Below are 72,089 nucleotides of genomic sequence, written 5' to 3'. Positions count from 1 at the left end.
ATTTAGAGGCATTACCCGTGTCCAGCAGGTGGCGCTATAGCCAATGGTCGTTATCTTCATATGGTTGTGATCAGGACCAGACTGTGATGCTATGTGTAAAATTTGAGACTGATTTGACCACGTTCAGCTGATTTACACTGCACTGCCTGTTTCATTGCAAGACATCAAACTTTGTGGATTGGTCACGGCCATGCCCTTCGACATTTGTGAGAGATTTTGATAATGTTTGCTCTTCAACCCCTTTTCTATCAACAGCCAAGTTGAAGTAGATTGAAGTTTCCCCCTGGGACGAATTCCCTCTGTAAAATTGGTAAATTTGACGAAAAATTCAACAAAACCCACCGTTTTCCTCCCAACATCCGACTTCCTGTTCAGTTTTCGGTATTGTCGCAGGAGAATTTTTTGTTCGTCTTGGCCTGTTACATATGTGTGCCGATATTCGTAGCTCTCAACTTTTTCCAATTTTGCAGGTGGCACAGTTGAGCCATTTTGCAAGTCACATGCATAACTCCCCCAAATTATTGAACTTTCCGCCGGGCCTGACAAGAGCAAAGGTTCACAAAACGTTGTGTATGCTAAGGCCCTTAAAAACGCGTCACTTTGGGCTGACAATAAAAATAATAATAATAATAATTTCTATGGCTTCAATAAGGTCCTATGCACTGACAGTGCTCTGACCCTAACAAGAGCGGATGAGTTTGCAATGAAAGTCAGCTGAACTTTTAGAGACCGTGTTAGCACAGATATGAGCTGAGTGTGACTGGACTGTTTGCAGACCTGGAAGTGTTGATGGAAATAGGTCAGAGTGTGTGTGTGTGTGTGTGTGTGTGTGTGTGTGTGTGTGTGTGTGTGTGTGTGTGTGTGTGTGTGTGTGTGTGTGTGTGTGTGTATGTGTGTGAAGAAGACCCCCTCTGCGAGCCAGGACCTGGATTTGATCAGCACATTCCATTAGTCAGTACAATTACAGTGCGAACCCGCTGCCAAAGAAGACTCAACTATTCTATTGTGTGAAAAAAAACCTTTCCATAAACAATCTGAACTAGGCCCCCAGAGAATCCTGCAGAAGATAATTCCACTTCATTGTAAACATTACATGGCTCTGGGCAGCAATAAAACAGTGAACATGTTCAATATCTTGTAATGTCATGACAATTTTTTTAAGCCTTTTCATAGCTCATACAGTTCATCAAAATGACCCAACCTGTATCTGGTACTAAAAGGACCAAGCAAAGTATGAAAAAAGAAAGGATTTAGGTCAGGGGTATCGGCACGTGATTTTTAGGTCTTGATGAGACGAACAATTGAGTTTTGGTTTGATCTCCCTACGACATTCTGAGAGGCCGTGGTGGCCGTTTTAGTGTTTCTAGGTAGCACTGGAGAACACATTATATCACTGAGGTTAGTTTTTAAATTTTCTTAAATTTTTGGGCTATCTTGACGAGTATGCCAAATTTGGTCAGCATGTTTATTGGGTCAAATTTGGGTCGGAATAAAAAACAAGAAAAATTAAAGCTGCAAGCAGCATTGTACAGGACCTCGCCCCCTGGCCAGTCGGGGTCGGCCCAATCGACCTCCGGCCCCTTTAAATGTGATCTACCTGAAAATGACACAGGTTACTCCCCAGGTGTCTCTGACCTGGAATCTGGTCTTATCTCACATGCTAATCTGCTGAGCTAACTAGCCTAGCATTAGAATTAAAAAGCATGCCTGCTCCTGCTCCTGCTCCTGCTCCTGCTCCTGCTCCTGCTCCTGCTCCTGCTCCTGCTCCTGCTCCTCTTGCTCTGTTCTCCTCCTCCCAAGAGTGTCTGGCTGCAGGACCTCCACTGCCAGGCTTCTCCACTCTCAGGGTCCCTCCACTGTCAGACAGGAAGTGCTCATTCAAAATAAAATGCAAAATTTCCAAATAAAATGCCACAGAAGGAAATGCTGTAATGCTTGTGGAAAATTCAGAAAGCCTTAATTAGTCAACAACGCAACATTAAAAACTACTTTCTTGAATGTAGTACAGTACATATCATTTTTGCATTTTTATCTATATAGCACGTGGAGCCTGAGTTTTTATGCCAATGATTGTTCATATATTATATTATTTCTGAATGTATAATATACGATCAATTATGGCCACAAATGATCGTATGATATACAATCAGTAATAGTATCTTCCATGCAGTGTTTTGGATTTGAAAAAAATGCAGCAGAGCTTGTGACTTGAAGAGTTTATGATTACGATGTGAAAAATTATAGGTCTATACTCCGGCATATTAGAGTCTAATCTTTTATAAATTTCCTTGTTTATTTTGAACATGCACATAATCAAATATCTCACCAAACAAAGCAAAGAAAGCACTTATCAAATCCCAACCCCTCTCCATAAATATCAGCATGTTTATTTTTTATTGTATAAAGTTGGGCGATATGTACAGTATCTCACAAAAGTGAGTATGCCCCTCACACTTCTGTAAATATTTAATTATATCTTTTGATGAGACACTGAGGAGATGACACTTTTCTTCAGTGTTGTCCCATCGAAAGTATTAAAAGTTCACAGAAATGTGAGAGGTGTACTCACTTTTCTAAGATACCTTCTGGTAAAGCAGCTTGAACAGAAGATTGAATCGCTGCATAAAATACATGAAAGTGAGGATTTCTTTGACTCTGTGGTCGCTAGTGTACATGGAGGAAATGTCACTGAACAGTCACAGATTGTACTGCATGGAAATACATCTGATGCTGACCACCGCACCTTCAACTTGGCTACAACAATTCCCTGGATTTGTCCCAATGTGACTGAAATAGCTGCTGAGGCTCCAAGGTTCAACAATTCCAGCAACCTTTCTTACTGGAACAGCACCGGAGCCAGACCAAAGGCATCGACTCCAGCCTGGACATGGTCTGATGTTGTGTGTAACAAAGGCAACCCCAGTAAGAAAACAAGCAAGAGGCCTCCTACACTCACTCCTCCAGCTGAAATTCCTCTGCATTTCTAGTAGGAATCCTCCTTCGGACGCTCATCACTCAACAAGTAGGAAACAAAAGCAGGTTCACAGAAATAACCCAACAACAACTTCAACCTGTTCTGGAACTGTAAGGACCAGATGGGGTTCATCCGAATATCACTGGATCCAGACTGCTCGGCGCCAACATACATCATGCCCTCGGGATAACACACTCAAATGATAACCACCAAGGACACTCGCGCTAACAGGGGCTTTTCCACAGGAAAGAACCAGGTGCTCAGATCGGAGCCAGGGCCGAACTAGCCCTGGAGCCAGGGTCAACCTGAGCACCAGGGTCCTCATTTATAAAAGCTTGTGTAGGATTCCTACTAGAAATGTACGTGCGCTCAAAAGTTGAAAATGGCGTGTGCCCAAAAAAATTCGAATCAATAAAACCATGCGTACGCACACTGCACACACTTTCCTTTTATAAATCACAATCCACCTGGAAGGTTGGCAACATCATATCCCTCCTCAACACACCCACTTTCTATCATAAATGGTCAATGCAAAGGGCCTTGTCAATATTTAGCCTCTTAATCAGCCTGTTGATCGCCGGCATTTGACGCTAAATCCTGAGAGAAAAGACAAAGAAAAGGAATTTTATGGAGAGAAAAATGGTGATGGAGGAGGTGGAGGTCAGGAAAATGATATTATTAGGTGTCACAGTAGTGGAATCACTAATAAAAGAAAAAAAAAACGATCTGCAGCGCGTCGTCACCACTGGAAGTAGTGTGAGAGTCACAGAGAGATCAGTGACTGCAGGTGGAGAAGAAGAATCTGATGTGAAGGTGGAGGCTAGAGGAGAGTGACATCATAGGGGGCAGCACCTGAGCTCACTGCTGGAACCTAAAACAGCCTCATGGTTGTGACGGTCAGCGTGTGTCAGAGTGTCGGACAGAAAGGAGACATTTTGGGACACAGCAGAGCGATAAAGTTCAGTTTTATCTGTTTATTAAATGTATGAATTAAATACATGAACAGGGACTGTGAAAAGGCTCAGTGGACTTTGTGTTTTATCCTCAGTCACTCCAGAGGTGGAGGAGGAGGGTGGAGGAGGAGGTTGTTCTGTCTGCAGCAGCAATGCTTCCAGAGCGGATGACTCGCAGTACGCAAGCGGCTTTTATCAGGATTTACAGCCATAACGTAGAAATATACTAAACTGTATCACGTATCACATATGTATAATAATAAAATAAGCAATTTAAAATCTATAGTTTCTTTATTTTACATGTATCCCATTGGTAAATCATCTCAATTGCAGTTTGTTTTTTGTTTGTCAGCATCATTGGGGTCATCAGGTGGGCACCCTCTTTCACTGGTGTTTCGATGATAGGCCCACGACACCTCATCGGCAACACCCGGCGTCCCGAGTGTGCCCCCCTCTGCTTTCAACCCTTACGTGCTGCAGGTGTTGGTGGCGGTCCAGGTAGTGTCTCGCCTCTTCATCCACAGCCATCGACTTGCTTCTTCTGCTGCACCTGAGAGGGCTTTGATGGTTTGGCGTGGGGTTTGGCTTTGGATTCCCAAATCCTTAAGCAGTCTGATGGTTGACTTGCCAATGAAGCCTCTGCAGCCGACTTCCACTGGACAAACATTGGCGTTCCATCCGCATTGTTCAGCATCGGCTGCCAGCTCCATGTACTTAAGGCTCTTGCGTTCAAATGCCTCCTCCACAGCAGCCTCCCAGGGAACAGTAAGCTCTATGATATACACGGTGTGGAGTGAGGAGGACCAGAGCACAAGGTCTGGTCTGAGATTTGTTGTGGCTATCTCAGAAGGAAAGCAGAGCCTTTGGTTCAGATCTGCAGCCAATTTCCAGTCGCGAGCCCCACTGAGCTTGCCAATGTCCGATGTTGTATAGCCTTTGACTGGCTTTGCACCTTCTCGGATGAACTTCCTTGCGGAAGTAGGATGGAATGATGGAGAAGGCAAGGCATTGATCTTTACCTGCCTGGTATCCAAGGCAGCTGCTAGGGCACTTCAGGACGTGGTTGTGCCGCCAGGTGTAACGGCCTTGTGACAGGCTTGTCTTGCAGCCAACCAGAATATGTTTAAGGTTTGCGGGAGATGGACAGAGGGGGCACGTGGGGTCTTGTCCATACCATTGGTCGAGGTTAGAGGGGGAAGGTAGGACGTCATACGTAGCACGTAAGATGAAGCTGATGTGAAATGCTTCCATGCCCATCAGCTCCCTCCAAGACAACTTTCTCCTCTCGACTCCCTCCCATCTCACGCACTGTCCTTGCTTGGCTTGTGAGACAGCTTTTGCATACCTCGTTGCCTGCTCGTGCTGACGCACCTCCTCGACGACCAGCTGTCGGCGCTGAGCTGGAGCTGCCCTATGCCATTATGGTCTGCTCTCTCCAAGGCCGAGACCTCCTCTCCCCTGCTGCACAAGGCCGACGATGTCTCTGTATCTGAGGTCCGACTTTGCCTGCTGTGTAGCCTCAGCTGGGGTCCATTTCCTTCTGGTCTTCAAGGTAGGAGCCGCTTGGGCAACGCATGGATCACGGGACTCTGTTAGCGTCATTTCCAGCCTAACTTTAGAGCACTTGAACTCCTTTGTAAGGCTGGAAACAGGAAGCTCCAGAATGCCTCTTCCGTACAGTCCAATGTTGCTGAAACATTTGGGGAGTCCCAGCCACTTCCTGGCAAATGAGCTGACCAACCTCTCTAGTTTCTCTACCTTTGAGATTGGGACCTCATAGGTGGTAAGAGGCCACATCAGCCTGGGTATTAGCCCAAACTGAAGACACCACAGCTTCAGCCTGCCAGGGAGCATGGTCTTATGGATACTCTCAAGGCCACATATGGTGTCCTGCCTGAGCTGTTCACTTGCTCTGTGTCCTTGAGAGTGGCATGGTACCAACGTCCAAGACTCTTGACTGGTTTCTCTGACACTGTTGGTATTGACTCCTCACCTACGTAGAATCGATGTTGCGTCAGCTTCCCTTTGACGACTGAAATGCTTCTGGACTTGCTCGGCTTTATTTCCATCCGGGCCCACTGGATGTCCTCTTGCAGCTTGTTCAGCAGCCGCCCAGCACACGCCTTGGTTGTGGTGAGGATGGTCATATGATCCATGAAGGCCCTGATGGGAGGAAGACGAAGACCAGATTTGAGCCTCTCCCCTCCTACTACCCACCGTGAGGCCCGGGTGATGACCTCCATAGCCATTGTGAAGGCTAGAGGTGAGATGGTACATCCTGCCATTATCCCTATTTCTAGTCATTGCCACGCTGTGGTACACTCGTCAGTTGTCAGGCATAGCTGTAGGTCCTGAAAATAGGATTTGATGAGGCAGGTGATTGATTCTGGGATGCTAAAATAGTCGAATGCCATCCAGAGGAGATTGTGTGGAACTGACCCAAAGGCATTTGCGAGGTCCAAAAACATTACATGGAGATCTCTTCCATTCTTTTTGGCGGCTTGGATTTGATTCCAAATCATGTTGGTGTGTTCCAAACACCCAGAAAAGCCTGGTATCTCTGCTTTCTGCACCGAGGTATCAATGTAGTGATTCTTTTGCAGGTAGCCCGCCAGCCTGTGAGCCCCTACACTAAAAAAGATTTTACGTTCTACGTTCAGGAGGCTGATTTGGCGAAACTGGCTGATGTCGACAGAGTCCTTTTCCTTGGGGATTAGGATGCCTCCTGCCCTCCACCATGCCGTAGGAATTGCTCGCTTCTGCCAAACTACCTTCATCAGCCTCCATAGAAAGCGTAATACCTCCGGTGTGTTCTTATACAGTTGGTTTGGGACTCCATTGGGCCCAGGGGAGGATGCAGCTCTTGCCCGTCGTACACTCCTCTCCACTTCGTTCCACCAAGGGGGGCTGGTATCCAGCTGATGTTCCGGGTGTGGCAAGGTGTACTAAAATAGGAAATATGAAAAATGCCAAACAACGCCACCTGGGTGATGGTACCCCAGGAAATATTAATTTTTAAATATAAAAGTGTCTGAACAATAGATCAACAGGCACCCAGGTTCATTCTGGCAGACAGAGACGTAATTTTAGGAGTAAATCAAATAGTTTTATTTTTAATAAGCAAAAACAGAACAGAACCGGCAGGGACTGGAACTGCGGAAAAGAACAGAAGGGTTAAGAGACAACTCTTTAAGAAAAACAGTGGAATAAAAGTCTTGTTTTATTCCAATTACAGGTTAAGAAATCTCAATGTAAAATTCAATCCAAAGCAAAAAGAACAAAACCGGGCCGGCGCCACCTATGGAGAGGCAGACTACACGGAGGAGTGTCAAGGGGTGCCACCACTACTCACCTTAGTGCAACTCAGCAAGCTCACGGCAACCCTCACATCAAACTGGTGCAGTCTACAAAGTGTCCCTGTGTATCGACTCACATGCAAAAAACCAAGTGAAGGGACCTCACCACAGGTGCCTAGACTCTCCACATCGTGACACTCAGCTCTAGAAAGAAAAAAACTCAATACAACAGAAAGAAAAAGAAAGTAATGTAACCCAGTTGGTAAACACAGGAACCTAAACTAAATCAAACTAAGACAAAACAGCAGTGGTCACGTGGCAGGAGAACCTGGGAAAGGGGAAAACCTCATTAGCCGGGCTTAACCTATATTTACAGCTGAATGTATTTTAGAACCATGACCCTACTCACCACCTCTGGTATGGGGCATTAGCTAATTCCTTAGTTGCAGAGAGGAGAGGGCTGCAACACAGGCCCTGCCCAGTCAACCATGCTTTAAACAAAAAGTTACAACTATTAAAAGAGTTACCAAGAAGAAAGTGTGAGTCAAACCACTTCGTCACCTACCTGGGGGACCAACCACAGCAGGAACAGAGATCAGGAAGCAGAGAGAGAACAAAGGGGAGCACCTGTCTTAAATAGCCTGGCCCTGATTATGTGGCTGCCTGCACCTGCAGTATTGCACCTGCCGGTATTCCCCCACCACACGGGGACTGTATCGGTGGCATATCGGGTGGAAGAGTTGTCGGTCCGCACAGCTGGCTGTCAGTGTGGTTCTGCTTGAGGTAAGCTTCGAGATCTTTCTTTGATGTTACGAGCCTGCCACTTTTGTCCTTTGTGAAAAGGCTTTTTGCAAACTTGAAAGGGTCTTTGAAGAAGTTGGATCTTGTTTTCTCCCTCTTTTTACGCTTCTTTCTTAGATTCTCAGCTCTCCTCAAGGTTGACAGTCGGTTCTTGATTTCTGCCTGCAGAAGGTTAATTCCCTCCTTCTCCTCCTCTGGAGATTTTCTCTACTGTTTTTTCAGTTGCCTTCTTTCCTTCACTAACCGTTCGACTTCCTGCTGTCTCCTGGACTTCTTCGGGGAGCATGATGTTTTCTTTCTCTTTTCTGCCATACCAAAGCGCTCAGCACCATAGTTGTAAATCAGGTCTCCCACTCTCTCCAGCTTCTTGACTGCAGTTCCCTTCAGTTATCCCAGCAGCTTGCTGATGTCTGCGTCAATCGTCTCCCACACCTTTCTCTCACAGGATTTTGGCCACATGACTTGTGGTTTTCGCCCTTGGATCTTGTTCTCGGTTGCAGGCTGTGGCAGGTTGGGCTTGTGAGGCTCCGCTATGCTTGGCTATAGCTGTAAATCCTAATAAAAGCAGCTGGAACAGAACAGACGTCCCCAGAGACTGGAGACAGCCAGTTAGTGTGCACTCCCGACACTGCAGCTTTACTCACGGCTGTCACCGCACTATTTATGTGTTTACTCTGAAATTACACTGATTGTTACTCACTTTGTCACAATTGATAAATCAGTTCTATCCACCGCTCTAGATAATTTGAAGATGAAACTGTGACATATGAACATGGTGCTACTGATTCAGTAGTAATGTTCTTGTGATGGCGAAGCACCCAAAAGCAGAGAGCGGGCAATCGGAGGTAAAAAGGAACAGGATCACACATCTCCGCAAAACGCAAAGCGAGCCAGAGTACGGCTGAAAAACAAAAACAGGAGTGCAAGCAACAAGCGTCGGAGATGAGACAGGAGGCGACACCAGGACCACTCAGGACGATCGACAATAATCCGGCAGCGCCCTTCGAACAGCTGCCGGCTTAAGTACCATGCTGATCATGATCAGCCTCAGGTGTGTGTGCTTGTCCCTGGAGAGTGCAGCACTAAGAGAAGGGGAGAGAGAGAGGAGAGGTGCACCAAACAGGAAACACAGAACATCACAGTTCTACTAAAGAAACATCTAGAACACTGCAGCTTGGCTGTTTATAATTATTTGGATCTGTAAGTCTGATATTTGAAGATAACTGGCTTCAATTCTCCACCTCACAATCAGCGCTGCCGGTTGCCCGTCTCCAAAATGAGCTGCGCAAGGTTCAAAGTTTGTGTACCGGCACATTCCCCCGCAACGTTTATTTTTTTAAATCTCAAACTTTGCATGGGAAGTGGCATACGCGTCTTTCAGGACCCATTTTGTGCATACGCAAGCTTTATAAATGTGTGATTATATTCATCACCCCTTTCCCCTTGAATATAATGTATACAGTTTTATTTGATTAAGTGTTATTTTAAAGAAAAAAAGAGAAAAAAAAACTTCATGGCTTCACAATCTGGCATGGTTTTTGTTTTTAATCTGTTATGAGAAAGGCCAGCCTCTATTTGTACCGAAGCTGTAACAGCCACTGTTGATATTTCCCAGTTCTTTGTCTTTCCACTGCCAAAGGGGTTAAACTGCTGCTACGCTGGCTCCACTTCGTTGCTGGGCCAAAGAGGAGCCAGACTGGGGCCCGACACGTCATCAGCTGGGGGCGGAGTTATTGCGACCGACAAGGTGGAAGCGAGGTTGAACTGGCTTTATGAAAACTATAGCGAACACGGTGGTTATAGAGTGGTTATAGGGAAAAAAATTTAAATAAGTCGCTCCCTGAAGTAAATAATACGAGGGAATGGGATTATTTAATCCGCCTTCGCGGAGCGCTCTCGAGAGCGCTGCAGAGCTCCTCCTGTCAGTCAGCTACGTCGGATATAATTTAGAAGCAGTTTTCCATTGTCGTTTATTTTTCACACTTTTCATGGGAACATAATTATAACTAACGTGACGTCCAGGTCTTGTTTCACGTTCTGACCGCAGGCTGAGGCGCTGCAGCCGCTGCGCAATGCAGTGTGAGGCTGCTCTGCTCCGCGACGCTCCAATATTATTTTCTAACCCACAGAACTTCTTTATAATGAATACTTTTGGTTCATCCTCAACTAAAAAACAAACTACATACTACTGTAAAATGAAAGCTTGGATTTTATAGGCATAAAATGAGCCTTTCAACGGCTTCATGTGAAAGAGAACTTTAATCCAATCCAATCCAATCCAATTTATTTATAAAGCACCATTAAAAACAACTCAGTTGACCAAAGTGCTGTACAACAATATAAAAATACAATTATAAATACAACAATACAGTGGCAGCACAGAATACACTGAAGCAGTAAAAGTCAACTTCAACAGTGGTTAAAAGCCAAAGAGAACATGCGTGTTTTGAGATGTGATTTAAAAACATGAAGGGAGTCAGCCTGTCTGATGAACAGAGGAAGCTCATTCCACAGTTTGGGACCAACCACAGAAAACGCTCGGTCTCCTCTTAGTTTGCGATGCGTCTGGGGGACCGAAAGCAACGCTTGGTCAGCTGACCTGAGTGAACGTGCTGGGGAGTACGACACGAGCAGGTCGGACAGGTAACGAGGGGCAAGGTCATTAAGACATTTAAAAACAAATAACAGAATTTTAAAATCAATTCTAAATTGTACTAGGAGCCAGTTCAGAGAAGAGAGAATAGGTGAAACATGATCATGTTTTCGTGAGCCAGTCAAAAGGCGCGCTGCAGCGTTCTGAACCAGCTGCAGGCGTGTCAGTAAGGACTGACTGATGCCGGTGTACAGGACGTTGCAATAGTCCAGCCATGTCGTGACAAAAGCATGAATCAGGATTTCAAAATGATGTTTTGAAAGTGAGGATTTTATCTTTGCGAGTTGCCTCAGATGGAAAAAACTCGCCTTCACCACAGCACTGATCTGTTTGTCAAATTTAAAATGTTGATCCATCTTTACTCCCAGATAAGAAACAGTTGGTTTGACAAACCGTGTCAGCGATCCTAGGTTCACCAGGGCGGCAGTACCAGAAGTGCTCGGCCCCACTAGGAGGACTTCAGTCTTTCTGTCATTAAAATGTAAAAAGTTAGCAGACATCCAGGATTTGATTGCTTCAATACACTCCAAAAGTTGAGTGGCACTGAAAGCATTCTCACGCTTCAGGGGCACATAGATTTGGCTGTCATCAGCATACAAGTGAAATGACACCCCAAATCTACGGAGAACAGATCCTAGCGGGAGCAGGTACAATGAAAACAGGAGAGGACCAAGGATGGACCCTTGCGGTACTCCATACGACAGGGTGGCTGTGGAGAAAACACAATCCCCAACTTTAACACAGAAACTCCTCCCTGTTAAATAGGATCTTAACCATTTTAAGGCACATCCCCGAATGCCAACCAGATTTTCAAGGCGATACAGGAGGATTTCATGATCGACTGTATCGAACACAGCAGTTAGGTCCAACAGCACCAGAGCCACAGTATGGCCAGAATCATTCAACATTAAAATGTCATTAAAAACCCTTAATAAAGCTGACTCAGTACTGTGGAGGTTCTTAAAACCAGACTGAAAAACCTCAGGGATCTCATGTTCATCCAAGAATGACTTCATCTGAATGAAAACAATTTTCTCCAAAATTTTTGACAAAAATGGGAGCTTGGAAATGGGGCGGAAATTAGAAGGGTCGTAAGAATTTAGGCCCGGCTCTTTAGTTAATGGCTGAACAACAGCGTGTTTGAAACTTGCAGGCACCGCCCCATTCGCCAAGCAATCATTAACACAATGCAAAGCAAAGGGTGCTATTGTGGGAAACACATCTTTGAACAGGCGTGGGGAAATAGGATCAAACGGTGAACCAGCGGGCTTCATTTGACTGACCACCTTTTCCAAGTTAGAGAGTGTGACAGGCTCAAACTGACAGAATAAAGCTGAGCAAGAGACATAGTTAGACATGCCTACAGAGGGAGGGCTGATAAGAGCCCTAGTGCTCACAACCTTATTTATAAAAAAGTTCAAGACGTTTTCACACACTTCAGGTGTTGCCTGTAGGCCATTGGATTGAGGAACATTAAGAGCAGCATTCACCATATTAAAAAGAACCCGGGGGTTGTTTCTGTTGGACGTAACCATATCAGCAAAGTACATAGCCCTGGCAGATTTGACACTTTTCTGATAGGTATGTAAGCTGTCTTTTAACAGTTGAAAGGAAACCTGCAACTTATCCCTTTTCCATCTTCACTCAGCTCTCCTACACTCACTTCGAGCAGCACGAGTCTACTCATTGAGCCACGGCTCAGATTTAGGTTTGGCACGCCTTGGTTTACGCGGAGCCACAGTCTCAACAATTGATAGACAAGTTGAGTCAAAATGTATGGAAAACTCATCAATATCATAATCGAGAAAAGAACGATCGTTTGCCAACAGTGACTGGTGAAAAGCCGCGGAGAACTGAGCAGCAGTGGAAGAGTTAATTACACGACAGCGGCGCACAGGAGCGCACAGGTTGACATCGCACAAAAGAGGCACATCAAAAATAATGGGCAGGTGGTCTGAAAACACTGCATCACACACCTCCAAATTACACACTGAAAGACCGTATGTTAAAACATGGTCCAATGTGTGACCATGATCCTGTGTGGGTCCAGAAACAGACTGCACAAAGTTAAAACTTTCAATAAGATCCAAAAAGTCTTTCACCATAGGTTTCTCAGTGCAGCATACATGAATATTAAAGTCACCCACAATCAGTATACGATCGAATTTGGGCATTATTTCAGCTAAGAAATTGGAAAAATCACTTATGAAGTCTTTGTTGTACTTGGGTGGCCTGTACACAACGGCGCACAACACGGGAAGATCAGAGGACAAAACGAATGCGTTTATCTCAAAGCTAGATGTAGAAACATTCAAAGCGAACTGTGTACATTTAAAGCAAGTCTTAAAGACAGTCGCTACTCCACCTCCACGCCCCGTTGATCTCGGCGTAGACAGATAGGTAAAGTCAACAGGCAGAAGTTCAGCGAAGGCATTAGACTCACCAACACCGATCCACGTCTCCGTTACGCAGAAGAAATCCAGTCCGTGAGACACAATAAAATCCTTTAAAACGAAGGTCTTGTTCACCAGCGATCTGGCGTTTACCAGCGCTATCCTGGCTGGAGCCACAGAACAGCTAGCCTCCGCAGTAGCCCGGAAGAAGGTTCGATTTAGCGGTCGAAGATTGTGAAAATTCACTCCGCGCCGCTGGACATGGGCAAAAGGGGGGCGATAGATCCGTGTCTTCACGTCATCCAAACCAACCACAGGAACAAGGCATCTGGTCGGAATAAAACGCGTCAATCCAAAGCTGCTGCACGCAGGGGCAGTAAGCAACAAGCCAGCCTTTAGTTTGACCAGCCTTCCATTGCGCTTCCCCTGCCATCTGCGTCGCGCTCTGCACGAGGGTGGAGCCGGCACACGGCGCAGGTAAGCTGGTATCCCAGACTGGAAAGGAGGGCAGGAACTTTCATGTCTCATCCATTCCATGTTCACCAAGTCTAGACTCGAGGATCGAAGATCAAGTAGCGTTTGGCGATCATAGACCAGCAAGGAGTCGACTTCCACTACAACAAATGACAGGAGTGCCACAAACAAAACCAAAGTGCGCAGCGACAGACGGCCAGCCAAACACACTGGCGCCATCTTGCCATAAAAAAAAACTTTAATCAGTTTGTTTCCGTAGGTTGCCATTGGAAACAGCTTTTAGAGCTTCGTTCTATCATTCTACACCTCCATTCTTACATGTTGAAGAAAGGAGGTGGAGTAGCTTCTTTGTATACCGACACGTATCAATGCAAACAGCTGTTGTATGGAAAGTTTTACTCTTTTGAACATGTTGCTCTTCTGGTGAACTCTTCCTGTCTGGCAATGCAAACTTCTTTCATGACTTTAGCAACCTGCTGTCTGTTGGATGTATTGATTATGACTCCGTTGTGGTAATGGGTGATTTTAATATTCATTGTGATAATCCAGAAGATAACAGTGCTAAGGAACTTCTGCACATCTTCGAAAATCTTGGACTTTTTCAGCATGTGACAATTTCCACACACAACCATGGACTGTTAAGAGATTCTATTCTTAAAATAACTGCTCTGCTTAAAAACTGTGTGAAAGATACTAACTTGCTATGAGGAAATTTGCTACGCGCTTGACTAACAATCTGCTGAGGTCTGCTCTAATGATAAACAACTTTAGTTTATGGTTGCAGGATGCTGCCTGTAAAATGTGGCTATCTCAGTGTTTGTAGGAGACAAAGCCTGTGAAACAACAACTTGAGTGGGGGGATCGAAACCTAGACTACAATCGGAGGAAACCCGTCACAACTGGTCCCTTTTGTTGACCTCCCTCAAGTACCCCTTGAAACCCAGGCTGGCTTCGTGACATCCTGCAAACCTCAGCTGACCCTGCGGTGACCCCATTTGGACTGCCCTGCCTGCGAGCAGATGAATGCATAAATACACGTTGCATAGGCAGACACGTCTTTCTTCCCGTGAACTGCTTGCAGTTCACGTCGCTTGGTTTAGAGTAGGAACCAGGACCCAGAATTCTGTAAATGATGATTGCTTGCTTACTGCACTTCAATATAGTTTGATGATCAATTTTTAAGAAACCTGACTCATATGTCTTTCTTTAGTTAGACTGGCAACAAAAGGACTTGTGGTGCGAATTATAAAGCACCCAAAAGGACATATCTTTGACTGGGTTATTTCCAAAGGTCTAAACATTTCTGAGGTTGTGGTGAAAGATGTGGCTGTTTCTGACCATTACCTTGTCTCATTTAAAGTCTCTATCTCAGCGGACAGCAGTAGAGGTAAAACAGAGCTGATCAGAAAATGTCCCATTGATGAAAAGACATGGTGAGTCTTCAGCCAGACATTCACTAGCAAGCCAGCTCTGCTTGCAGCTTCTATCAGCGACCTTGTCGATAGCTTCAGCTCTAAAGTTATAAACATCATTGATACCATAGCTCCAGTCAGAGCTAAAGTAGTGGTGTGATAGGAGAAAGGCTCCATGGAGGAATAATAGACTGGTTAAGGCCCAAAAAAGAGAGTGCAGACAGGCAGAGCACAAGTGGACAAAATCTAAGCTCCACGTTCACTATGACATCTACAAAGAAACGCTTTGCATGTATAACCGAGAATTAAAAAGGGCCAGACAATCTTTCTTCTCTGAGATCATCAACAAACACAGTAATAATACCCGTATTTTGTTTGGTGTTGTGGACAGACTGACCAATCCCTCGCCATCAGTACCTCCTGAACTGTTATCAGATGCATCTTGTAATGATTTTCATCCTGTTTCACCCATAAAATTATGGATGCTTCAGTAATTAGTAATTACAAGCCAATATCAAACCTTTCTTAAGTAAGATTATTAAAAAGGTAGTTTTTACACAACTTAATGCTTTTATGACACAAAACAATGAGCTCAATGTTTTCCAGTCTAGATTTAGGTCAAACCACAGCACTGAGACAGCTCTTATTAAAGTGCTAATAGAATGGGTCTGAAAATGATCAAAGTTTACACAAGCATTAATTAACAAAAGTAGTATTCACCTGGTGTTCAGAACAAGGACTGTACGAGCTCGACCAAACCTTATGGAGTTTGAAAGAGATTGTGCTTCTACGTTCAAGAACATATATACCTGGAGGGGCGTCTCCCTCCGCACAGAGTAAGTGTGTCACGTACTGTATGTCATCATGTCCTGCATCTTCTTGGCCAATCCCAGTCTTCGTCTCCTGGTCCAATCAGAGTCTATGATTCTTGGCCTGACATTCTTCTCTTCACCACAAGGTGACCCTCCGTCTGGTCTCAGTCTTCTGTCCAATAATATAAACCTGTGGAAGCTACGCTAATGCCCTGGAATGATTGTCACAAACTAACTGGCTAAATAACACAGAGCTAAAGCCACAAGCTGACATAGTTTAACAGCCTTAAAGTCGCCCCAGGCTGCAAAAAAACAATAAGAAACACTACAGGAACTATAGGCAAAAGAAATATTGCTATAATAACCTTGGAATTTACACTTCAAAGTTTTTCTTTATTGTAGTCAGTGTATGTAATGAAATTCTCTATATTTTTACAAGATCTGACAGTTACTGAAAATGAAGTCAAATATTCTGATGCAAAATACAATGAAATGTCCCCAAAAAAACTTGTATAAAGCCTTTAAAACCTCTTTGCTTGGTGGGACCAGATTGGAGCCTCTTGGTTTTGGTCCACGGGCCTTCTGTGCTGTTATGTGAAAGTGAAACTTAAGTACTAGTGACGTCAAACTCGTCATCCACCCTGTGCGCCAGGCTCCGACCCTCTGCTGGGATTTTTGGGTCGTTACATTACATTAGGTTACGTGCATAGAAGTAACCCAGAGTGTAGTACTGAGGCAATCATGTATCACAAGCAGCCTATATATTCTGATAAGCAGGTCCAGTCCAAGTATTTTGGCCATTTCAGTGTCGCTCAGCCTGAAATTTGGTTACACACGTCAATCATTAAACAGCCTTAACCATTGAAAAGAGAGGAAAGCAGTATGCAGTGCTGTGTAGGAGCCACACTGTGTATAGCACACGCATTCTCTCATTGTGATTCCGCACATCACGACCGTGCATCAAGCATAAAAGAGCCTTTGCAGGAGCGTGTGCAGCGTGGAGGAGACGGTGGCATTCGGCGTTCAGAACTTTGATGGCTAATTAAAAAAAACGCTGGACTAGTCAAAAAGGTGAACAGAATTATTGAGCAAGAGAGTCTCCTCTATCATTTCAAAGTATTTTGAAGGCGATGCGATATTTGCTCTCAGAGGAGATAGTGTTTAAGCTGCGGCGAAGAGGCGGGATTCGGTGTTTGGAACTTCGCAGCTGATGGCTCATAAAAACAAAACCACTTGACAACTGAAAATGATATTTGGGATTATTGAGGAGTTTCCTCTGTCATTTAACAGGTTTTTGAAGTCGATATTTGTGCTCAGAGTAGCTAGCGTTTGCAAATCTTATTTTGAAATTGCGGACTTCCTGTCGGATTTAGGTCAGGGGTACCGGCACGTGATTTATAGGGCTCAATGAGACGAACAATTGAGTTTTGGTTTGATCTCTCTACGACATTCCTATGGACATGGTGGCCGTTTTGGTTTTTTGTAGGTGGCACTAGAGCGACATTTTAGCATTCTGGGGGTAATTTTTTACATTTCTTCATTATTTTTACTCATCCCACTCTTAAAGAGGACACCTTCTACTCAGCAGTGCACCAATCCTGTTCACGGTTAGATTACTTTCTGGTGAGTAAATCAGTGATTAAAGACACCTTGGACACACAGATTCACCCCATTACTATCGGTGACAATGCACCTGTGACCATGACAGTCACTAATAGAACAATCACCCCTCCTATCAGACAATGGAGATTTAACACATCACTGCTCAAGGATCCAGACTTCCTCACATTCTTTAAAAAACAATGGACAATCTTTTTAGAAACAAATGACCTACCTGGTGTTTCTCCCCATGTCCTCTGGAGACGGCTAATGTTGTCATGAGAGGCAAAATCCTTTCTTACTCCTCACACAAGACCAAAAAGGACAAAATAAAGGAAAAAGAACTGGAACATAAAATCTAAACCATGGAGACAGCTCATGCTGCCTGCAAAGACGACCGCTTATTGATGGAATAAAGGAAATTAAAAATGGATTTGAATTAAATAATTGAACATAAAACACAATTTCAACTGCAGAGACTACGCTGGCAGAACTTTGAACATGGCAATTAATCCAGCAAACTCTTAGCCAATCATTCACCAATCCATTTTCTTCCGCGGAGGTAGCAGTCTAAGCAGGGATGCCCAGACTTCCCTCGCCCCAGACACTTTCGGTGGGACTAGGTCTGCCCCGAGGCCTCCTACCGAACAGACATACCCGGAACACCTCCTTAGGGAGGCGTCTGGGGGGCATCCGAAACAGATGCCCGAGCCACCTCAGGTGGCTCCTCTGAATGTGGAGGAGCAGCGGTTCTACTCCGAGCTCTTCCCTGGTGACTGAGCGGTTCTCCCTCCCTCTTCGCGGTTGGATTGTTGGAGGATGGGATCTTGCGGTGGCCTGGTGGGGGCCCAGCTGGCGTGTGTGGGCGTGTGCCTCTGCCTCTGCCTCTGCCTCTGCCTCTGCCTCTGCCTCTGCCTCTGCGTCTGTCTGTCTGTGGGTGATCGGGGGGGAATGTCATGGGGCGGGAACGTGGGTGGTGGTATATATGAGACCCCTGGGGGTGGAGAGTTGACTATCCCCCGACCGGGCCCGGCTGAGCCTTCGCTCTTCCTGGTCTGAGGGAGGGGGCTGGGGCCATCTCAGCCCTGTCGGGTTAGGGGTGGCGGTGGGGGGGCCAGTTCTCGGGGGTGTGGCGGGCTCCGCCGCCGGGATTGGGGGGGCTCCCGGCCCGCTCGGCCCGGGGGCCCTGCACCGGCCGATCTCGGCTTGGCGGCTTGGGCGGCTTGGGTCGAGGCCTTGGACCCTGCTCCCTTCATCCTTCTCTTGTGGGCTCTTCTTTCCTGGGGGGGTCCTCTCTGCATTCTCCATCTGGTGGTTTCTGGGCTAGGGTGTGGCTCTCTGGGGTGGTTCACTGGGGCCTCCCCGGGTCTGGGGGGCCGCTGGCCGCCGGGGTGGCGCTGTCCGGGCCCGATGGCCTTGGGCCCCGGGGTGTCGCTACGGGGCCCCCCCACAACAGCTCCGGCCACACCCAGTGGACAAACCACACACACACACACACACACACACACACACACACACACACACACACTTCCACTCCTCATGAGATGTGTTGTGGAAGTTGCTTGTTTTCTGTCATCATTTGCTCAACTTTCAAAATCAAGTTCCTCTTTTGTTGTTGCTTCTTTGTTAATTCATGTTCCTGCTTCACATTACTGTCTAGATCAAGCTGCTCAGGCTGGTTTAATCCTGAAAATCATGTTACTGTCTAGATAGAGCTGCTCAGGTATGGTTTAATCTAATAACAGTTGGAAAGTATTTGATCAGTGTGATAACTGTAAATAATATAAGTAGCACGAACAAGGGTATTGAATGTTGTACGAACTGGGGATCATTATCACACATGGTCAGACACATTCATCAGAGAAGAGAGCACAAGAGCACAAGAGCACAGGAGCGGTCGGAAAAAGACAAGAGGTGAGTTAGGGCCCTCTTGTTTTTGTGAAGTGGAAGGACACACAGGTGATGTCCATCTGCTCCCCCATCTTTCCTGCTTTTTCAGGTGCCACTGTTCGCTTAAGGACAGAGACGGGCGTTGGGCTGTGAGGGACATTCCCTGTCCCACACCCATAATTGATTACAATCAATACATGCGTGGGGTTGACCGTCTGACCAGCTTATCCAGTACCACTCTGCCTACAGAAAGACAGCACAGTGGTATAAAACTGTGTTGCTGCACCTTCTTGACATTGCATCAACAAATGCAAACATTTTGCACCGTGAGCTGTGCAGTGTGAACAAATTGCAACCCATGGTCCACAAGGACTTTATGGTTGAGCTGGTCAGTCAGCTGTTTGATGTGGACAGGAGAGGTGTTCCTGAGAGCAGGCATACTGACCATGTGCCTGCTCTTAAGGTGTGTTTCCATCGCACAAAAAGTGCGAGAATGGACTGGTATAGTCCGTTACGGTTCGGGTTTCCACTGCAAGAATTTGGGATTTTCCGGAAAATACTGCTCCAAAGGTGGACGTTTTTCTGCTACCCCTGCATTGGGGTACTCAAGACCATGGAACAGGTCTGGTTTTGAGGAGCCATCTGCTGATTGGTCAGAGATTTACTACACGCCCTCAATATTTTAATATGTCACTGTATGAATCATCTGTTGTTAACATATTCAGCTTTGCACTGGTTGTTTTTTTTATTTAGTCCACTCGTCGTGTCACGTCGAGTCGCTGGCCGGTGTTCCATTGCGTGAATCGTCGCGTGCCGCCCCGGAGCTCCAGTTCCCCGACACTGGAATCTGCTGGTGCGCCGGAACGCCGGAGCTGGTCCGAGCCCCAAGCCCCGAGCCCCGGTGTCTGTCCTGGCATCGCGTCCATGATCTCTGCCTCCATGTGGATGTTGCAGCCGTCACAGCCAGCAGCGCGACACCGGTACAGACCGGCTCTGTGCAATGGAAACACAAAGCCGGGGCGACGTTCGCTGTCTCGGAACCAACACAGAAGTTGCAGCTGCAGCTCTGTGGCTGCAAAAAAAAAATTATTAAATAACTAAACAACTAGTGCAAAGCGGAGTATGTAAACAAGGATTGTTAAGGTCCAGATCTGTCGCCCCGGCTGAGATTACTGTTGCAACGTCACATATCTGTGGAGCTCAAAACCCCGCCTACATTTTAACCCTTCCCTCTGCAGTGGAAACCCCACCCAAATTTCGGTCGGGGTCTGCTTTGCCTTACCGCTCCGTTCTTTCCCTGCACTTTTTGTATGGTGGAAACGTGGCATTAATGATGTAGTAGCCTACTACATTTTTTTATTTTAGTTGTTCTCTTGGTTTGTTATACTTCATGTCCGTTTGATGGACTTTAAAATGACATCGCTGCTCTTTGTGGTGCTGAAGCTTGTAAGCCCGCTGTTGCGGACATGTGTATGTTGTAAAATGATGTTATGATGAGCTTTATTATTTGGATTTAAAGGGCCCCAGTCATGTGCCCCGCCCCCGGGGCACATGACTGGGGCCCCGCAGCTCGAGGGAGAAGACCACAAAAACATGAAAGCTGCAGAACAAGAGAGCAAAGGCAGACTTACTAGACGCAGCAACACAGGCGCTCTCTCATAGAAACACAGACGAACCCACAACCCGAGCACACAAGACAAGTTCCTTATATACTAAAAGCACCAGATGCAGCTAATCACACTCAGGCTCAGGAGAGAGACATCAGGGCGGGGAACAGCAATCAGACATGAGGGGAAACCAAGGAGCCGGAAACAAGGGACAGAGTGAGACATGCATAAAAACACTAGAACAAACATGAACCATGACATAAACCCTGCATTAGAAGATAAGCGATCGTGCACAGGATCCAACCAGCAGTTAAAATCTCCACCTAGTATGGCAGAGAGTGAGCTGAACTCTGGCAAAGGAGAAGAGAAACACATAAAAAATCCCACAGCATCCGCATTAGGGGCATACAGCACTAGTGTTACTAAAGATATATATCTTTCCCCATGACTTAGCTACCATTTGGCACTGTGGCGCAACAGATTGTTTTGGGTGATAAGAATTAAGACCCTCACTGGCCTTGGTCTGAAAGGTAGAATCAAAGTGCCGTGTTGCCCATTCCGATATGAGGCATGAATTATCAATACCATGGACAGTGGCAGCTGGTGGTAATGTCTCAGCCAATGTTAACTTTGTTTAAACACAGTATGTTTATAAACCGCATTACAACAATTTTGCCTTTTTTACATTGAGAGAGGCCCCAGTGATGAATATGATTGTACTTTTAAATGGTTAGTAAATAGAAAGCACTTATGGAGACTCTTTTATTAACATACTTGTAAACAAATACTAGCAGAAGCTTCATTAATCTCTTTAAGAAAATAAATGTGTTTTGGGGCTGGTTTACTTAAAATGAGTCTCAGTTTTGGAAAAACAGGAGGTACATCAGGTATATTTTCAAACAACACATCAATCCATCTTTCAAAGCATTTCAGAATGCTTTAAAAGAAACTTAAAAAAAAGAAGAAAAAACAAGAATTGCAAAATAAACTGTGTGTTTTTTTTAAGCTCATAGATTTTTAGTCATTAATAAATATAATCATATCTAAACATTTATAAACATCAACAAACCTGGACACATTTGCAAAATTCTCAACAAAGTTCTGTTTTTGTGCATTTAAAAATAACTATAATGGAGAAAGTAGAACCTGACCTGCAGCTTTTCAGACAAATTTCTTTTTTCAAACGGGTAAATTAGAAGAGACTGGACAGAGTTAATAATCAGAGACTCACCACTTGTTGTCTTCATCTCAACATCTTGTGAGATCACTACTAAAGCCCGCCTCCTTCGGGGGCTTTCATATTGCCCCAAGCTGTTCTCTCTCTCTCTCTCTCTCACACACGCACAGGCACACGCACAGGCACAGGCACACATACACACACACACACACACACACACACACACACACACACACACACACACACACACACACACACACACACACACACACACACACACACACACACACACACACTGCGAGAGAGAGAAATCAAGAAATCCTCTCTTTCATTGAATATTATCTGTAGAAAATGAAGTGAATACATTTCAGAGCTCATTGTTAGTTTGTTGGCTTAAATATATTTATATTAATCTTCAAGATCCCAGGGAGGGGGGCAACCTGGCGCCCTCTATTGGCCAGCTGCCATTGACTTTGGATATGCCTTTCTTTTTCTTTTTTTTTCTTTTTTTTATTCAAGTTTTACATTTTTATAAAAAAAATAAAAAATACAGTAATAATAAAGAATACACTCACAAACATAAAAACGAATAGATTAAATAAAATGAAATATAAAATAAATACGTTACACTGCGACAAGTGAAAAACATTCCTTGACAAAGAAAAAAAAAAGAAAAGAGTGGCACAGTGGCAAATTAGTTAGCTACTATGGTGTTGTTGTAATAGCTTTATATTATGCCAGGTAGTCTATAAAAGGTTGCCAGATCTCAGTAAATTTGTCAAGTTTGTCTGCAATAGTATACCAAATCCTCTCCATATGCAAAATATTCAAAATCTCTGTTAAGCACATCTTGAATTGAGGAACAGTATCAGTTTTCCATAGTGTTAAAATTACTTTCTTTTGCAATTATCATACCATAAACAACAGTATGCCGTTCAGAGGAGCTGAGGCACAAAAGAGAAGGAGCAATCCCAAACAAAGCTGTTTCGGGTTTTGGCAGAAGCGGACAATTATACATATTTCCAAACCAATGAAAGATTTCATTCCAGAAGTTCTGCAGCTTTGTACAGGTCCAAAATAAATGGGTCAGCGAGCCCTCTGCACATTTACAGTGATCACATAAGGGAGAGGTGGAAGGAAATATTTTATGCAGTTTAAGTATAGAATAGTGAAGTCTATGCAAGGCCTTAAATTGTATTAACTGATGCCTTGCATTTATAAAGCAGGATTTAATCTTGCCTCGTTCTCAATCTGCAAGCCCAGCTCCTGTTCCCATGTGTTCTTTAAAAATAAGGTATTACACCTCAACTGACCAGAAGAAAGAAATGGACAAATCTAGAAACCAGTTTCTTTGAGTCAGGTGAGCTCAAAAGATTATAAAAGGGACTTTCTTCTGGGAGACTCAAATTTTGGAATATTTTGACGAACATAGTTCCTGACCTGTAAATATCAGAAAAAGTGTGTAGTGGGGAGAGATAATTTATTTTTTAGTTGAGTGAATGAGGCCAGTTGTCTATTAATATATAAGTTTTTGAGAGTTATAATTCCTTTTTGTCTCCAAATGTCAAATGAGGCATCTAGAAAAGAAGCCTGATTACAATAAACTGGTGTATGAATGGAAGTATTTGGTGGAGCAAAACCCCTTCTGATTTGATTAAATATCTTAATACAATTTCAGACAATTCACCTTGAGAGAGCCGTTTTCAACTCTATTGCTTTCAATGGCCACCCATTGGGGAATTTCAGATAATGCATCATGCTTGTAGTCTTTCCGCCAGTAAACAAGTGCTCTGCAGTTTGCCGCGTAGTAGTAATGCTGAAAATTAGGCAAGCCTCGCCCTCCCATTGGTTTAGACTTACATATATGAACCTTTGTTATCCTGTGGTTTTTATAGCCCCAGACAAAAGGAAGAACAATTGAATCTATTGATTTAAAGAATTGCTCAGTCAAAAAAAATGGGCAAGTTTTGGAAAAGGTACACAAATTTTGGAAGTGAGACCATTTTAACGGCATTTATACGACCCATCATTGAAATAGGAAGACTCCTCGTCCTCTCCATGACTTGTTTCAATCTTTCTACTTTCTCAAAATGATTAAATCTAAATATAAGTTTTGGATTTTTAGGTAAAATGACACCTAGATACTTCAATTTGTCAGTAAACTTGAATGGGAGGTTGTGCAAAAGTGAGCATTGATGTCAGCACCCACATTCATAAATTCACTTTTTTGCCAATTAACAGTGTTGCCCAAGATTTCGCCAAAAGATTTCACCAAGTCTAATAGTGCAGGAATTGAAGATTCAGGTTGAGATAGAAAAAGAACAACATCGTCCGCATAAAGCGGGATATAATGATCTATGTTCGCCAACCGGACTGGAGTAATAGATGAAGTATTCCTTATGGCAATGGCTAGAGGCTCAATTGCAATTGCAAAAAGTAGTGGACTTAAGGGTCAGTGTACCTTCCGGCCATTCGATTTTCGTTTTGATGTCGGAGAACGAAAAACCGGAAACATCCACTTTTCGTTTGTCGATTTGATATTGGGAAACGAAAAACGAGAGACAAGCCGTCTCCGGTTTTTCGTTTTAAAATTGAAAATCGAAAAACGGAAATCGGATGGTTTCCGGTTTCTCGATATGCGTGTCTTAAACAAAAATCGGGAAATAAAATACGACCGTGGTCCGTGTTCATTCTATTTCCAATGCTGAAATGCAAATCGGAAAACAAAAAAACAGGCATTTTTCTTTTTTCAATATATGTAGCAGATTTTAAAACAAACAAACAAACAAGAGCCGTTTTCCATTAAAATATAGCCATAAAATTGGATTTTGTGTTGTTTTCCTATTATGGATTTTTATATTCCCAGATAAACACAAAGAATCCAATCAGAATCCAAAATGCGGAGATATCTGTATTATTACCGGTATTATAAGGAGAACCGGAAGCAGTATTTTAGCTTTTTTCCCCGCGATTAGCACGTCTTTAGCACAACAATAGCAGATTGGGTTGGCAGGAGTCTGAAGACTGGACGAGATGGTGTCACTCGAGCCCTATGGAAATTTAATTAGAGAAATGATTGCTCGAAATCTCTCGCACGTGGACATTTCCATGGAATTATTACAATTAGGTGTGCAGCAAGGATGTTCTGAAATGAGTGTCAGGAGATTTTGTTCACGTCACAACATTTCCAGGAGGGGACATGTATCCCACACACAATTAGAGGTGCTATCAGCAGAGCAACAAATCAGGTAGGCCAAAGTTATTTAGGATTTCTTTGATTGACAGAGGTGGGTAATAACAAGTTACATTTACTATGTTACATTTACCTGATTACATTTTTGGATGAATTGTACTTCTAAGATAGTTTTACATCATCTCCATACGTTTTACTTTTACTTGAGTAGATTTGTGAAGAAGAATGTACTCTTACTTCACTCCATTAGGCTACACTGAGCTAGTTACTTTTTTCTTTACCCATTCACTATTCTACGCATTATTATTATCCCCCTACGCATCAATTTAATGTTTTATTTTGTCAGACAGAGGGACTTCCGCCATAGGCTCTACCACCTGACTGTGTTTCACCAATCACATTTGGAAATGTGTGTTTCTTGTGCTGTAATTTGTTATTTTGTAATGTTAAGAGATTCTATTCTTAAAATAACTGCTCTGCTTAAAAACTGTGTGAAAGATACTAACTTGCACTGAGGAAATTTGTTAAGCACTTGACTCACAATTTGCTGAGGTCTGCTCTAATGATAAACAACTCTAGTTTATGGTTGCAGGATGCTGCCTGTAAAATGTGGTTATCTCAGTGTTTGTAGGAGACAAAGCCTGTGAAACAACAACTTGAGTGGGGGGATCGATACCTAGACTACAATCGGAGGAAACCCGTCACAACTGGTCCCTTTTGATGACCTCGCTCAAGTACCCCTTGACCCCAGGCTGGCTTCGTGACATCCTGCAAACCTCAGCTAACCCTGCGGTGGCCCCGTGACTCACCATTTGCACTACCCTGCCTGCGGGCAGATGAATGCATAAATACACATTTTGCATAGGCAGACACGTCTTTCTTCCCGTGAACTGCACGCAGTTCACGTCGCTCGGTTTAGAGTAGGAACCAAGACCCAGAATTCTGTAAATTGAGAACATTGCTTGCTTATCGCACTTCAATATAGTTTGATGACCAATTTTGAAGAAACCTGACTCATGTGTCTTTCTTAATTGAAAGCACCCAAAAGTAAATATTTAATTCATTTTTCATTATTGTTTATTCTATTATTCAATTGATTGGAAGTACTCAAATTTACCTGAAGATTAGTATTTTGTATTTTTGTCTGATTAAATGCATGTCTTCACAAATTAGTCAGATGTTACTCAACAGTTGCTCAGTACTTTAGTAATACCCCCCCCCAGTACTTTTTTACTCTAACTCAAATATTATTTGGATGACTACTTTTTACTTCTACTTGAGTCATATTATGCTGAAGTAACAATACTCTTACTTGAGTACCTCTGTTGATTTATATCTAGACTACATATATTTTATGAACTATAAATCCATGAAGACTAGGCCTACATGTTACAGCTTACTTATGTTGATTCATCAGACAGGGTCAACATATGGTGGAAAGATGATGACCGGGTACCTGTCTGCGATGGGAGTGGTTGCTGGTGAACGTCGGTTGGGGAAGATTTTGAGAACAATTCATTGTCCCTATCACGAAATGCGCAAATGTGTAAGTATCTTTTGCAAGTCTTTAATGTTGTGGTATATTGTATAATGTATTTTATACATTATACAATACAACTTTTTGCTGTAGAGTACCATGATATTTCAGTTTTAGTAGATAATGTGGTAAACTATAACTTTGTACCTTTTCACGATGCATTGCTGTATCTGATAAACATTACGCAGCAATATGCATGAATATGTCTGGATATACTGTATATTTTGTCACTTTCCTTTAACAAATAAAATCAAACACTTGCTAAAATTGCAACAATAGCAATGTTAAACATTACACAATATGTGTCTTAATTGCAACATGAAATACAAAAAATTTATAAAAGTAAAACTTGTGTATCCTCTACAGCTGTTGAACAAGTGCAAAATTACAACTGACTTCAGAACAAGGCATTTAGCTAGATGTAACAGAGCTTAAGCATAGAATGTGATACAATCACACTTAAAGGGTTAATCCATCTTAATTACACCAGCCAACATGGAGAGAACATTGTCAAGACTGGTCAGCCTGTGTACATTGACAGAGAACTCATCTGCCCTGCATTTGAGGCTCTGGTCGGATGTCAGCATCCACTGGTCAACGAAGTTTTTGCAGCCAACAAAAGCTTTTGCAGCATACGGCCATCACAGGCTCTTCCATTAGCCCTGTTTGATGAAAAAAATAAAAAGGACAATATTAGAGTTCAATATATTATCCTGTCTTTACTTAAAGGAAGAGTTCACCCAAAAATTAACATTCTGTCATCATCTACTCACCCTCATGCCAGTTAAAACACAGGTGTAGTTTGTCCATATAACACACAAGGAGGTTACAGCACTACTGGAGAGCCAGTCAATGGAGACCCACTTGCTACTTGTGTTTTAACTGGTATGAGGGTGATTAGATGATGACAGAATTTTCATTTTTGGGTGAACTGTTCCTTTAATCTACATATTACATATGTGTAAAAGCTTGGCAAGGGACAGTTTCATTATAACATGGAAAAGCAAAAATGAATGATTGATTCACTTGAACATTCAACTAGATCCTGCTTAAAATGTAGATTTTAATATAGATCAAACAACAAATGATGTTACAGACCTTTGTATACAATACAACCAAAGGCATCCTTCATGTGCGTTATCATGATGTTGGTCAGAACCAGCATGGTGCCCCTGGTGCTGCTGGCATGTTTTGACAGGTCTTTTATGACTGTGGTGACTTCACTCAGTCCTTGAGCAGCCAAGATCACTTCTTCTATTTTATCATGGACCCCCTGAAGACCTGTGGAGTCCATATCTTTATTACTACGAGGAGGCTTAAAAACAAAACCAAAAAACAAATGTATTATACAATATTCATATAACTCTTTCTTGGTTTTTTTAAGAGAGATGTTATTTAAAACAATATAAAGACAAATATTGATAGGCAGTAACTCAAATGTTTACCTCAGTTTCTTTCCCTTTGTTCCTTGCTGGAACTCATGGAAAATCTGCTCTGGGACAGCAAGAAACTTTTTTGCATTTTGCTTCCAATACTTGGATCCTAGCAAGAGAGGAAGACAAATCATGTAACATATATAATGTAAACACATTTACAGCTGAACAGAATACTTTGTAAGTCCAAAAAATTAAGAGATAAAGAGAGCATATTGAAGTAGATGGGGCATGTAGTTTATCACACAAAGCATTTTCATTTATTTTTATGCAATTATTATTTTTTTCAATTAATACCTCTGGTCCCTTCGGAGTCCACAATCTCATTTCCCTGGGCATCAGAGTGAAACATGGTATGAATGAATATAACCTGTTACCAAAAGGAAACAACCATTTGGGTCTTTCACAGTGGAAATGTGCCTGAAAGGGACTGTCCTCTTAATCAAAATTGCCACACCTCTGGCTTTGCTGGAGAATATAGATTGGGATATTTGGCTCGCCCAGCTGCATTTTAACAATTGTTCCTGAGTTGGTCTAATGTGTGTCTCCTGGAGGTAGACAATGGATATGTCCAAGTCCACGCACATTCCAACTTACAATTTTAATGCCACCACTCTGTGTTAGCAACTTAGAAGGAAATACACACTATAAAATAGCAGTGTAAACGTGAATTGTAAATTTGCAAAACAGAAGAAAACACAAAGACAAAATCAACGGTTAGAAACACATTTGCCCCCCTCCCCACTTCCCACTTTCCCAAACAAAGTGAGCTGATATCCCACACATATTCACCTCGGGACGGCTGGAACAGAAAATGAATCATAAAGCATTTGAGAGCCCCTCCAAACTCTCTGAGAATAAGAGTTCAGATAAGCAATCAAAAAGTCATCTCAAATATCCCGGAACACACCACTAGGTTGCCAAGCAACATTCAGCCTTCTGTCACAGTGACCACGTAGGTCTCCGCTTCGTGTGGGGAAGAAAACACCTTGACCGTGGATCCAAGGGACACGCGAAGTCGGGCAGAATAGATGAAGCCACACCGCGCGCCAAGAGCGAGGAGACGTCGACGCACTTCCCCATAAGCCTGGTGCTTTTTCACCATCTCAGCCGGAAAATCAGGAAAAATGAAGATCGGCTTGCCATTGTAAAACAAAGGGAAAGCCTGACGTGCCAGCTGCAGAATGTTCTCCTTGATATGATAGTGATGCAGACGAGCTATGATTACGCGCGGGTCTCCAATGGTTTCAATGGTTTGGCAAACTTTTCTGCACCAAGAAGCTCGGGAAGGAACATGGACAAAAACTCCTCCATAAGTCCGTTCTACATTTTCTCAGGTACTCCCACAATTTTAATATTCTGCCTGCAGGAACGAGCTTCCAAATCGACAACCTTATGGCGGAGTGATTCGTTTTCAGTGCGGAGTGTAATGAGAGCCTTCTCAACATCTGTGATGCGGTGGTTGTAATCGCAGCCAGCTTTTTTAATCTCTAACCCGAGTGCCAAGGCTGGTTACAGACGCTTGAGTGACTGAGAGAGATGTCTCCAGGGTGCTAAAATCTCTCGTCCATCCGATTTTGTAAGCCACGAATTACAGAAAGAATGTCCGTGGGCACATCGGCATCTTGCTTGCTAGCTAAAGCGGCTGGCTCACCGTCTTCAGCTAGCGGAAGCTCTGTATCAGTCCCAATGAAAGGCTTCTCCTGCTTCTTTCCTTTTCGCTCTTCGGTTTCGTCATTTTAGTGGTGTATGTCAGCTGGTGTGTTCTTATTGAGCCGGGAAAATAGTCAAAAATATCATATATTGACCAAAATGCAGCGAGAGTTTGGAGAGCTCAGCAAAAACGTGCCTACTCCATTAAGTGCTCACTAGCAGCTTCTGGTGAACATATCACAAGCTCTTCACACCACTCTTCATTCACCAGTGAACAATCTTCATGTTCTACTTCACTGGAGCCACAGCTCCATCTTTGTTATGGATGTAGACACTCCTAACATACCGTGTAAAATTGGTGCAACACAGCCACATTGCCCATAAACCAGAAAAAGTAATAGTTTGTTGATGGCTTAACACACCACCCTTAGGTTTGAACCTGCAGCTTACAAATTGAGATAGACTAAAACCAGCAAGTAGAAAGTAAATATTAACCTGTTCTGTTCTCGTGGTTAGATTAGTACATTTGTTTATGGGCTTAAAGATGGGATAAACTCACAGAACTGTTGGTCCCTTGGAACCTTGGTCTGGTTGTAGTGCAGACGGAGAGTGACCGGGCGTGGCTGCTGACCCGAGGACAATTTGGCCTCTAATCGTCGGTGAGCTCTGTCGATCTCCAGTGGCGACGGGAGCGTCACCTTTCCGAAGATCTCACACAGTAGGCTGTAAAATAATTCAGTAATCTGCCCACTTTCTGTAGATCTGGCTGCCTGGCCCAGCATGTGTAAGTTTCAGCGGTCCAGGTCAATAACTTTGGCCATTAGCTTAGAGTTATTTTTGGTAAGTCCACTGCACGTGTTTTCCAACACACTGACAAGCTGGTTGACGTCCTCTGAAGTGAGTTCTAGAGATGCTAAGTGTCGTTTCCATCACACTAAAAGAAGTTTTGAAGTCAGAAGCTCAAACCTCCCGTGTCATTCCAGCAGCATGGTTGTAGCTTCTGTGGTCAAGTTGGTTACTGAGTCCTCCTTTCTCCTGGTTTTGTTCCCCTTTGTGGACATTTTGATTCAGTAGACTGAATAGAACCTGCTTGTGACATGAGGTGGTGTAGGAGTTAAGAAAGTAGGCTGTGAACCCGGAAGTCATTTCATTTCACTATTAGTCAAACATATTGCGTGCGGCTTGTTAGATCTGAGTGATTATGAAACGTAAAAAAAATTGAATACTTATAAGACATAATTTAGAGCTAATGAGCACAAATGTTAACAGTTAAATTGTTAATTTATGGACATATTTTTATTAACTCTGCACCATAGTTCTGTCACTCAAATCAGAGATAGTCGAAGCAAGAAATTGATTGTTAACGTGTATTTTGAAACTTAATAAAAAGTGTTTCAATCAAGGTTTTTGTCCCAAACAGCACTGAAACAACCCTCCTCAGAATATCCAAGGAGCTCCTCCTCTCTGCAGACTCTGGGCAGGTCAGTATTCTGATCATCCTCGACCTCACAGCTGCCTCTGACACCGTCCACCACTCCATCCTCCCCTCACGTCTTGAAAAAGCTCTTCACGTCACTGCCACAGCAGGGGAAACGCAACCTTTGAAAATGCTTGGGATGCTCTGTCTCTGGGAAGAAACACTGCTACTGCACATGCGCACCAAGGTCAAAGTAAATACTTCTTCTGCACATACGTACGTAGATGGACTGTAACAATAACAATGGTGGCCTCCAGAGTGTCACTCAGTCCATACTCTCCTGGGACTTTGGAGTTTTATAGCTGAGTCACCTGTTATAGCAATCTAATTCCTTCGCCAGTCCATAAGAAGGTTCTTGTGCTCGCCATTGTTAATGTTTAATGCTTATTATTTCTGTGCACGTGTGTGGTTTCATCATAAAACAAAGCAACACCCACTAGTGGTCCGACATAGAAACTATATTTTTGCAGGTTTGAGATTTTCTTTTCAAAATGTTGCCCTGTAATCGTGAAACCTTTTTGAAATGAAAATGCTGATAAAGGGAGCACTCAAAGAAGTGAGCCAGCTGGCAGAGATACATAAAGACAATTTGGTGAAAAAAGTTCCTACAAAGTACAATGTTTTATTGTAAAGCATATACTAAAAAATGTAAGCAAGAAATAAAAGTATTTTTATTGTGCTGTAAAAGCTCTTATAGATATTCAATTCATCCATCCGTTTTCTCCCACTTATCTGTTTAACAGATCACATCGCACTGATTAAGAACCTTTCCTGCAGGTGGTGAGCCCACGGGAAGGCGGCGCCCGGCGTGGAACATGAACCCACTACCTTGCGATTGTAAGTCTCATGCTCTTCCAACTGAGCTAGCCAGGTATTCAGTTCAATTCAACTTTATTTGAATAACACCACAGTCATTTCTAGGTGCTTTTAACAGAGAGCAAACCAACAAATCAAACATAAGCATAACTGGTATTTAAAAAAAAATTTTTTTTAATTGTGGGCATACTCAAATACATGAAAATATAAATCCAGCGATGAAGGGAACCGGATTCCACCAGTGTTATTGTCACAAATCAAACACATGGGGGGAATGATTTTAAGAATATGCAGCTGTCCTTAGGTGTGGTCAAGTCTTCAGTCGGTGGATTAAAAAAGTCTTCTGAACCCACAGCCACTGGGGACATTGATGTTCTTGGAGGAACTCATACAATGAGCATTCCAGATATCTTGGATGTAATTTAAAACCTCCTGTTGAAGAAAAAATCTTTAGTAGGACATAACCGGACTCATATTGGAAAAGAAAAAACTCTTTTTTGTTTAGCCATCAAAGTAAATCACCTTCAGACCTATCTTATTTCATTTTAAAGATTCAAAAATGAAGTAAAATAACAGATTTTATATCTCCACTACAACATGAAGGTCAGAGTCAATGATGCTTGAATTTCTTGCTTCCTGCATTATAATATATTTACCTGAATGACTGGCATAAACAATGTCTGAATGTCTCTGATGACCACGTTCGCAGTACCTTGTCAGTTTGTCAAAGCCTTGTTCAGCCCTCACATCACTCCACAGCTTCCCCTCCAATAACTCCTGGGTCACTGTTGGTGGAGGCGGCGTCCAGATTGTGTTGCGTGAAAAGTTGTAGATGCAGCCATTAATGCATAGTCCATGCTGTTTCAGTTTGTCAAAAGAGTCTATGTGTCACACAGTTAGAACCCTGAGCAAAATACTGCCTCTTTCGGAGACGTCTTATCTGGCGAACCAACGGGGTGGGGTAGTGTCAGAATACTCACGTCTTCTTTTCCGACAAAACACCTCCTTGATTACACTTGGTATACATCCATCTGTACCCACACTCCTTTCCAGAGACTTACAGTGGGTCAACAATAAAATCTTTTCCAGTATTCAACTCGAAACTCTCATGATTACATTCTGGCCTTCAGTTTTCTGTTTAAATGGCTCTCAGATATAATGATTCCATGGAAATTCCTTTTTTAGTAAAGATTTTAGAAAAAAACTGTTGCTTCTCAACTCATTTCCTTCATGAATTCAAATAAAATTTTTGAGACCTTTCAGTCTGATTTCTCTGCACATCATAGCACTGGTTAAGGTCACCAAAGAGCAGCTGCAGCTGACAACAGCTTGTACTCCTTTTTAATTCTCCTTGACCTTAGCTCAGCATTAGCTCAGTGGTCCAAAGTCCTTTTTTCAGATGAATGAAAATTTTGCATATCATTTGGAAATCAAGGTCCTAGAGTCTGGAGGAACAGTGGAGAGGCTCAGAATCCACATTTCTTAAAGTTCAGTGTGAAGTTTCCCCAGTCTGTGATGATTTGGGCTGTCATGCCCTCTGCTGCTGTCACTCCACTGTGTTTTCTGAAGTCCACAGTCAATGCAGCCATCTACCAGGAAACTTTGGAGCACTTCATGCTTCCTTCTGCTGACAGGCTTTATGGAGATGCTGATTTAATTTTCCAGCAGGACTTGGCACCTGCCCACACTGCCAAAGGTACAAAAAGCTGCTTCAATGACCATGGTGTTACTGTGCTTGATTGGCCAGCAAACTGGCCTGAGCTGAACCCCAGAGACCCCAGAGGTGTCTCTCACCTTCCTCTTGGCTATTGCCAAGAGGAAGGTGAGAGACACCAGACCAACAATTCAGATGACCTGAAGGCTGCTATCAAAGCAACCTCGGCTTCCATTACGCCTGAGCAGTGCCACAGGTTCATGATATGAATGCTGTTCCTTAGGTCCAGTGTTTGAAGAGTTTTTTGTTTGTTTTCTAGTGTTGGGCTGAAGATTCCAGTGCACTCCTCCAGAAGTTTCTCTGACTGAGGAGAAACACCAGGGACAATGAACAGGCCATAAAACAGCAGGGGAGCGAGCCAGTTTTACGACACCCCAGGTTGATAACCAATGAGGATGGTCGAATCCGACCCAAACACAACAGAGGTCCAAATTCAACCTGGTGAGAAACTTTTCCAACCAACACTCTCGGCTTCTCAATCTAACCTTCGAGGGAGACACATGTCTCTGCCTCAGGATGATGAAGAGAGCACCCAAATAGGAACAAAAGAAACATCCACGCCAGCCAGCTGGACGAGCAGGACCCAGTTTGGACTACATCTTCTGTTTTCCTCTATTTTTCCTGTTTTTGGGGGATTCTGGAGACCAGAGCCATCGTCTCCTCTCCAAACGCACCCTCTCAGCTGTCTACTCCTGCAGCTGAAGCCAAGCCTCTGAATTCAGGACGCTGAATTCAGACCCGGTAACAACCAGTTACCACAGCCTCCCAGAACCAACAGCACCAGACAACGGAGGGTGAGAGCTTTTGTCTGGGCAGAGAATAGTTAGAATGATGTTCTGTTGAAAATGCAATGTGTTTCAATGTGCAGCTCAGAAGGCTGCAGCATCTCATATTTTTGTGTACACACGTTCACGCGCACCAACCAAGTCCAGGACTCTGGTTTTCCACCTCAGAACCAGAGGTCCAAGTGAGCTCCAGGCCCACTGGGAGCTCTGTGTGGAGGAACCAGGGTTCAGACCCGAGCGTCGTCAGAATTCTCTGTCTTTCTCTTGTCTTCATCCTCTCTCATTCTCCCCCTTTCTTCACTAACCCGGATCTCCTCGCAGCACTGCTCTCCTCTTATCTGATCAAGATAAGCTCACGCACAACTGCATGTTATCTGCTGCAGAGCAGATCTGCCTTGATCACAAGAGTTCTAACTGCAGGTCCCGACCTCCACTTAGGACTCCGGTGCTCAGAACCGGGCCAACGGAACCGCCCGTTTGTTACGCCCTCAGTAGACTGCCTCGCTCCGAGACCGCCCTCGCGCATGCTCGCTCGACGGACGTCTTGATTATCTGATCGCTAAGCAACAGCCGCGTCCCCAGAAAGAGCGAGTCAAACGCCTCTAGTGGTTGCGTGGGTCATCGCAATCCCTCTTGACATCCACCTGGTGGACACATCAAGTCATTGCGCTCTCCCTCTGCGCGCCGCCGCACGCCCCTAGTGGTCATCACAGTCACCGCATTGACCCGCCGACGTCTGCCTCCACCTGGTGGACGTTCGAGGTCATAACACCCACTCACTCCAGACCATCCACACACACACACACAAACACACACACTTTCTACATAGTGTTTGCTGTTTAATAGATTAGATCTACATGTTAGATATCATTTGCTATTTGAATGTGTTGATTTATGAGATGATTCCAGAATTATTTATGAATTAATACATTTCGTTAATAAACGCCTGTTAGCTGAATTGTACGCTTCTTGGTGATTATTGTGTATTTATTGTTGACAATTCACTGGTTTGTAACAGTCTGTGCTCGGATCTCACACCTTCCCCTATATTTAAGATTGTTATATTTTAAGCAGAAATATTAACTAACTTAAATAAACTTTTACAAACGAGACTGATATTTCGGTATTAGCTATTTCCAGTTTATCTGGTGGTTCCCCGATTTATTATTAATACATAAATAACAAATTTATGCAAATTAATAAATTTTTTATTAATAAAAAAATTTTGAATTTTTTTTCTTCTCTTTTTTAAGTAATTACTCAATTACTTTAGGAGTTGTTAATGAGTAAATGACCATTTACTTCCATTAATAATTAAAATTTTTCATAAATTACTTCCAGTGATTCATCACTTTCAGTAATCTATTACTTACGGTAATTTAATGCTAATAACCAACCATAAATCCCAACACTAGCGATAACCAGAGAAAGTTTGAATTAAAATAGATCAAAGTCAAGATGACCTTGATTTGAGATCCAAACAGTTGATCCTAAAGTCTAAAATGAAGACTGTCAGTGTTTATGAAATCTGGTCCTCTGCTCCTACAAGGAGTGCTGTCAGGTCATTCAACTACCTGAACGTCACTTGAACTCTGTGATGTCTTAAACATGTGAATCAATAATAAGGTCAGAGAGCCGCTGCAGTTAAAAACCATAACTGTGTTGTCTTTCTTCTTGCTGATAATTTAGGATGAACAAATGTTCTCTTTTACATTTTCCTGTGTGTAAGTTTTCTAAATTCAGGAGAATATCCAGTTTCCATTGTGTTTTATGTGTTTATGTATTGAAGTTTCTTGGCACTCAGTACTTTGTCAACTGATAAGTAATGCAGTCCTGTGACAACTCTTTTGAAAAAACAAATTTTCTGAATTTGTTTATGCCCTTCTAATGCGTGGTCTTTCCATCTGAACCCCTTCATTCACTCTTTTGGCTTCACTTCTCTCAGCTCATTCTCACTCTGCTCGACACTAACTAACCTCTGTACGTATGAACAACAACCGATTACTGATAGTCACGCCTCCAGTGATATATTTTGCATTGATCCCCATCTCTGCTCCTGTTTTTAGTTGAAGACTTATGGACTGAATTGTAACAGCGTCTGACATTTCTATGTATTTCGCACCAAGAGGCATCAAACAAATTGTATTGAGGCTGTATTTAAAACCTTCCGTTTGTGAGTCGGTGTTTGTTTCCACTCCTGCATCCCAGCAACAATGTCATGGGATTCAGTCTGAGTGGAGTTTGCATGTTCTCCCTGTGAGTGTGGGAGTTTCCTCCCATTGGCCAAAAACTTGTATGTGAGGTTAGTTGGTAACTGTAAATGTCCTGAGTGTGTTTGTGTTTGTGTGTGTTTGTGTGTGTGCAGGGTCAAGGGCAGGATGAACCCTGAACAGGTTGCCAGTCCATCACAGGACAAACACACAAAGACAAACAACCACACACTCTCACATTCACACCTAAGGGCAATTTACGGTCATCAATCAACCTCACATTCATGTTTTTGGACTGTGGGAGGAAACCGGAGTATCCGGGGGGTAACCCACACACACGGAGGGAACATGCAAACTCCACACAGAAAGGAATTTCACTGGTCCCACTCAAACCGTTGAACTACAGGGACCGTCAGACGTTACCGTCCTCTAACAGTGGACGTATGCAGCCTACTGCATGGACTGGAATCAGCATCTTCACTGGGGGAAGGGTAGTGACGAGGTGTGTGACTGCCTTTGAGCCCCCTCCACTCCTCCTCCTCCTCCTCCTCCTCCTCCTCCTCCTCCTCACAGCAGTGCTGGACGGCTGCAGTCCTCTCTGTGTCTGCTGACAGCCACTCCATCGTCCTCCGGTCTGCAGGGGCCATTGTTGTTTCTTCCTCCTGTGGTGAAGAAATCAGCTTGGATATGAACGGCAACAAAGAGCGGCGAGGCATGCATGTGAGCAGCTTGCTGAAGAGGAACTGGCTCCTCATCGCCACGGTTTTATCGGTGCTGCTTGGTATGTGGGAGTCTCTTCATGTCTGCTCATGCATGCTGACAAGATCCACTGATCGTGTTTGTGTCTGTCTGCGCTCATCTTCATCCATCCTCACAAGCCTATTTATGATGTTATACACTATCAGGGGGTTTAAATGGGTCTGTCTGGCATCAGCTGTCATCACACCAGTAGGCTGTATGTTAACATGTGAATGGATTGATCTATATTTATGTGTGTGTGCATAGACTGGAGGACAGGTGTGATGAGTGTGTGGTCAGAGCCTCTGTCCTCATGTGTTTCAGCCTGACATGACCAGAGTTCAGTGACAGCCAGACATGGCTGCAGAGCACAATGAGTAGGATATACCAGAGGTCTGCACCCTCCTGACCAAAAGAGCCATTTCTGCCCAATCGCCACCAAATAAATGAGTCTGGACCTGAAAATAATACTGCACCTCCCAACTTAAACATATTCATGTTTACAAGCTCGAATATGAAGAACTGCAATTAAGACAATAAAACTATTCAATTGGGTAGGAACCTTGGTCATTCTATTCCCAGTTGTTTTTAGCTTTTAAAGCCATTTTGAATATTTTCAATATCAAAAGCATATCAGCTCTTGCAGTTTGGGCAGTTTTAGCTGTTGCTCGCCATTGTTAGCCACAAAACTCTATTTTCCCCTGAGACTTTCCTTCACTTGGATATAATAGCTGGTGACCTGACCAGGAGGTGACTTAAGAAAATTAACATTCCTGAGCTGTAATAAAAGGCAGAGGTCAGGTGACATAGTGAGAGGACACACAGATTTTACTGGATCAACTATTCAAACTGTCTTTACTTTAAATGGCACATTTGTCACATCCAACTGGGAGGTAATAATGTAAGATTCAAATAAAATATAAATACAATTTTTCTTCACATATAGTTCAATGAAAGCACAATAGAGCCACTGCAGAGATGCTCTAGAGCAGCATTTGGCTGTGCAGCTGTACATTACAGAATTATTACAGAATAGTGAATCTGAGTGTGAAAGGAGGTTAATTTCCCTCCATTTTCATGTCTCTGTTCCAGGTGTTTGGGCCGTGTTTCTATTGATGGATGACTTTTGATGGTATTCACGGTCTGTTTTTATGACAGGATTTTAAGAACTGTTTAACTGAAGACATTTTCTGTATTTTTTTTTAATGGTAGCCTCCTGCAAGTGCAAAACACTACAAAATTCTGAAAATACTACAAAATTCCAAAAAACATTAGTGACAGCAGAAGTCATCACTGATTGGCCGCGCTGCCAATAACACGTTCACTGTTGAGTGGATAGAAGTACATTAAGTCTTTTTAACAGGAAGTCAATACTGCTTCCAAACATGATCACCAATGAGTTTCGACTATTAAGTTCATCCGTTATTATTTTGATGCCGAGCAAGAATATGAGGTGATATTTGATATGTTGTCAACCTATCACAATAAAACAATTACTATGCTTGTTGAAAAGTTAAATAGTCGACTCTGGTTCTGTCCAATCAGTGACGACCCTGCTGTCAGCAGGTACCAGCGTTCCGTTGTGTCTTTGAATTTTCCCAGATTTTATAGTGTTTTCAGGATTTTGTAGTGCTGTTAGGATTTGTTGTGTTTTCAAGAATTAGTTTTTTAGATTTTGTAGTGGTTTTTTTTCTTCGTCCTGTTTTCTGGATTTTATAGTGTCTAGTGCTTATGTTGTAGTGTTTTGCACTTCCAGGCTGTTGTAATTTTCCCGGTGAAAGGATCAAAGTATTCCTATCTCAAAACATTTTGGCTTAATGACTAATTTCAATACTTATTTAATATCACAATCACAGTGACCTTTCATTGTGGCATCACTGTAAATATGAAACTTATTTTCACATTTCTGATGTAAATACTGTTGACTTAAGAACTGTACAGATTTGTATCAGAAGTTGTTTCTTTTCTATTTGATAAAAATATATGAGTATAATACTTTAAAATTTCAGTTTGATTTAATCATAAAGACCTCCTCACATTAACCTCTCCACAACACTAAATAAGTGAGATTTCATATTTTCACTGGAATCCATCTTATTCAACCATTTTTCCATTGTAATGCAGGTTGATTGTATTTATGACTGTGAGGTGGATGAGAAGATATAAAAGGCAGTGAAAACATTTAAACACGTTTTAGACGGTGGATTTCATCCATTTTAATTGAAAAGAAGAATTGTTGCAAAAAAGCTTAAACAGATAAAACTATAAATTTGTTTTAAAGAGCGTTTACAGGTTCAATTTGTCAATAAAGACAAATTCCTTTGCTTTTATTTGTTGAAGGTCTCAGGATGACTTGTTGGACAAAGGTCGATTCCTGCAGCAGTAAAATGAACTGTTATGCATTGTAATGTTTCTGTGTGTTTGTGGTTTTTGGAGGGTGTTGGGACAATATCATGAATATATACAGATGGCTCTCGTTTTCATTTGATCTTTTTTCTGTTATATTCTATTGAAATGTTATAGTTTCATCATGGATTTCATAGTGATTATTTAAATTTCTTTTTAGTTTTTCACAGACGCAGTCGTTCTGCACAACTGATGTCTGGATGTCACTCATTTTTGTTTATAACAATCTTTCAACCTTTAGAAACACTTAACTGACGTTTGTCTTGTCAAACTGTCTCAGTCAGGTGTAGTCAAACATTCAGCCCCGAAGCTACAATGTCCCAGAGAAGTTTGAATCTTGAACTAATTACCGTGGCAATGAACACGTCATGTTTCAGTCAAACAAAGGGAACATTTTGAGTTTGTCGTGATTTAAAGGTTATTGTTCTGTTGTTTTACTGCTTCGGCTCAGCTGAGACCAAATGGAGCTTAATTCATTCTCTGAAATAGTTTCAGAGCTCTAAACACGAAGCGTCACACTATTGACGTCTGTTTTATTGTGAAGGTCATCACATTATGAGAGCCTTATACTGACGGTCATTTGAAGGCACAGTTCAGCTGTAATAAGCAGGTATAATCAATAGAGTCACATTATCAACACAAACATTCATATAATACATATCACACATTTCTCTGCTACTTTAAAGGCTCATGTGAAGTTATGGTTGGCATAGAAGAAAAGTTCCTCATCCTTCGTTCAATCCAGTGTTAACAGTTCTCGTTCCATCACACTTTCGTTTCTCACGTTGCATGTAAGCTGTTGCTACTTCCTTCCTTTTGTAGCAATGATCCATTGTCCAGTTGGCTTTTTTGTCAACGGCTTGGCAAACCCTAATGAAAGTCAATGTTTCTTTCCGATTTATTCTTTGGGAATACCAGTGTTGTCCTGCTTTTCTATAACACTGAGACTCGTGAGCTAAGACATCAGTGATGTGGCTGTTGTTCCTTATTGCCGGTGAAGTAGCATTAGCATTAGCATAAGGGATGCAACAATACCGCTTATCTGAAGGACGAGTACAAGCACTGACCTTTAGCTACCTGCCAATACAAGTATTTATTAAATGCTATTAAGCCTAAATCATACTCTAGTCTAGGCACAAAAAATATATGCAAAGGCTCTGCTTTGCCGCAAACTCTATGCCCTCTATGCGTCGACATCGCGCAATACCTCCAACAGCCTTGAAGGTTTCAGTATATGACTGCATCTGCTGTAAGCTAAGCACAGTGTGTAGCATCTAGCTACGTAGTGTAGACCAAAGGACTGGACTCACTGAGTGTATCAGTCAGACTTTAATCATGTGTAGCATGTAGCATCGTTGATGTTTGAGTCCGGAAACTCTATAGCATGTAGCATAGCTCAGAGTAAAATCCTCCTGATCCACTGAGCAGATAAACTAATGAGTGACATCAGGCTAACTCCGTTGGTGTCGTACACTGGTATTGATGCTTGCATCAGTATTGATACTGGTATCTGTATCTGGTATCGTTGTCTGGCATTGATATTGATACTAGTATCAGTATCGATACTGGTATCAGTATCTTGTATTGTTATCAATACTGGTATCGGCATCAGGGATCGGTATTGATACTTGCAGCAGTATCTGGGATCGATACAGGCATCAGTACCTAGTATCGGTATCAATACCGGTATCAGTATTGATACCGGTATTGATATCTGGTGTCAATATTGGTATTGGTACCTGGTATCGGTATAGCCCTAACTAGCATCAAGATGTGCTCTGAATGTGAATTTGGTGTAGAACTACAGATTTCAAAAATAAATGCAAGGTTCAAGTCATTTGTTTCATATTTGGATCCAAAAATCAAAGAAAATGAACCACAAATGGAGAAGTTTAATTTGGTTGTGAGTTGATTTTTCACTGTATTTTGCACCAGGAAGAAAAATTGAAAATGGCCAGGTATCGGCCCCCGGACTGAAATCAAGGACGGTAGAAACTGTGGATGGTCAAAGCGCTGCCTGCTGGTGCTCGGTGTGAGCTATATTTAGCTTTTTATATCATTATTTACAACAGGCCCTGGCTCCTCTCTGTTCTCCTGTAACCTTGAAGAGGGAATGTGTGTGACCGTTCTTGTTCACAAAGAAATATATGACTGCAATTTATAGAAAAAAGAAAAGTGTAGTAGATAGCAGTCACTGCCACAGGTTGTTTTCATTAGCTCCAACACTTCTGTCCATTCAGCAGGGATATTATTGAACCGCCTCAGGCTTATATTGAAAATGGCCTCTCAACTCTCTCTGCAATAGAAACAATCTATTTTGCATTGTTTCTTTAAATCAGAACTGTCTGAACTAAACCGAGGGCTGGTGGAGGATTTGAGGCGAATTTCTGAATATTTGTACATTTGCAGGTTTGAATCACAGAACTAAAGCTACCGACTCCCAATGCAGTAAATGCATTACATGGCAAGCATTTCATTGCAGAAGCTATAGTAAAATGAAAGCTTTTATGTCACGATTGAGTGTTTTTCCACTTGTAGACCAGCTAAGTGTGAACCAAACACCACAACACACTTTATTGTAGGACCTCTTTATTGCACAAGTGTCTTGATATTATGTAGATACAACTTTTCCATGTGTCCTATCAAATATTGTCCAGGGCTTTTACTTCAAAGCACTGGTCTGTATTTCTGTAATTGTTGTGTAATTCACAGCAGAACACAATACAATTAGAATACATAGGCATAGACATACACATAATGCAAAAGTCGCCTGGACATTTGTCTGTAATTCGTTCAGAAAGATTTCTTTTACTTTTTGGAGAGATTTTTTTGTTGTGATTTATCAGATCCGGTGGTTGTAATGTATTCTACAGTTGTGGCATTCTTTTTTTAATTGAGTTCTAAAATTCTAGATATAGTGGAAAATTCGCTTTTTTTATGTCAAATGTCTGAAACATGGTTTCCTTCTGTTCCCAGGTTGTGAAATAAAACATTGTTTTGATGTTTCCAAAGTCTGGGAGATGGCAGATTGGGGCGAGCACAAGGTTGCAGAGTGGATCCTGTAATTTCCAGAGTTTTCCATCATGCAGACGGCGTAGAAGCAATCAGTGGGTTTTTGAAGCATAAACTCCAGTTGACTGGCGAGGTAATAATAAATGAAGTTGAGGGCATCTGAGCCGCCTTCTGGAGGGCGGATAGAGGGATTTCTTTATTCTTTGTGTAAAAGTTTATGATGGCAGAGTCTAATGTCTGGAACCATTTTGATGTGGGTTTGGATGGGATCATTGGGATAAGATAGTTGATTTGTAGTAATAACTTCATTTTTGACTGTAGCTATACATCCCAGAAGAGAAATGTGAAGGTTGTTCCTCCTGCTCAGGTCACTACAGTATTTATACAAAAGGGGTGTGAAATTCAGCAAGTGAATGAAAAGAGAAAAGACATTACTTTCATCAGAGGTTTTTTTCTGCATCAAGTGACATGACGACTGCCTTTCAGATGTCGCGCTGAGAGAAAGCAATGAGATTTATAAGTTTAAGAACATTATTGTTGAAATGTCAGCTGTTGATGAATCTTGTCTGATCATTATGAATGATTGCTATAGGAGGAATAAGAAGGGGCCAGGATTGACCAGAAATGTTGTATATACTCATCAGGACTTAGGGGCTCATTTTTAAAATATTGCATAGGAAAAGAGTACTTGCACACAGGCAGTCTCCTCACACTCACCTGACCCGCCCCCTTCTCCACTCTCAGCCACTCACAGGCCAACTCGCTCAAACGGTTTGTTCAAGTGACGCAAAAGAACGGGAACCACCTGAATGTCATTATTGAACCTTAACAATGCAGTATCATTGCAATAGTAACACAACTGCAGAGATGTTACACTACTTTTGTAATCCTACTTTTAAGAACAAGTAATCAGTAAAGTAACTAAGTTACTTTTAAAGGTGTAACTAGTTACCAGTAATCAGATTACTTATTCAAAGTAACTGGCAATACTGATGCAAAGTACTTTGTAAATATTTTTGCATATAAATATGGCTGCTGATCGATGGCGGAGACAACGGCCAGCGACTGTCGGAGAGGGAAGGAGACACAGATTTGGCAGAGGTCACAGTGGAGACCGATTAAGTAGACCGGTAGGCAACCAACCTTTGTTGGATAATAGAGCAGTCTGCCCCCTGAGAAATCTAAACACCTAGCGACAGCTTTGACTATGACACACAGAGAAGCAAATAAAAACTGCCAATGTAGTTGTTGACCAACTGCCAACAGAGAGTGAAGTCTTAACCAACAACGTTCCAGAACAACTTCGAACGTGACAACAAGTCGACTGAATTTTTAGCAAGTCAACTTAAATGGAATGAGGAGAAATTTGTCATGACAGCAATTTAAGACCAGACAGGCAAAGACATGCAATCACCTCAAGAAATAAACCAGTGCCCGTATTCGGGAAGCGTCTCAGAGTCTCTCAGAGCTCCTAACAGCCTAATAATTCTTGGCTTAAAAGCGTTCAGGAAGTTTCTAAGAGCAACTCTGAGCAAGGAGTTGACAGAAACTTTTATCTTAGTGAGGAGGTGGGGTTGACCCCGTTGGTATTTATAAATTCCTTGATTCCTTATATATATATATATATATATATATATATATATATATATATATATATATATATATATATATATATATATATATATATATATCCTTATATATTCCTGCACGATGGAGCCGGTAGCGTCATTAAATCATTGTCGTTAAACAAACGGAGAACATCTTTCCTTTCTCTTTGTCTTTCCACCATCTAGTCTGTTTAACAGGCTTCTTAAAAGTCCTCCTCACTCCTTTTAACGGTTTTCCACCTTAGGAGCTCTCTTAGGGCTTAAGATGCTTTGTGAATTACTTTTATCTTAGTAAGGGAAAAATCTTAAAATTCTAGGAATTTCAAGATTTTTTTTTAAGAGTGACGTTACTCAGAGCGACTTTTAGCTTTAGGATGCTTTGTGAATATGGGCACAGGACTTTCTATAACTTTTGCGATAACTTCTACTCAACAACAGGAAACCCAGAAATGGAAGATATTCAGATTTTCCTCAGCAATTTGAATTTACCTCAATTAAATACAAAATATAAAAATATCCACTAATCAGAATCAGAATCACTTGACTAATCTCTGGGTGAATGATGATGATGAAATAATGAGTTCCAAAGAGCATCAGACAAGAAGTCGGCAGGTAAAGCACCAGGGGCCTCATTTCTAAACAAAACAGGGCCTAAAAGATGCTCACGCAACTTCCCGCGCAAAACTTGTGATTCAGAAAAATACATTTGGACGAAGAACGCGTGCACTGGTTCACCAATTTTGATCCTTTCGCAAGAACATTTTGGAGATGGGGGAAACAGACGGCGCAGATGGTGAAGTTTTGATCTGAAGCCAGTTTCATTTCATACATTTAATCTCATCACATATCAGACTTGATCTACGTGATGATAAACACACAAACCTATAGTGTTATAGATGTGTTCCTTTAGTGAGCCATCGGCTTTCTTAAAAAACTGATGAAGGCAAACTGCTCTATTATCCAACAAAGTGTGTAAAATGATGAGGGCGTGTGTTGTTGTGCACAACATGGCACGAGGGGATGCCATTCCCCTCCCGCCTGGCCTCAGCAGAGGACCCAGTCCCACAGCCACCTCCTGGGGCCACGCCTTGCTGGGAACCTCCTCGTCACTCACTGCTTTAGTGGACACAACACAATGTCCACTGAGCCTTTTCACAAGCCCCATGACATGTTCAGCTGCCCATATCTTTGTGCCATATTTAATCCTCCTCCGTCAAAGCATTGATTTTAGATACATTTTTTTCACGTTTGTAGGTGGTGCCGTGGAGCCATTTTGCCCCACCCATGTCTGAAACCAATGAAAAACATAAACTGTCAAAAAGGCCTGATTATTGTGCCAAATGTCATCCTCCGAGCTCAAACCATTAATTTAACAGGAAGTTTTCAACATTGTGATGGTGGCGCTGTGGGGCCATGTTGCCCCACCCATGTCTGAAACCAATTATATATGAACATTTTTAAACTATCTTTATTATGCTGTTGGTTTTACCTCTGGATCTGCTGGGTGTGTACCTCTGGCCCCTAACCCTAACCCTCTGGACAGGTTGTTGGTTGGTTCCAGAGGTTCAATCAGCTCCCAACAGCTTGGGTAGAGTGCCTAGAAATTCCTCTCGTTGCAGAGAGATATTGATATAGATTTCTAACCTTTATTTTGATCCACTTTGTCTATTCAGATTTTATCTCATTGTACTGTCACTGTACACATAAATGCTTAAGTATAAAAGTCGCTGGTAGAATTTAGAATTTACCAGCCACAGTTGCACCTGGATGAGAATGTTGATTTCCATCCCTGTTAATCGTACAGAAATAGTCAGAGTCAAAAAGTCTACATATTCGGTTTTCAGCACTGAAAATACAGATACATCACCAGTTACGAGTTGAGCTGCTTAATTCTTTACACATGACTTTTGCTCCTCGTCTGCCATGAGAGGATTCTTATCTGCATCGGTTTATTTTCCCTGAACTCAGGCTCACAGGCTTGTTCATTCTGGCTGCCCTGTACCTCAGTAGTCAAATAGTTTTGCTACAATAATGCCATCAAAATATATCACTGCCTAAATTGATTCATTTTACATTCAAATACTAAATTTGATGTTTGGTATTGCGGTTCAATTAAATTCAGGTCATTTTTAATTACATCTATAACACAGTCATCTCGAGGCACTTCTACTGAGAAAATGTTTTTTAAATCCAACAATGGAATTGAAAAACTCCTTTTTAACAGGAATAAACTTGCAGAACCAGACTAGGTGTTGGAGAATTTGTATGACCGGAAAGGGAGAAAAGGGCTGTATGTTAGTGACAAATAACACTGAAACACCACTGGATGGAGATGGAGAGTGTAAAGAAGCTTAGTGCAGTAAGGGTCTTCCTGCATCCTAAACCTACAGCAGCTTCACAAGAAAATGGTCCAGGTCTGCCTGAACAAGCCTCAACTGTAAGCTTTATCAAAAGTTTTAAACCTAAAAGTAGAGACTGTGGTCACCTCTGTCACTGAACTGGGAGCTGGCTCCACATGAGACCTCCAGTTATAATCACAGTTTCCCATTCACTACTACCATGACATAAACTAGGGCTGTCCCGATTAGATCAGTAGATATCGGATCGTGGCCGAGATTGGATCGGGGCCGATATTGGTGATTTGTGAGTGATCAGGAATCGGCAAATCCAGCCAATCACCCCGCCGATCTAAAAAAAAAAGAAAGAAAAAAAAAGAATGCGGTCCGCATCGTCACCTAATAACCACAACAATCACGGACTACAAGCTCCGATTGAGCTGCAGAAGTTAGAAGCAGGCGGAGCCGGGCCATAGACCTATAAAACTAGAGTTTTATATAGTGGTTTATGTGTTAATGTGCAGAAGTCTACACAACAAAAACGCAGAAGAACACAGACCAAATTGAAATTTAGGTTGTGTTTGATGAGTCACAGTACCCCTAAAGACCTGGCATGTGTACTACATGCCCTGAAGCCTCGTGTTGAGCCGTGTTCATAGTGAGGTGTGGATGGTTTTTTGGGAGAAGGCCAGGGAGAACAAAGATTGTTTTTTCGTCGTGTGGATGTACCCTGAGTTTAAATAAAAAAAAAAAAAAGCTTTAAAATAAAGGATTTCAAAATAATGGATAAGTACCCACAGGGGAGCGATATGGTGAAAAAAATAACCCAGAAGGTTACTCTAGTTTGAAGGGAGACTGGGATATTCTGAATAAGTTTGTGAGAGAACTATGTTCAGACTACTTTTGTCAAACAGGTTTTACCACTTTGAAGTGGAATTAAGTGTTTATAATTCACATTGAAATGTAAATGTTTTGTGACAATTCAGGTCAAACCTCTCATAAGTGAATCTGAAATTTAATACACAAAGAAGTTACAATGGAGCCTTAAGAGCATTTATGTTTAAGTCATTCTGAGAAGAATTTTGATTCAATAAGTGAGTTTTACAATAATTTCTAGCTAAACAAAGCTTCTGCCAATAGTGCTTTTAGCTTCAGACACCTTAGTTGCTCCAAAAATAGACTATTGAGTATATTTGCAATAGCAATGTAAGTATCGGGTCGGGAAAGTATCGGTATCGGCCGATACTCAATTCTGAAAAATCGGATCGGTATCGGGGGCAAAAAAGTGTGATCGGGACATCCCCAACATAAACATTTAATTGTTCCTCACAATCAGTTGTACTACATTTGGTGAAAGAAACACAAAGTCTTTTCTTTAATTGATGCTTCTTGATATTTGTTTCTCTTGATTGTGTGATTCTCTGTGGCTCTTTTAGGCATCAGTCTTGGAGTGATGGTCAGAGAGTACGCCAGTCTCTCACATCTCCACAAGCAGTACTTCGGCTTTCCAGGAGAGATCCTGATGCGAATGTTGAAGCTGGTCATCCTTCCACTCATCATTTCCAGCATGATAACAGGTAACTTTGATACAAATGATGCATAAAAATACATGAAAAATAGGCATTGGCATTTTGTAAGGTACACTTGTATTTTGTGATGGGTACAGAAGACCTGGTGGTGATTCAGTATTTTAGATTATTCTGGAGGCTGTCTTGATTAGTGGTGATGTACTGCACTTTGTATTGGAAAGAGTTCCTAATAGAAGTAGTGGGGAAGACGCTCAATGATATCTGGTCTGAACGCTATATATCTCCATTGCTTGTGGCTAAATGATAGAATATCGGCCGATACCGATACCTTCCCGTCCAGTGTATAGAATAGAATAAAAATACTTAATTCATCCCAGAGTGAAATTCTGTGTAGCATTGCTTCACACAGAATATATAGAACAGAAAGATTAATATATACAGGACTAAGTAGGAACCGGTGTAAATATTGGAGAATGAAATTAACAGAAAAATAAAACAAACACTATTAAGGAGGAGTTATAGAGTCTTATTGCCATAGGAATGAAGGACCTGTGATGCTCTGTTCTGCACTTTGGTGGAATGAGTCTGTTACTGAAGGAGCTTCTGCTGTTGACCAGGACATCATGGAGGGTGAGAATATTTGCTCAAGATGGAGAGACACGGCTTTGGCCCTATTATCGTAAATAGGGCTTCTGGGATTGATCTGTCTTGATCTATCTTGACTTGATATGCAAGGGAACCAATCAGGTGTAACCTGCCCCTGGTGGCCCTCCAGGACACACTGTGAGGCAGAAGGTCAGGGTGGTCTCCAACACACAGCTGGAGAAAGACTCAAGTCCTGTGGTCCTTAACTTCCTCAGGGAATACTATTACGGTGTATCTTCAGATACCTGCTAGAGTGAACATCTTTCCAAACACATAAATGCCACAACGCTAAGGCTCCATTCATGTGTATGTTTTGGACTTGTTATTGTTCCACGATTACGTATTATGCAATCAATCGATGTGATTACGCAATATGTGATTTCACAACCACACTGGCTGCGAGTCAGGTGTGTGTTTATATAGTCTGCAGACAAGATTATTTACATTCGTCTCATGCAGTGTGAGAGTCTGTGACTACAAACATTGTTAAAATGGCAGTGTGTGGAAGCTTTTAGTCACTCTCTCCCCCACCGTGGTTACTGGTTACTCAACCGACTACATCAAGGTGTGCTTCACACTCAGCAACCAATGTCTCCTTAAGCCTTCCCAGTGACACATTTGACCTTCATTCTGACTTAAATAAGTGGGATGACCATGAACGCTGCTACAGCTGTTCACTGACATTGATGTTTATTTCCAATTCCCCACAGATCATGTTACATGATTATTGTTTCCATCTTCTCATCATGAATAAAGCAAATAGACTTTTGATTGAGCTTTCAATGAAAATTCATACCCTATGATGATTGGCTCTGCACTGTTGCAGTGTACAGTGGATGAATTTGCCCCAACAACACGTTCACAGTGGGACACAAGCTGCCCTCTGACAATGAAACTCTTATCACCTTTTCTATGAAGACTGCTAAAGAGAAAATGCTATGCCAATTCTTTTTTGTTCCGCTGCAGCAGTCCTATCTGTTTTCATCTTGTCTCCTGTACCTGCCAGGTAGCAGGAGACAAGTAACGTAAGAGCAGTAACTCTTACGTTACTGCTTTCATGAGCTGGGACCATCCAAAGTGACCTTGAAGAGAACCATTGATGCCATGTGGCTCATTGTTGTTGCCTTAACTGTTGTGAAATCAGTCATACTTTCATCATATATCCTGTTAAATCTCATGGTCGCCCCCTGTTGACTCACAGCAGCCCACCCATTACTTTTACACCCATAAAATGTCACTAAATATGTTCACGTGATGCCTAAAATATGTATTTTTTTGTTTGACTCAAACTGGAAATTAAATACACTCTGTGTGGGCACACTGCTCACACACCCACTAATATATCTCTTTCCCCACCACCCCTATTCTCTCTTTGCTCTCTTTGTAAGTGGGGACTGTTCAAGGACTTAACTCACCGGACTGGTCTGACATATTTTAATTTCACTGTGACTCATGGGGTCTTTGGGATCTAAACCCCTCAATAACTATATAAATGGACCATAATGCATCTGGAAACACAAGGCTTTCAGGATTCTTGCATTATTTTGTTTTCATTATCTAACCACTAATTAAAGGTTGAAAATGATCACTTAAAGCTTAATTAACGAGTTTTTGTTGGCACTTCATAGGAATGACCCAATTATTTTATTTGTCAACAGGTGTTGCAGCCCTGGACTCTGAGGTATCAGGCAAGATTGGCCTCCGTGCTGTTATTTACTATTTCTCAACAACCATCATTGCAGTTATTCTTGGTAAGTTTGGATCTTCATTTCTTTAAAAAAGTGAATCATCTCCAATTGATTCCAATTGTTTTACCATTTAAGGACCATAAGACGATATTGTCCCCTATTGAAAATAGGTTTTCTGTTATTCATGTAATATGTACATCTTGTCATCCAGACACAGGTGATTATATAAAAAACTAAAGTTTTCATGAAAATTTTAGTCAAAAAGTAAAAGTGATTAAAATTATTTAGTTATTTTCAAATTGTTCAATGCTTGTGTTGGTGGTAATATTTGCAGGAATTATTTTGGTGATGACCATTAAACCAGGAGTTTCTCAGTCAGCCGAGCACATTGACAGAGTTGGGACGACGCCCAATGTCACCACGGTGGACACACTCCTGGACCTCCTCAGGTAAATCGACTGCTACGTCAAAATACAGATGTAAGCCAGACACAAAAAGTAAGGAAATGTGTCTTTGCCACATTCTTTTTTCTTTTTTTTTGGTGCAGCATTGCTTCTTGGCATACACTTTCGACCACCAGAAAATCCAGTGATAAATTGGCCAAATATATAAACCATCAGCAAACTGAAGTCCAACTTCCACATGACGAGTGAAATCGGTGGCATGATGTAAGAGCATCCCAAGAAGACGGCAGCTCATTTATCAACATTTAAAATCTTTAAGTCAAAGTTAGCAACATGTGTCCGACTGATCTTTTTCCAGAAAGTGTGAACAGACTTTATACAACCGATCTCTGGTGTTGCCAGAAGATCTGCAGTAACTTCCTCCAACCATCAGGTCCATTTGTACTGCTGGCTGCAACAAGTGCACTGAAACCTGAACATGCGGAGGAATGTTATGTTCAGTCATTAGTACAGATTCAATGGTACTTGAATCAAAGGGTCTTTGTTTCTGCACAGATTGAGTAACATCTTGTGGTGGGGGCAGTGTGATGGTGAGGAGAAGCAGGAGCTCTGTCTTTGGAAGAAACTCAGTGCAGAGAAACATAAAGATTTAATGAAGAAAGGCTAATGACTTTTTGTTTAAAATCATAAATTACAATATAAACAACAAACAACACAAAGCAACGGGACTCACAAGTCCATAGAGCTAAATAAACACAATGAAAACCAGACTAAGCCCTCTTACTGGTATGGCGTGGAAAGTAGCGTGAGTCTGTCACCATGCTGACGCTTTGGTTCCTGGCGTTCCTGCCAGTTTTACCGCTCCTGGCAGAAACGGTGGGTTAACTCAAGTGAAGAAACATGGCAGCTCTTCTAGAGTGGTGCTCTTCGCTCAGCAAGTGGTGAATCGGCTGGTCGTCCTGTATCTTCAGCAGGTTTTTACTCGTCCCAAGTAACAACTGTGGCCTAGGTTGTGGTGGATTCAAACATTTGATTTGTGCATCCCTGTTGCAACTTTTAAATGAAGGGAAATCAGTTCAAGGACTTTCTTGTTGATTTTGCTGGGTTCCGTCTGCATCTTGACCAATGGGTAGTGTGAGGTTGAATCTGAGGAGGGTTTTCACATCAGGTATGAAATTCCTGGATTGGTTGCCAACATGAGGGGCGTGGTCCTTGTTGAGGTGCACAAATTGGATTTATGGTCCTTTGTTCTAAGAGAAACATGTGCTTTGGGCTTCTTCGTCTGCAGCTAAGAGCTCAGGCAAGAATAATTACACCTGATCGTTTCATTGCCCTGCTGTACAGAGTCAACCACTGCTCCTCCGTACTGCCACAGAAACATTTCTGATGTGTGACCTCTTCAAAACTAAAACATACTCTGTTTATTCATCTGATTGTTAGTTATTGTGTTATACAACATGTCTGTATTTGATTGTTTTTTGTTCATACAGACAGATATTGTTTGCGGCTGAACTGAACTCTTTATTTGTACTACATTCCTTGTTTTCCATATCAACAGAAACATGTTTCCAGAAAATTTGGTTCAGGCTTGTTTCCAACAGGTAAAAGACTTTTTATTTAATTTCTCGTCATTAAAGTTTCATTTAAATCCACATTGGCAGTTTAATCAATGAAAACTTTGACATGTAAAGTTTAATGTTACATGAACATTTTATTCCAGTACAAAACAAAGCGCAAAGAACTGAAGTCTGTAAAGATTTCCACCAACGCCACCACCAACGCCACAATTCCACCTCTTTCAACCAGTCTTCTGGCAGCAGTTGAGGTAAGTGTTCACAAACTGTTCATGTTTTATTCTTTAGTATATCATCACTGACAGTTTGTTTGGAAAGTAACTTCTGGCTCTTGACTCTGGCTGAATAAATCACTGCATTTCCTCTCTTGCTAGAACGTTACAAAGGACTATAAAATCATTGGCTCATATTCTGACGGGATCAACGTGTTGGGAATTATCGTCTTCTGTGTTGCTTTTGGTCTCGTCATCGGGAAGATGGGCGAAAAAGGTCAAATCCTCCTGGAATTCTTTGATGCCCTGAATGAGGCAACCATGAAATTGGTCCAGATAATTATGTGGTATGTGTGAAAGATAGCTAGAAGGCACAATTACATGTTTAGTTAAAAATTATACCAAAATTGCTACCATAGAAAGATTTAAGTCTTTTAGAATGACAACCCAGTCTCACTCCAGATTGGTGTAATTCCTGAGTTTGTCCACAGCTGGAAAACGTAGTGATTTCACATAATGGCACAAAACGGCACTGAATTTGTAACTTAGGAACGTTTCATGTGCCTGTTCTCCACAGCGGACAGACTTCAGATCACATTACTGTTAAGCTACTCCCGGCAGGAAGACAAAACATGGCACACATATCAGTGGAAATTGCTATATTTTAAGATATATTGTGGGTTTAGCTTTGTATTGACAGCTTTTCTAGTGACAAATGTACACTTTATTTTCATAGTATCTATTAGATTTATGCTTCTGATCCTGACTTTTTTCTTTCAACATACGTACATTAGGCTTTCTCAATAAACCAGTTTTTTCTTGTGATTGCTATGGTGTTGCTTTGGACACTATTAACAATGAACCAGAAGGAAGTTGATGTCGTGTCACGGTTCTTAAAACTACAGTTGTACATTTGACCACAAATACGCTTCTATGCTTTATATAATGACTTCTGTTTGATTTTTAAAACAAACTAAATCTTTTTCAAAATAATGAAAAAGATCCAAGAATTTTAGCCACAACAGAGTTTGTATGGAGAATCAAACAATATTCGTTTTATAATTTTCACAACACTGGTAATACAAGACGTGATGTCCATCCATCCATTTTCTCCCACTTATCCATTTCTGGGCAGCAGTCTGAGCACTGTCACCCAGATCACATTGCACCGATTAAGAACCTTCCTGTGGGTGGTGAGCCCACGGGAAGGTGGCGCCCGGCGTGGGACATGAACCCACTACCTTGAGATTGTGAGTCTCATTCTCTACCAACTGAGTCGTCGGGGGCTTAAGATATGATGTATGTGATTTTATTTGATAAAATAAACCAAACAAATTAATACCATATTTTAAAACAGGTTTGATTAGACCACAAACTATGATCCCATATAACTATTAACTTCTGCTTAAATGTGTCTTTATATATTATACTGGTAGTTTTGTAATTTCTTTTCATGAATGACATTTTTTATTCACATGTATGTATTCATATTGCAACAGCAATTTTGTTTCCCTTCTGGGGTAAATCAATCAAATTCAATGAATGTCAAAATGAGAAAAGTACAGGTTGTATACATAAACCAAATGGACACTATGAATTTACAGTCCATATTTCTCACTGTAAAAGCTATCAAAACACAGCTAAAGCCAGAATCTTATTTTAAATTACAGCAATTTCCACCGAAAATAATAGGAATGTCTGCCATGTTTTGTCCTTCTGTTCCAATTAACTCGGCAGTTTCAAAGTCAAAGCTGTGGGAAAAGAATAGCAACAAAAGAAACAATTAAAAAAAGATTTATAGACCTAAGAAGACATACAATAAAGATCTCAAAGCAATTTAATCATATTAAGTGGATTTGGTTATACGTCCAGTTAATATGATTCCGTTGCTTTGAGAAGTCTTTCTTATAATAAAGTATAAGTATGAGAAATGCAACAAAATGAGTTGTAAACAATCAAAAATAGCCTAAAATCTCTCAGATGTTGGAAATCCCATTTGGCGTTGTAAAATAGTGTATTACCATAAAGTAGTATTCCAGTATTTTGCATGGTCTGGAACACATACCTGATATTTCAATTCATGAAGTCAAACACTCTTCGTTTGTGTTATTTTGCACGTCTGTCAGACTCAATTCTCTGATTAGATCAGCTTCCTTATGTGTGCACACAATGTCAAGGATACACTTGTTTTCAAACACGCAAACCACATTTCTGTGGATTGTTAAAACACCTGGAGTGCAATTTATTTGAGACTCACCATATCTGCAGTTAAAACAAACCAACAAAAAAAGTACAAAAAGTTTTAAATACTTAATTTATATGAAGATGAAAGATGTATATCAGAAGTGAGACACAACAGAGAGAAAGTAAAGACATGATGAGGCAAAGACCAGACAGGGAAAGAAAGTAAGAAACAACTGGACACCATGAACCAGGAACAGACCAAACTGTTTTTCCCTAAGTGGCAGTTACTATTTCACCAGTGCAATAAACTAGAATATTTCTCAAAAACAAATATCATATTCAAATAAAATAAAATCACTATAGATTCACCAAGACTAAATCATTACTGACAGATAAACTATCTAAAGTTAGTAGGATAATAGTTGTGCTTTTTGAATACTTGCAAGATATGCTGATATGATCTATAGCCTGGTTGTGGGACATGGGGAATGATGATGTCTTGGACTGGAACTAATTCAACACACATTGTGTTTTGTTTCAGTTACATGCCAGTCGGGATCCTGTTCCTTATTGCTGCCAAGATAATTGAGGTGGAGGACTGGGAAATCTTCAGGAAGATGGGTCTTTATATGGTTACGGTGCTGAGTGGGTAAGCTGTCCTCTTACAGACAATTCAACTTTATTTACATAGCAACAGATTCTTGTTCGAATTTTGGGCAGACTAATTTTCTACATGACACCAAAATTTTCTTACACGACACTGATCATTGGATCCACTGCATCCGTGATTTTTTTATACCGGCTCCCAAGGCGGAACCTTTTCTTTCACGGTCGTGTTCCCCTCCTGCAGAGACCGCCGTAGGCTATGGAGCACTGTTACTGTATCCCCCCTCCCCCGTGGTAAATAGTTCCTTCTGCTCTTGCGCCAGTAAACAAACATGGCGGCCCCCCTTGTGGTATGACTCGCAGTCCGTATTCTAGTTTTAACGTCTATATCAGTAGTTTAATTGTTGAGACTCTCCTCTGATAGCATCCGATTCCTCATCAGTCCATACAAATGTCAGGTGCTCTCCATTTTCTTCACATTTATAGCGTATTGTTCTCTGCACACGTCTGTGTGGTTTCATTACAAAAAGAAAGCAACAGCGCACTCCCATGGCCCGTCATACTAACGACATCATTGTCAGTGTGTCCTCTGCTGCAGTGTAAACGCAATACTTTCTTTTAACACATTAGATGTTGTCACGTGAGACATTGTCGTGTAAACAGGGCTTTAATCTATTGGAATCCATCACAGGCTTAGGTTCTGAAGAAAACTGGTGGGATTACATAGGATAGGGGTCTCCAACCTCGGTCCTCGAGGGCCCCTGTCGTGCAGGGTTTAGCTCTCTCCCAGGTGGAGCACACCTGATTGCAATGAGGGGCTCGTTATTGGGCTTTTTCACAACCTAGGTGATGACATCATCATTAGATTCAGGTATGCTGAAGCAGGGAGAGAACTAAAACATGCAGGACAGGGGCCCTCGAGGACCAGGGTTGGAGACTCCTGACATAGGACATTTCCGACTCATTTCCTACTTATAAAGAGAAACAGAGTCTCTCAGACCCCGTTGAAGAATCAATATTTTTTCCTACGACAGCTAAAGGCTTGCTCCTTTAACAATAAGGAAGTTACAGTATTAAAGTATAGTTGAATTGTGTTAATTTTGTTGATTTAAATACATATGTTATGGACTCGTTTTTAAAGATGGGTAAATGCAGGAAAAGTTATTTACCTTGCTGACATGTTTCGGCTGCAGATGCTGCCAAAACATGTCAGCAAGGTAATAAGCTTTTCCTGCATTTACCTCTCTTTAAAAAAGAGTCCATAACAAAAGAAGTAAAGTATGTTTCTCTGCTCAAGATTTCCGTCGGATACTTGTGAGTCTCTAAAATACTTTGCTTCACTTATGTTGAGCATTGTGTCAAACAATTTACTGGCTTTCATGACTGTGTCTGCTCTCTTTAGCCTAGCTATCCATGCTACTGTCTGTCTACCACTCATCTTCTTCATCATTGTGAGGAAGAATCCATATACCTTCACACTGGGGATGGCTCAGGCTCTGGTGACAGCACTCATGATCTCCTCCAGGTCAGAATGATTTACGTACTTTAAAACATCCAGAGAGGCGGAGAGTGAAAGTGTTTGATGAGTGGCCCTCGTTTTGGTTTCCAGCTCTGCGACGCTGCCTGTTACTTTCCAATGTGCCGAGGAGAACAATCGCATTGACAAGAGAATCACCCGCTTTGTCCTCCCGGTTGGTGCGACCATCAACATGGACGGCACAGCGTTATACGAGGCGGTGGCTGCCATCTTCATCGCTCAGCTGAATGACTATGCTTTGGATGTCGGCCACATTGTCACTATTAGGTGAGATATTGTTACCCTGAAGCGTCTCACCTGCTGGGCCACTGTGACCTTGAATGTCCGAGACGCAGGATTGAATCCAGCAGGACATGCAAGCATGTTGCAACAGTATGCTTTGTTTTTTTTTTAGCTGACTCTTTATACAACTTTAAATTATATTATTCAAGCTGACACTGCTGGTGGTTTTACCTTTCTGCTGGCATCTTCAGCCTTGTGTTGTGGTTCTTTTCTGTTGTCACACCATGTGGATTCCAAAAAAAACCTTTTCAGACAGTATATTTGTAAGGCACTAAACAGCCTAAACAGTCTTCTATCACCCGTTTTTCTGGAAAATAAAAATATTTCTCTTGAAGATTTTGTTGTTCCACAGTTTACCTGAGAAAGTGTAACTGTCACTCTGCGTATAATCCCAGTGAAATGGCACCACCATATTCTGTCCTTATTCTTGCTGACGAACTTTATCAACTAGGAGTTTAGCAACTAAACGATCAATTTATTAGCAAAATTCTTATATTTTTACTCTATAATTAGAGTACGCTAGGCCCAATTTAGAATAATCTTGAGTATGTTACTGCAACTCGAGACTCTTGTGTGGTGGAATCTCAAGATAGACAAACAGCGACAGCTCACGGTCAGGATTTTTCTTAATTTCTTTGTCAGTCCTTGCCATTCTTCTCTACTACTTCCACGAGCGTGCACTCTTTCATGTCCCAGGACTCCACCGTGAGAGAGGGGAGAGACGTAGTTAATCCCTGATGGGACTCAGGTGTTTTGCATTACAACACCCCCCAATACCACAGTTACCAAAAAGTAGGAATAAGGAAGTTATTTAAAAATCCTAATGGAGTCATAGAATTTACTTCCTGTTTGACACTGACTTGCTGATCTCTTGAACTAATGTTGTCTTATAAGTTTACGGTGGACTCCACAGGCATACTTTCTAAATAAAACTGAAACGACCAATCCAAAATACATGTTGGATACATTTCTTAACTCTCAAATCAAGACAAATGACTTGCTGATGCCACATCACTCTAAATTGTTCTTTGATGAATTATGTAAAAATCAATGATAGAACTCAGAAAATTAAACGTCAGCTTTTGACATCTTTTTCATTATTTTTGCACCACGAAGTTGAGGAAGGAGAACGACATTTACAACTTAGGCCATCAATCAATGCGACCCACACAGAGAGACCGTGTACAGTGGCTCACAAAAGTATTCGTCCCCCTTGAACCTTTCCACATTTCGTCACATTATGTCACAATGTAAACTATTTACTCCGATGGCGATCCCCCTAAAAAGAATCCAGGGTAACCAACGGCCTTCACAAGTCACCCGATTAGTAAATAGAGACCACCTGCAAACTAATCTCTTTATATACACCGTGTCCATGTGTCTTCATCTTACTTCTTATAAATCTTTAATTTCAACAGCTTTTCACAAGGAAAGACTGCAGCTCGACAGCATTTGTGCTTCAGAGGAAAATAATCTGATATTGAGCTCAAATCAGGCCAATAATTAAAATCTGCTTCAGTTTGATGGCTGACCCTAGAAATAGTCCAGAAAAATGTCTGGATTCTATTGTACATTTAAACTTCAAACAAGAAATATAGTCACTTTATTTATTTCAGTTAACTTCCCTTTGTTAGAACATTTAGAAACATATGAATACAACGCTATGTAGATAAAGCTGGAGCATTTGTTTTGTCGTTTTCTTTGTTCACAGTATAACTGCCACAGTTGCCAGTATCGGAGCTGCAGGAGTCCCGAACGCCGGGCTTGTCACCATGGTGATTGTACTAACAGCTGTCGGATTACCCGCAAGTGATGTCACTCTTATAGTTGCTGTAGATTGGTTGTTGTGAGTTTTTTGTTTTTTTCTTAACCCACCTTTACTATCAAAGCTTAAAATTTAAAGATGCAGAGAACACTGTGGATTAACTTTGAATCATGTTTTAACAGGGATCGCTTCCGCACAATGATCAATGTCCTGGGCGACGCTTACGGTGCTGGTATTGTTCAGAAACTATCTAAGAGGGAATTGGAAAGGATGGATCTCATATCGGATGTGGACGTGGCCAACCCTTTCGCCCTGGAATCCAGTTTGGATGATGTGGAATGTGAGAAGAAATCCTACGTCAACGGAGGCTTCACCGTCGACAAAACAGACGCCATCTCATTTACTGAAACTTCACAGTTTTAATTGTTGAATTGTTCACAGAAAGTGCCATTTTTCTGTCAATGTGATGCAGAAAATCTTCTACTGTTTATCATCAGCATTACAACAGAAAAACCATCCAACCTGTTGCCAAGGCTCAGACATCAGCATCCGTCAGGCTTGTCTTAGATAATCACCTCCGTGTTGATCACAGCTACATGAAAGCGCTTCCTACTCACAAATTGTGCCAAGATCAAGAGAAGTTAGTCTTCTCCTTTGTTTCAAAACATAAATTCAAAGATACAGAAAAGTGCATATACGTTTGCAGGTGTGCATGTATGTTTGAGATTTTGAGAGGATTCATTTTATGGCGTTCTGACTAAATGATGCTTGAGTGAATGAATAATAAGAGTTACTGCTGTTGAATAAGCTATTTGGGCAACATTAGACACTGCTTGTGTATTCTGTAAATTCAAATTGTGCTAAGCAAACAATTTTTCATGAATTTGCATGAAGCAATATTTTAAAGAAAATTCTTATCGCTGGCTGCAAATGTATTTTCTGCGGTGGATTTACCAGAGTGGACTAGGTTGACTGAAGCCCAATAAACACTGTGAAATTTAAGAACTTTTACAGAACTAAGCGACACATCTTCTAATATATTTTCTGCAGTTTACGGGGGACAAGCACACACTCTAACTACACAAAAATATACAGTATATGGAGACGAAAACACAATACCTGGAAAATCAGTGATCATCCAAATTCAACACAGTCCTTTGCTGAGACCCACAAACATGAAAAAAATCATGAGAAATCAAGATGCCATGTTAAAACCCAATATGTAACAACAATCCAAGTTATTATAAAATATAATGTAATAAAGTCCAAAATGTAATAGCTGGTCGATAATGGAACAAAAGTACTGAGTCCGAAATGTAATAATTGTTTTTTAGATAAAACCCCAAATGTAACAACTGGCCAATAATGGAATAAGATGCTGAGCCCAACACTTTAATTACATTTTGGGGCAGGTAAAAGTTTATCGTAATAATTTTATTACATGATAATGAGTCAATGATTTATGGTTTGGACTTGAACTCAAACTGCTTCAATTTGAATAACACTGAAAGAATGAGTTCTAAAACTTTGGACTATTTCTTTATATGTATTTCTATATACAGTTGATGGTATTCATGTATGATTGCTGTTGCCCAAATCATTGATAGTCTCCTTTTCTCTATAATCTGTAATCTACTTCTCCAATCAGCAGTACAAACTAATGTATAAGCATTAATCATTTTAACGTCACATTTAGTTTCTTGTTAAATCTTTTTACATTATTGGCCAGTTATTACATTTTGGGTATTATTAAATTTTTTTTAAATTACATTTCAGACTCTGCACTTTTGTTACATTATGGACCAGTTATTCCATTTTCGGTTTTATTGCATTATATTTTATAACAATTTGGGTCGTTGTTACATATCATACTCTAACAGACAAGTAGTGCAACGCAATGAAACAGGGAGTGAAATGAAACTGCTCTACAAGCTACAATCTGCCTAAAACATGACATGTTTCATCAAAGTCCTGCCCTGAACACATACATATGCTAATATCCATTCAGTCATAGCCCCACCTTGTGGTAGCAGGAATTTAACATTTTAGATACTTTAATGTACGTTTGGTATTCCACATTTCCATCACATTCTGACGTACAACAAACCTCAGCATGCACCACATTCCAACATGCATGGGTGGGGGGGCCCTCCATCGCTGATTGCAGCTATAGTTACTGTGAATAGGGCCGGAGCACTGAAAGTGCAGGGACCCAGGAGGCAAGGACCCTATTGTTTTTGACGTTCATTTCTCTATTTCTTATTATTATTGACCAGGCAACCAAAGAGGGTTTGAATAGACTAGACTAGACTAGAATAGAATGCTTTATTTGTCATTATATAATTGATATAATGAATTTGCAGATGCTGCTCCCTTTAGCATCAATACATTCATACATTTCATGCAACAGTGTGAAAATACATTAAAATATATATGTACATAAGTTATAGTATACAATTAAAAAAGGTGTATATTGGCATGTTACACATGTGTACTGGATTTTGGGCCAATATAGTGATTGCTGATCCAAGCTTTGTGGAAGCTTCAGCACTTCAACAACATTCAAAACATGTTTCATCAATCTGGGCTTTAATGATACGCAGAGCTCGACAATAGTAGGACATCCAGTGGTCGATAAACTGAAGTGCAATCAAAGTGCATTATTCCTGTAAAATCTCCAGCTGAGGAGTTTTAGGTCTTCTCCACAGAATCAATCTTTAAAAAATTCCTGCACTTTCTTCAAACTGTAATAAAAATGGATTAAAACCTCAACATCCGAAATGGAAGCATAGAGGACAGATATAAATGACAACATTTCAGAAGACAATTGGAATACAGCCTGTAAGGAGGCCCACACACAAATAGCTAACACTAATTTAGAATAAAATTATTATCACAACAACCAGTGCAGTATAACGCCTGTAAAGGTAAATAAACATTATGGCAATATACCCGATATACGCTATAAGTGTAGTGAGAATCAAGACTCATTCATACACCTGCGTTTGCAAAATGAAGAAATTTGGGAGGGAGATTACCAGTTGGATTTGAACCGTTTTATCTGTAAAAATTCCACTGGATTCTTAAGATGATACTGTTACACTTACATCTGTCAAGTCTCAATCTGAAATCCAAATGATATAAATTCATTGATTTGTCAACATTGCAACCAAAGCAATTAATCATTTTTAACTGGAAGAAAGGTTCTGCACCTGCAATTAATGCTTGGATAAAGAATATGGCTCAATGCATATCAAAGGATAGAATGCTAAATATTTTAACAGACATTGAGAGGAGCCAATTGAGGTGGTTCGGGCATCTCATCAGGACGCCCCCTGGTCGGCCGAGGAGAGTTGGGGAGATCACATCTCTGACTTGGTTTCGGAGCGGCTCAGGGTACCCCCAGAGGAGCTGGAGGAAGATGCAGTGGACAGAGATGTCTGAGCTTATTTGCTCTCTGTACTACCACCGTGACACCATATGGATTGATTGGTTAAGAAGGATGGATGGAAAAATAGATGCAAATTGGAAGTCTACAAGGATATTTGGAAACAATTTGGTGATTTCATAAGGAGTGATGATGATAAAAGAGCTTCTATGCAACAAAATGAAGATTTTCTTTGAAAATGCACTGGAACACATTTGAACAATATATTTTAATCATTGTTACAGTAATGTACTCCCAACTTAATACTAGTTCCCGTTAAAAAGATGATTTGAGCCACACACTAATAAAAGATGATACCACTATTACCTGTAAGCAAACCATTCTTTGCAAACAGTTTTGGTGAAGTTTAATTCCAACACAACTGAGCGGAAAAAAATTACTGAAAGTGTGTGTGTGTGTGTGTGTGTGTGTGTGTGTGTGTGTGTGTGTGTGTGTGTGTGTGTGTGTGTGTGTGTGTGTGTGTGTGTGTGTGTGTGTGTGTGTGTGTGTGTGTGAAATAGAATGACATATACTCACAACTAGGGTTGCAAAATTCTGGGAATTTTCAAAGTTGGAAACGTTCCATGGGAATTAATGGGAATTTGGGGGACATAATGGTCATTTATGGGAATCTATGGGAATCTATGGGAATAAAACAGAAATTTACAAAACTGAACGTTGGCCCTCAACAGGGAGCTTAAATATAGTTGGGGAAAATATATTCTTAGCATAATCTTGGCTAAAACAACCAGATTTAATGCAAGTTATTGAGGCCACGCCCCCTGCATGCACTGTGCACAGTTAGCTTCAACCCTGGAGGCCACACTTTTGACCATTGAAGCCACACATTTGAGCCTGCAGATTATATAAAGTCAAGTACGTTTTTTATAATATTATGAGGTGAATATATTTGATCTATAATGGTTTTACTCTTTAACTTGCAAAAATTAAATAAAAATGTATTCATACAGTAGCTAGCTAGCTGGTAAGGTAGGTGCTAAATGTAAACTATTTTTCATTTAATTGACTATTTAAGAGGCTAGCTTATCATAGCTACTCAAATGTGATGTTGTTTCTTCTCCTTTCATTTAAATTTTGAATGGGACTTTTTTGGGGGGTGCGGGGCATTTTACTTTTTGATTGGGTGGGGGAGTTCATGTTCATGTTTTTGTTGCTCATAAAAAAATGGATTATTCATTGTTCAAGAATTAAAACTAAAGTTCTACTCAAATAAATCTGTTGAAATGTCATGTTTTTTTAATTGTATTATTTTACATGGATGTTTGCTTATGACAAAACACAAATATTTACATTTAAGTTTGTATATGATTTGTTTAAATTACCCCCAATTTCCAGTTAATTCCCATAAATTGCTTATAATTCCCATAAATTCCCTTAATTCCTATAGAAAGTCTTATAGATCCAGGCCAAAGGTTTGTTCGTCTGAAAACAATAATTGATTTAAAAAAATATTTTGAAACTGAATTTTCAAGGTTTGAGCTTCAATCTTGAAAAAATAAAAACACTGTGTTCAAAATAAAAAAAAAGGTGATGAAAATTTTTTTCACATTAAATATAATTTTGTTTCAGCTCTGGGATTCTATTGATAAAATCCTTTTTTTTTTTTTTAACTCTTAAATATATATTCTTTTTAAATGTAGGTATATATTTTTTCAGTTGCAGTTTTAATGTTTTCAGATTAGGTTCTTATTTTTTTCCACATTAAAATCCTGTTTTCAGGTTAAAATAAATTTTTAATTTCTTTCACTTTCAGATCGCACTTTTTCAGGTTTAAACTTTTGAACCTGTTCTGTCATGGGGGCTTCCACTGAGAAGGGTGTGGGATGCAGGGCATTTCTTTTTTTCCAATAATTTTTTTAAATGAACAAACCTTTTGGCCTGGATCTTACAGAGTATTAGGGCCACTGAAGAAAAAAAAAATTGGAAGGCTAAAAAAAAATCCCCATGCAACTTTGGAAAAAAAGTCAAAAATCAAAGTCGATTTTTTTTTTTTCACAGAGAAATTATTTTTTTTTTTTTACAAAGTCCTTTCATCCACATTCCTAATCACCTAATAATCACCTAATCACAACAAAGGCGGACTACTTGCTTCAGTCTTCAGCAGAAGCTCCTGACGCTACCCGGAGGAGGAGCAGGGCAAACCTATATAACTCAGAGTTATATAGGAGTCTATGAGTCTAATTCTAAATTTCTCTGTGCTCCGTGTCATCTTCTGCATTTTTTGGTATATTTGGTGAGTCACAGCGCCCCTAAAGGCCTGGCATATGTACTTACATGCCCTGAAGCCTCGTGTTGAGCCGTGATCATAGTGACATGTGGATGGAATTTTTTTTGAGAACCCTGGCTAGATAAAAGATCGTTTTGGCTTGTTTGGACGACGCCTACGTTTCTGCAAGCACTCACTAACTGCATTATCATCTTTATGTAGTCCATTCATCACAGAATATAATAAAGTATTCTTTCAAAAAAAAAATTGTCATTTTCTCTTATCTGATGTCTTTGCAGTTTTTCATCACTCCCATCTTTAGAAATATCCCATCAGTTTTTGTCACAAATCACTCCCTGGATACATAAATGGGTTCAGTTAATATACTTTTTATTGCACAAATTAACATCATTAGTGCCTTGAAAATGCAACATTTGTGTGCCAGCCTCTCGCTGCTGACTACTTGTATAGGTTACGGCACACATTAACTTGTTCCCAAAGCACACGGTAGCTCAGATAGCACATGTTAGCATGTTAGTTATGTGTAGGAGCTAACATGCTAGTTTGTTCCGTGTGAATGAGCTAATGTGTGTTTGTGAATGAGGTGACATGCTAGGACTTTTATTTTTAAGGAGTTTAGCACTTTTATTTTGAAAGCCAGCTAACGTTTGTGCGTGTGTGAGAAGATCCTTACCTTCGACTATGGCTGTAAACGCGCCTGTTGTTTACTGTGGCAATAGAGCATGCCACCGCCGGGTTCCCCCACAGAGACGCAGAGTTCTTATCACCATAGTTCTTTTATTAAATTAAATCCCAAACAAACTTAAATCTCACCCAGCACTGTCTGTACACAGGCTTTTCAGCCTGTCTTCCGCCTGTGACCCAGTGTCTGGCGGCTCCTCCTTTTATGGGCAGAGAGGTGAGACAGCCCACCTGATTCTCATCAGGGTCTTAACCACCTTTCTGCCACATTTAAATCTGCCGTTTTGCGCTCACTGGTTGTTTTGTTAATTGTGTTTATTGAAATGTCGGCGCGACACAGCATCGCGGTCTTCCAACGAGGTGCAGACGCTCCTCTCAGTAACAGGACGAAGAGATTCAGCAGGAGCTGGAAGCTGCTGTTCGCAATGAGGAAATTTAAGCTGTGTCACAGAGAACAGAGGTTCAAGGCTTAGGACGTGCAATGTGGAGTAACTCGCAAATGAGGATGAGCTTTTCCCTTGATTCCACCTAGTAGAGGCTTTTGTTTTGAAACACTGATCAGGAGCACCATGACAGGATGACATGCTATTGCGGCTGTAGGTTTTTATGCGTTTTAAGGCAGAAAAAGACCTGTCCACTGATGCTGTGGTGGCTGGAATGGTCATCAGAAAAAGTGTTTTGTTTAAAGTCCCATACATCAGATGTGAAGTCTGACATGCCCTTTACTTGACACACCTTTTGGGAAAAAAAGACTCTTCCCCTCTTTTAGGATCTCATGAAATCCAGCATAACAACCTTTCTAGTGCCCCTCCTTGTTTGGCTCTAACTTGTTTGCTTTCTTCTTTTTCTTTATGTATCCAACCTATCTCAATAGTCCGTGTAGTTAACGTCCGTCTGGAATGGGCTTCAGAAGTTTGCGGCTCCTCTCCACTTTTTTTGTTTTGCTTTCTTATCTTCATTTTCTCACTGAGCCTTTTAAGAAGGCCCAGTTTACACTTTGAAAGTGGCTGTTGATTTCTGCATAAATTGAAAAGTGCTATTCTATCTCCATATGAGGGAATGTAGTTGGCCAAAACTGAGTCATCCATCATCCGGATTACATCAATGTCAACCTGCAGAGGAAAGCAAAACCATGATAAGGGTAAAGAAATGTCATGGGTACGACTTTCACACACACATTCTAATATGTTGTCATGGAATATAAAACTAAATTTGCCATTGGGCTCAACAAGTAGACAGACAGAGGAACACTGTTTAACCTCTCTCGGATTATTTTGAAAGTAAAATGACACATTGACTTTCATTTCATGCATGTAGACTAATCAAATAAAAACAGCAGCCCTCTCTGTGCATGTTTACCGAATACTGTTGTGCCAAAAACAGCCTGGCTGCCAGAATCTCTGCACGGCCTGCTGCGGGAGTAACGTTTTTACACAGTGACTCCTGCTGTTCAGCTTTTGTAAATAGCAAAACAGCCACGCAAATGTTTGTGTTAAAAAATCTTTCGAATTGACTTCACGAAACCGAAATAATTGTGAAACAAAAAAAAAAAACCTTTTCACAATGATCAATTGACAATGTTATCTTTATTTTGAAAATGATGGGTATCAATGATAACATGAATGCACTGCAAGCTACGTCTTGGAATCGTAATCAGTAACTTTTATTTGCAATTGTGAATATAATCACATCACAAAAACTGTACTGACAGGAAATTGTAAATATACACTGTTTTATGTAAGGAAAATAATCTGAAATGGGATTTGACAGTAGCCAACATAAATCCAAAACGAATTAATTAGACTGTTAATATCTGTTTTTTGATTAACAGACTGTGGATCAAAGTGCAACACAACGATGATGTGGAACTTCATGGGAAAAAATAACAAGGAAACAAACACAATCACTGTTTCTTTCAGTCTCATTTCCACATACAGCAGAACAAACTACTCTAACACGAAGGAGAAAATCCTTCACTTTGTGCAACGCTTATATTCAGCATTGATCGCGCAGATGCCATAAAAATTTAGTTTCAATTCAATTCAATTTTATATGTAAAGCGCTAAATCACATCAACAAACATCTCAAAGCGCTCTTACAATGATAGAGTACAACAGAACCCAACTAAACTAAACCCCAAAAACAGATGACTGACGTGATTAACAACGCACTGGTTGTTACTCCTTGTTGTTTCGGATACACCCACTGCTGCTGGACGGATGCGCGCTCCCAGGCTGTGCAGATTCTGGCAGCCGGGCTGTTTTTGGCACAACAATATATCCATAAAGTAATAATTTTCATTTTGTCAATAATTCTTTCCATATGCACAATATTTTATGCGCAGGTCATACTGGCTGCTTGTGTCTGTGTGCTGACTTGCTGAATTGCTGTGGCTTGCTTGCCCGTGGTATTGAAAAGACAGTATTTCCCTGAGTTTTTCAAAGAGTTTCAGAGATAGAGAGTAAAAAAGAAAAACTACAATGAGAGGTATCATACTGCTGATAATGTTGATATGATTGTCAACATATCATTTTTAAAGCAAATACATGAACCTGAATCCCTGGATTCAGTGTGTGTCACTCGCATGAAAGCAACATCCAGCGCTTTTGAGCTGTCTGTCTGTCTGTCTGTCTGTCTGTCTGTCTGTCTCTTTTGAACAAAGTGAAAATTCATGCTGTTTTCTGTTTTTATTCTCTCTTTAATTTCTGCAACTGAAACTTTCTGAAACAAGGTCTGTGCGGAGGAAGCATCAATTCTGCAAGCTGACAGGCACAGGTACACGCAATAACACCTCTGCAGCTCAGTTGCCACAGCACACCTTTTGCTCCTCTATCAGTGTGAGAGCTTCCTCTGGGACCCCAGATCTCGTAAGAAATCTGTCACGGTGATTGGCATAACATGTTGGCCAGGTCCATGAAAAGGGTGTTCTGGTGGATTGTAGTCCTTTAAAAGTGTCACATGTTACAATTAACAGCCTTATTTTAACAATATTATAGGGATGATTATTGGCAAATGACAATTTCAACACAATTTCAGTAACATGTGGTTGTTTTTTTATTTAAAATTACGTTTATGTATTAATAATCATCGATTATGTAGAGATAATGAAAAAGACAGGTGATACTGACAAATAGATATTACAACAGAGCTGTGTCATTCTTTTTCAGCAACAGTATGCCTTAATGGTTCATTGAAAGCACCAACTTTCTTATAATTACACCGTTTTAGCACAAGCAGACACCTAGGGACAGCAGAAAAGACAGAAGCAAGTTCAGCATAGCATTAAACTGACTTTAAAAAAGCATTAAAAGCTATGGTAATGATATCTTAAGGACATGTTTCTACAGAAAGGTAGGTTAGAGTATCATTAAAGTTTTAGCTTCACAATCCAAATTACAGTGGCTTCTTAATATGTACTGTATTTTTCAAATCAAAAATAAGGTTGATGTCAGAGCGTTGCTGGTGTCACCAGGCGACGTCGCTTTACTCTTTTGTTGTTTTGTCATTGAACTGCTTTTGGTCTGACTCATCACCTAGAACCAGTTTGCCTTGGGAGACCCTACTGGGAGGCAAGCCCCCCGACAACGTAGCTCCTAGGATCATTCGGGTACTCAAACTCCCCCACCACTATTATTATTGGATATCATTTTCTTACCGCCATGATAGGGGAGAACCCGACGGGCCAGAGTCCCGCCAAGGTCGAGGTCCCGACCAATGCTGCTTGCAGCTTTAATTTTATTTGTGTTTTTCAGGATGCAAAGACAGAGTGGTCACAGACCTTATGGATCAAATTAGACATTCAAGTGTTGCAGGATGGTGTTGAAGGTTTCATCAATAGATTGAGGCAGCTGCCTAAAGATGTGCGAGCCTTGCCCCTTGCCTTATTTCTAGATGGACGTATGAAAAAGTTCAGGGAGTCTCTATCTTTATTGCTGGACCTGAAGAATGAAGCTCTCAGTGACAGGTTTGAAGATTGATTTGTATCAGTCGAGCTGTACCACAGTAGTATTGAAAATGTGTTTTCACCAAGGAAGTCAAGGTATCGCTATAATCTGTAAAATATAACCAAATGTTTCTATGCTTTAGGCACTAGAAGGAGCCCATTGAAAGAACTGGTACGAGCTTTTCCATGGACTCAGACACATTCACCCTGGAACTCATGTTTGCCATGGAACTGCACAAATATGCAGACTTCATCAGGGACATTGTCACATCTGCCGTAAAGGAGCTCAGTATCGAAAAGGCAAGATTTAGCTGAAATGGGCATTGACCATAACTTGTATCAGTGTATCAGTACCATCAATGTTTGTATTATATGTTGTCATTTGAGTTTGTATGTGTGTCTACAGGGAGTGAAGGCGGTGGTAGAGACCTGGAAAAATATGAAGTTTAGTCTGGTTTCATATGTTCAAGGCACCCAGAAATGTGGTTCCATTCTGGGTGCTGTAGATGAGATCTTGCTGAATGTGGACAATGACATCCTGAGCTTGCAAAGCATGGCTGGCAGTCGTTTTGTCGGACCCTTCCATGGCACCATTCAGCAATTACAAAAAGATCTGTCTCTAATCAGTGAGACTGTCGAGGTCAGTGAGAGCGAGTCAACTTTGCTCCCTACTTATGTTTAGTTCATGAAAAAAGTCTTTACAAAGAAAATGTATTTGGCACAGACATGGTTGGTGGTACAACGAAAATGGATGTACTTGGGGAGCATGTTTATTGGTGGAGACGTCTGTTCGCAGTTACCCGAGGAAGCAAAGAAGTTTGACAGCATCAACCAAAAATTTAAAGACGTGAGTGTTACTACAATGTTCAATTCCTTTTCCGTTTCTGTGGATGTGAAAATGATATCGTCTCTTTTGGGGTTTTTTGTGTAGCTAATGAAGAGCACAATGAATAGCCCAAACATGAAGCAATGTTGCTTGGTCTCAAATCGGCTAACAGATCTGCAGGCCCTAAGCGACCGTCTTGGGAAGTGCCAGAAGAGTCTTAATGAGTACCTGGACTTCAGGCGGAATGCGTTTCCTCGTTTCTTCTTCATTTCTGATGATGAACTACTCAGTATTTTAGGAAGTAGTAACCCTACTTGTGTCCAGGAGCACATGATCAAGGTACGTGCTCATAAAGTGAAATAAAGTAGAAAATTATATATCATGTATGTGTGTGTTTGTAAGTATGTGTACTGTTTTTCTTCCATCAGATGTATGACAACATAGCATCTCTGCGATTTGATGCGTTGGTGGTTGGAGCAATGGTGTCAGCTGAGGGTGAAGTGATGGAGCTGAGAGAACCAGTCCCAGTCCAGGGTAAAGTGAAGGAGTGGATGATGGGGGTGCTTCTGGAGATGAGGAGGACTAACTGGCGCATCACCAAAGAAGCAATATTTCAGTATTGTGAGGACAGGAGCAGGTGTGTGTAAAAGCTTTGTTCCTATGTGTCTGTGTGCGAATAGGCCACAGCAAGTTGACAGTAAAATTGTCTTTCTCATTTTTCTCAGGGTGGATTGGATGTTACTGTACCAGGACATGGTGGTACTGGCTGCGAGTCAGGTGTGGTGGACGTGTTCAATAATGGGAAGAAAGGAGAGAAGCATGCAATGAAGAAATATGCTGAAAAGATGCACCAGCAGATCAATGAGCTGGTGACACGCATTGCTCAGCCCATGCACAAAAATGACAGACGGAATATCAATACTGTGCTTATCATTGATGTCCACGCAAAAGACATTGTGGATAGCTTTGTCCAAAATAGGTAACATTTACTGACAATACCTTCTTCTACTTACAAATGACGCCATGTTTAGTTTTGATGTAATAATAAAATAAACTTGTATCTTTTCAGCATAATGGATGCACGAGCATTTCAGTGGGAAAGACAACTGAGATTTTATTGGGAACGGAAACCAGACGACCTCTTTGTGCATCAGTGCAGCGCATCATTTCCTTATGGCTATGAATACATGGGCTTAAATGGTCGACTGGTCATCACTCCACGGTCACACAGGTCTGAGATGCTTTCCGGCTTTAAATCGGCGAACTTGACATAAAAAAGGTTTTGTTTGTGATCCCAGGCTACAAAATGTTTTTCTAAGTGTGTGTGTGTGTGTGTGTGTGTGTGTGTGTGTGTGTGTGTGTGTGTGTGTGTGTGTGTGTGTTGGAGTCAGATTGGAGAGTAACTGGTGATTGTGCACTTTTCAATAAAAAAGTTTTTTGTGTGGACACGTGGTGACGTCAATATGGCGAGTGATCAGAGCACGCCATTTGGCAAGCTCCAGAGGCGAATGGAGCGAGTATGTGAGAATCAAAGTGCTGCTAAAGATTGTAAAAAAGTTTTTAAAAGGTTGAATAACTGG

The 72,089-nt window shown here is 41.3% G+C and overlaps 1 protein-coding gene across 1 annotated transcript; it reads left to right on the top strand.

The window, feature by feature from the left end:
* Positions 1–37,422: 37,422 nt before the first annotated feature.
* slc1a1 (solute carrier family 1 member 1) lies at positions 37,423–60,387 on the top strand. Its single transcript, XM_080485824.1, has 12 exons — positions 37,423–37,640; positions 48,395–48,535; positions 50,791–50,883; positions 51,155–51,269; positions 52,783–52,825; positions 52,945–53,049; positions 53,173–53,357; positions 55,736–55,843; positions 57,203–57,325; positions 57,410–57,604; positions 59,331–59,465; positions 59,567–60,387. Exons 1-12 carry the CDS (start codon positions 37,547–37,549, stop codon positions 59,805–59,807), a joined length of 1,578 nt encoding a protein of 525 aa, XP_080341950.1. The 5' UTR covers positions 37,423–37,546; the 3' UTR covers positions 59,808–60,387.
* Positions 60,388–72,089: the final 11,702 nt, after the last annotated feature.

Source organism: Lipophrys pholis (genome assembly GCF_963383615.2).
Source record: "Lipophrys pholis genome assembly, chromosome: 18".
In the NCBI taxonomy this organism is placed as follows: Eukaryota; Metazoa; Chordata; class Actinopteri; order Blenniiformes; family Blenniidae; genus Lipophrys; species Lipophrys pholis.
The sequence above is the reverse complement of the archived record's forward strand: the minus strand, read 5'-3'. Positions and strand labels throughout refer to the sequence as shown.

What these genes read in the sequence shown, in the direction of transcription:
- slc1a1 (XM_080485824.1), top strand. Translation starts at nt 37,547, where the DNA reads ATGAACGGCAACAAAGAGCGGCGAGGCATGCATGTGAGCAGCTTGCTG. An exon ending in CATTTCCAGCATGATAACAG is followed by an intron (nt 48,536 to 50,790) that starts GTAACTTTGATA and finishes ATTTGTCAACAG; the next exon opens with GTGTTGCAGCCCTGGACTCT. An exon ending in GGCCACATTGTCACTATTAG is followed by an intron (nt 57,605 to 59,330) that starts GTGAGATATTGT and finishes CTTTGTTCACAG; the next exon opens with TATAACTGCCACAGTTGCCA.